Source organism: Dendropsophus ebraccatus, chromosome 3 (genome assembly GCF_027789765.1).
Source record: "Dendropsophus ebraccatus isolate aDenEbr1 chromosome 3, aDenEbr1.pat, whole genome shotgun sequence".
Classification (NCBI taxonomy): domain Eukaryota; kingdom Metazoa; phylum Chordata; class Amphibia; order Anura; family Hylidae; genus Dendropsophus; species Dendropsophus ebraccatus.
The window spans coordinates 184686272-184758360 of NC_091456.1; the positions used below are offsets into that span (position 1 = coordinate 184686272).

The following is a 72089-nucleotide window of genomic DNA, read 5'->3' on the forward strand; positions in this document are numbered from 1 at the left end:
AGCAGAAGTACAAAACTCTTTATTATTAGTACTTTACATGCTAGGGCTATGTTCACACACAGTAAAATAAAGGCAAATTGACACAGTATAATAGGTATAAAACATGGCTATATTTTGAATCTGTGTTACATTATACTCTATGGAAAAACAGACATCTGTGCACACATTGTAAAAAAAAATACAATAAATACTGCCGTGTTTTACTGTGTGTGACAGCGGTTCCCAACCGGGGTGCCGCAGCACCCTGGGGTGCCGGGAGAACCCGCCAGGGGTGCCACGGGATCCCGGTGGGAAATGCGACACTGTCCCTTTAATATCCCTAGAAGCTGCGGCCGTGCAGCTTCTAGGGATATACTGATCGGTTTGATGTTCCGCCCGCTCACACAGTGAGCAGGTGGAACATTCATTTGAGAAGAATGTAGGAGCAGGACCTGTCAGCGTCCTGCTCCGACATTCACTCCCATAGGCCACTAGCACTTCATGCCAGCAGCCTATGGGACTCCGGGACGTGACCTCTGTGGCAGGCGTGATGATGTGACGTCATCACACCTGCTGGAGGTCCCGTCCCCGCGGCTCACAAGATGGAGCCCGAAGAGATGAAGAGCAGCCACACAGCCCAGATTAGGTGAGTAGGATGTTTTTTTTTATGTATAGGTGGGGGCACAGCATGCAGGGGCCATTTATACAGAGGGGGCAGCATGGGGGAGAGGCAGAGCAGGGAAAGGGCACAGCATGGGCATTATTACTATATGGGGGGGTACAGCATGGGCATTATTACTATATGGGGGTGCACAGCATGGGCATTATTACTAAATTGGGGGCACAGCATGGGCATTATTACTATATGGAGGGCAAAGCATGGGCATTATTACTATATGGGGGGTACAGCAGGAGGCATGATCACTATATTGAGGGCACAGCATGGGCAGTTTGGGAGCCTATAAGAGGGAGAAAGGGAAGCAAGCTGCTAGAAATGTGCAGAACCTAATATGTGTGCCTGGCAGGTTCTGAAGAGATGAAACGTAGCTGCAAGAAGTCATCACGGAGGTCTGGACCAGATGGAGAGGAAACGGAGAGTAACATCTCGGATCAAAGAAGACGTCACCTGTGAGTCCCTGAATGGCAGTTTTTATATTGTGTAGAACATTATTTGGTAGGGGTGCCCCGAGCTAAATTTTTTTTCTAAGGGGTGCCCCGAGGTGGAAAAGGTTGGGAAGCACTGGTGTGTGAGCATATGCAAAGAAGGGGTCCGTGGAGCCTCAGTTGCGAGTCTCAAAACACGGGAATAGCCAGATATCCCTCTCTCCAAAGAAGAAAGCCTGTTGCCAAGGGGTGCCTCCCAGTGGGGAGAGCACCAAACCACCCTGATACGTAGCCTCTCAAGTCCCCACTCTGTTGCGACCATTGGGACATAAATAGGGAAACACCAGGGTGGCCCCTTTGAGTCAAAGTCTAACTCTGTTGCGAGTGTAACAACATAAGACAAGGGTTACCAAGGCTAGGCATCCACCCACAGACTGCAGTTTTGGGGCCTCCCTGTGGATGAATGCCTAGCCTTGGTGACCCTTGCCTTATGTCCTTACACTCACAACAGAGTTAGACTTTGTCATACATAATATTAGGAATATATATACATTTACATATATGATCAGAAAGGGCATTTAAACAAATCACGGCAGAACTGCAGCAGGGAGGCCATACAACAATGTTTCTACAGACTCTACAGAACCTTAGACATGTGACTATGATGTCATCACAGGTCCTGCAGACTCTGCAGAGCACTATAGAGAAGGAGGAGGACAGTATTCAGGCGTTTCAGAAAGGGACAGTGAGGCTACTCTTGGGTAAGACGGAGGGCAAGTTGACCAGTCTGAAGGGAAGGAGGGAGGTTGGCGACATCTATTCTTGGCTGAGCAGATCAGGATGTGCTCGTCATTAAGGTATTTAATAGGGTTATCCAGTGCTTTAAAAAACATGGCTGCTTTCTTCCAGACAAAGCACCACTCTCGTATCCAGTTCAGGTTTGGTTTGCAATTAAGCTCCATTCACTTCAATGGAACTGCGTTACATCCAGATTGGAGACAAGAGCAGTGCTGTCTCTGGAAGAAAGTGGCCAAGTTTTTTGTAGTGCCGAAAACCCCTTTTAAGTGCCAAACTTGAAGTGAAAGAAACTTGACAATTGTGCACAGTACTGCGTGTCACAAATCTTTACATATAATGTTATTCATCCCTGTGAACATCACTTTAGAGCTGCTGTAGTTACATTGGAGACTGGGAGGGGGCAAGCCTTGTGAACAGCCCGGGGACCAATGTGCACTTAATGCATCGCAAATCATGTTAAAAACTCACGGCTGCACCTTTGTTTTCTCCTTTCACTCTTCCATTAATCCTATAGTCCTCTTCTACATGTGTGAATTGTAAAATCAACCATAGAGAACACAATGGTTCTACAGATGTCAAAACATAAGTGATGTAATTGTGGGTAAGGAGTTGGAAGATAAGAATATATATGACAATGTTCTAAATGACGGTTATCTGAACAACCATATCACAACAATATTACTGCTGCTATCCAATGTAATGTACTTCCTGTATGTTTAAACTTTTGGTAAAAATAATAAAAATTATATAATAAAAGGGAATACACATATATATATATATATATATATATATATATATATATATATATATATTGGCATGCTGGGCTGTATATATAATGGTATGCTGGGCTGTAAATATATATAATGGTATGCTGGGCTGTGTATATATATATATATAATGTTATGCTGGGCTGTATATAATGGTATGATGGGCTGTATATATAATGGTATGTTGGGCTGTATATATAATGGTATGCTGGGCTGTATATATATATATATATATATATATATATATATATAATGGTATGTTGGGCTGTATATGTATATAATGGTATGCGGGGCTGTATATATAATGGTATGCTGGGCTGTATATATATATATATAATGGTATGCGGGGCTGTATATATATAATGGTATGCTGGGCTATATATATATAATGGTATGCTGGGCTATATATATATATATATATATATATATATATATATAATATATTTATGTATGTAATGGTATGCTGGGCTGTATATATATAATGGTATGCTGGGCTGTATATATATATATATATATATATATATATATATAGTATGCTGGGATGTGTATATATATATATATAATGGTATGTTGGGCTGTATATGTATATAATGGTATGCGGGGCTGTATATATAATGGTATGCTGGGCTATATATATATAATGGTATGCTGGGCTATATATATATATATATATATATATATATATATAATATATTTATGTATGTAATGGTATGCTGGGCTGTATATATATAATGGTATGCTGGGCTATATATATATATATATATATATATATATATAAATAGTATGCTGGGATGTCTATATATATATATATATATATATATATATAATGGTGTGCTGGGCTGTAGATCTATAAATATAATGGCATGCTGGGCTGTATATATATATATATATATATATATAACGGTATGATGGGCTGTATATATACAGTATAATGGTATGCTGGGCTGCAGATATATATAATGGTGTGCTGGGCTGTAGATATATATAATGGAATTCTCATATATATATATATATATATATATATATATATATATATAATGGTATGCTGGGCTATATATACATATATATATATATATATATATATATATATATATAATGGTATGCTGGGCTGTATATATAATATATATATATATATATATATATATATATATATATTGGGATGTTGGGCTGTGTATAGATAGATAGATAATGGTATGCTGGGCTGTATATACTGTATAATAGTGTGCTGGGCTGTATTTATATATTGGTATATAGATTACAAAACAACTATACAAAGTCTGGAGCTGCAACAATACCAATAGCTCCTTACATAATCTTACACTATCATTGAGTGCTAATAGGACATTGGAAGACAGGCGGCCATATTTTTTTTCCAGCTACATGCTAATGAAAACGACCACTTTGAATACACATACTGTGGAGTAATATTATATAGACAGCCTTAAAGAACAGCACTATCTTCTGGACTAAAGTGGAATTACCCTACACTTATATATTTCTACAACAGCACCATCTTCTGGTCTAAAGTGATATTACTGTACATTTATATACAGTATTTCTACAACAGCACCATCTTCTGGTCTAAAGTGATATTACTGTACATTTATATACAGTATTTCTACAACAGCACCATCTTTTGAAATAAAGTGGTATATGTCCCTGCATTAACACTCTTATACAGCAGCGCCACCTCCTGGAGTAAAGCAGTATATACTTCTGCATTAATATCTTCATACAACAGCATTACCATCTGGAATAAAACCCCTTATATAAAAGTACCATCTTCTGGAATAAAATGAAATAATTATCTCTGTACTAAAGCCGAATATAACATCATCACATTCTGGTCTAATAAAGGTCCTATCTTTGCATTATTGGAATGCTGAACATCATATTAACAATATCCTAAGTTCTCTCAAGCATTTTTAAAGAAAACTAATTCACGTCCTCTCTTTTAAATACCCCTTGAAACTACCTACTCTAATTTTTTCGGAATCTCACACAGAAATCCTACTTTTACCGTTTACAGTATTAGGCTATGTTCACACAATGTACCTTTTCGTAAAAGTACAGCCGTTGTTGCAATTGGCAACAACAGCCATACTTTTTACGAAAATCTGCTTTGCTTTGTCTTCTATGGAATCCCGTCCGGAGCGTATACACATAGTATACGATCCCGCCGGGATCTCTTGGGGCACCGTAGAAAACTAACATGTCAGTGAAAACCCTGTCAGTGCACACTATGGAGCGTGCGGCTCCGGCTGCTCGCTCCATAGTGTGCAGTGGGGAGTTCTGATGCGGGCGCGCATGGATGCGCCCGCATCAGAACTCTGTGGCTGCAAAGATCATCCAGCCGGGATGATTTTTTCAGAACGGGTCACTGAACGGCTGGTCTCTTACATAGTCTGACCATAGCCTTAGGGTAGCTTCACACGTACCACATCTGCAGCGGATTGACGCTGCGAGTTTTCAGCGAAATCCACTTCCAATCCTGGTAGTGTGAAGTTCAATAGGGTTACATCCCCGCAGCAGAATTTTTATTTCGCTGCGAGTATGTAACCCGGCCCCTTTAACCCCCTGCCGCCCGCAGCATACAGCCCTGTGTCAAATTGGCGTGGCCTAGATTGTCTATTCCCTAGGCTTGCACTGCCTCTCCGTCCCTCCTCCCCACCCTCATCATTAGGGATGCCCCTAGAACACTTTCTCCTATTCATCACCTGTGTGAACACTGCACATGAGCTGGATCGTTAAGGCACAGTGTTTCAGGTGTTAATAGGAAAAATCCTGCTTTCCTAGTGATGAGGAGGGCGGAAAGGAGGGGCGTCACAATCCTAGGCAATACACATTCTAGACCACGCCTATTTGACACAGGGCTGCAAGTTTAAAAGTTGTTTTTAGGACACTAACTGCATCACCTGCCGAACGGACCCCAGGACAGATCTTGGATTAAAAGCAGCTATCCAAAGGTACAAGTGGTTTGGGGGGGGTCAGATTGTGGGTACAGAGTCGCTTCAATATTAGCTGTATAGTATAGTATTACTGTGTATAAGTAGATGTCTCCCCCTAGTGCATCCCTTCTGTCTCTGCACAGAGAGAATTTCCATGTCTATGTTGGTAATGCTTTTTTTGTCACAGTTGACATAGTTTTTGGCAAACAAAACTTGTGCTTTGTTTTTTAATATTTAACTACAAGGAAGGACCCATCACCAGCAATGTTTTTTTGTCATTACTGTAACTATACTACAGTTATTACTAGGATGTGACCAATACAAAGAATTATTTTGTGGTTGGTATTACTATAATCTCAGGGACAAGCCAAGCCTTCGTGCTCGGTCTAGAATAGCACACGATCATTGGCTTTAAAGGGAACCAATCACCCCGAAAATCAATGTAAAGATAAGGATATGTGCTGATAGATCACCCAGCACACTTCCCAAATATGCCCCTGTAACCTCTGTGCCCCCCTCAATGAGACAGTAATCTTACTTTCTTCTTGTCACGCGCTGTATGTAAATTTTTGCTAACTAGTCCGGGTGGGCGTATGTAGTCCTGGTGGGCGTATGTAGTCACGGTCCGTAGGCGTATCTACTCACGGTCCGGGGGCGTATGTAGTCGCGGTCTTCGGCTGTAATCACGCCCAGAGGGGCGTGATTCGGCGGCTTGCGGTCCAGTGACGTCATCCGGCGGCTTGCGTTCCGCGTCGCGGCCGCGCCGACGTGTTCGGGAACCCGCGCATGCGCAGTACGGCGGGAGACGACGCTGACGTACTGCGCATGCGCGGGTTCCCGAACACGTCAGCGCGGCCGCGACGCGGAACGCAAGCCGCCGGATGACGTCACTGGACCGCAAGCCGCCGAATCACGCCCCTCTGGGCGTGATCACAGCCGAAGACCGCGACTACATACGCCCCCGGACCGTGAGTAGATACGCCCACGGACCGTGACTACATACGCCCACCAGGACTACATACGCCCACCCGGACTAGTTAGCAAAAATTTACATACAGCGCGTGACAAGAAGAAAGTAAGATTACTGTCTCATTGAGGGGGGCACAGAGGTTACAGGGGCATATTTGGGAAGTGTGCTGGGTGATCTATCAGCACATATCCTTATCTTTACATTGATTTTCGGGGTGATTGGTTCCCTTTAAATCCCAATCTTAATGTTTGAGCTAAAAAATCACTCTAGACTTGAAAGTTGGCTTCAGATTCCAAAAATGCCCCCTTGTTTGGTCTTGAACATTGCACAAAACTCGATTGTTAGCTGCTAACCCGATCTTGATGTTTAATGTTGAAAATCACACGAGACCAAATTGTTGGCTTTGGATTCTGTATGAGCCAACATTTTTTATCTAAAGCATTCCAGGAGACATGATCATTGGCTTTGAAACTCTGTTCAATGTTTGATCTTGAACATTGCATGGTACTCAACAGTGTGCTTCAAATCCTAGACGAGCCCCCGTTTGGCTCTAAAAAGTCACATTAGGCTTGATCGTTGTCTTTGAATCCCAGTCTCTTTGATCTTGAAAATCACACAGGCACAAGATCCCAGAAGGGCCCACGTTTAGTCCCAATTATCAATCGTTAAAATCATTACCTAGTCTCAATGTATGAGCTTGAAAATCACACAAGACTCGATTGTTGGACAAACTCAATGTTTGATCCCGAAAATCACATGAAACTTGATTGTTGGCATTGACATTCTGTATGGGCCTACATGTTTAGTCTCAAACATCGCACAAGATTTGATCGCTGCCGTCAAATTCCAGTCTTCCTGTTTGATCTTGAAAATCACACCAGACTCTGCTACTTCTGGTTCCTGAAAGAACCCCATGTTTCTTTACAAATAGCTACAAGACTTGATTGTAAGGACTGGAGTTGTGGTTCAGCTGTACCACTGCTAGCGATGACGTAAGCTGCACCAGGAAGCGGAGTCTAAGGGGCTGCTGGTCTTTACTAGTGCCCATCACAAGGTGGGATGGACTTACTGTGGAAAGGTGACTACCCCTGGCTTGGCTTTCTAGCGGTTGGCTGGAGACACGTAAGTGGGCTGGAACACAGCAGGACTCATGGCTGGAATCACAGGAAGCACAGGCAGCAAGAAACACGGGCAGGAATCACGGGTGAGCTGGACCACTAGGAAGCATGCAGAGGCTCCAAAAATGAATGTCAGTACAGGTGCAGTATTTATAGGGAAGGTGATTGGTGCATTAACCAATAAGGGACGCACTGTCCTTTAAATATGTGACAGCCAGCATGCATGCACCCTAGGAGGAGGGGATGAGTGTGCCGGCCAGGATGGCGGGGAGCAGGAAGGCACCGAAGGGGGCCGAAGAGGAAGCATCACCGGGCCCGGGCAAGTTAGCACTGGCGACTGCAGAGGATGGAGGACAAGATGTTTGACCTTAAAAATCAAAGGAGATTCAATCATTGGCTTCAGATTTTGGCGGAGCCCCTATGTTTGGTCTGAAATATCACATGAGACCTGATTGTTGGCTTCAAATCCCAGTCTAGATGTTTTAACTTGAAAATCGATTATTGGCTTTGGATTCCATATGAGCCCACATATTCTGTACCTAAAATAACATGAAACTCGATGGTTGGCATTGAATTCCACCTTTGATGTTTAATCTAAAAATATGAGATTTCATATAAACTTACATGTTCTCAAGCATAAAAGCACACTTAATCGTTGGCTTCGGACCCTGGTCTTGATGTTTGATATTGAAAACCACATGGCACTTGATCGTTTGTTTCAGATCCCGGACGAGCCCCCATGTTTGGTCTCAAACATCACATAAGACACAAAAACAAGGGGACACAGTCAGAGGTTAGTTTGGGGTAAGAGTAGAAGCAAATATTACTTTATTGAAAGAGTAGTAGATGCTTCCAGCAGATGTGGTAGAAAAATCTTCAATTACTGAATTTAACCCCTTATGGTCAAAGCCTATTTTCGTTTTTGCGCTTTTGCTTATTCCATTTTAAGTTTAAAAGTCCATAGCGCTTGCATTTTTTCACCTAGAGACGTATATGAGCGCTTATTTTTTGCGAAACCAATTGTACTTTGCAATGACAGGCATTATTTTTCCATAACATATGCTGCGAAACCGGAAAAAAATCATTTGCGCTGTCAAATTGAAAAAAAAAATGAATTTGTTTTGATTTCGGGGAGTTTTGCATTTACGCCGTCCGTCCTATGGTAAAACTGACTTGTTATGCATGTTCCTCAAGTCGTTACGATTACTATGATATATAACATGTATAACTTATATTGTATCGGATGGCCTGTAAAAAATTCAATCCATTTTTAACAAATATACGTTCCTTAAAATCGCTCCATTCCCAGGCTTATAGCGCTTTTATCCTTGGGTCTATGGGGCTGTATGAGGTGTCAGTTTTTGTGCCATGATGTGTTCTTTCTACCGGTACCTTGATTGCGCATATACGACTTTTTGATCGTTTTTTTATTAAATTTTTTCTGGATTTGATGCGACCAAAAATGCGCAATTTTGCACTTTGGAATTTTTTTGCGCTGACGCCGTTTACCGTGCGAGATCAGAAATGTGATTAATTAATAGTTCGGGCGATTACGCGCGCGGCGATACTAAATATGTTTATTTATTTATTAATTTATATTTATAAAATGGGAAAAGGGGGGTGATTTGGACTTTTATTAGGGGAGGGGATTTTTTTATTAATAAAAACACTTTTTTACTTTTTTTTTTACTGTAACTAGAAGCCCCCCTGGGGGACTTGTATATAGACAGCACTGATCTCTCATAGAGATCAATGCTGTGTATATACACAGCAAAGATCGATTAGATCGGTCATAGATTACTATGGCCTGCTGCAGGCCATAGCAATCTATTGCCGAGCCGGGATCAGCGTCATTCCGACGCTGAGGCCCGGCACGGGCAGAAGAACGGATCTCCCCCCCGCGATCGCATCGCGGGGGGGAGATCCGTCCCACTAGACACCAGGGACGTGAGGTCTGAAGCCTCTAAGTGCAGCTGTCAGGTTTGACAGCTGCACTTAGAGGCTTAATTAGCCAGCGCGGCAACGGGACCCGCGCCGGCTAATAGAGGCACTGCCCGGCTGCACGTGTCAGCCGGAATCAGCGCCGTTCAGAGCGGGGTCCCGCTCTGAACACCCCGAGCGGCACCATGACGTATCAGATACGTCATGGGTCGCTAAGGGGTTAAACATGCCTGGGATAAACAATAATCTATCCTAAGTAATAAATAAAAAAAAGACTAAGAGGGCAGACTAGATGGACCAAGTAGACTTTTTTTTCTGCTGTAAATCTTCTACACTTCTATGTTTCTATGATTCGATCCTTGTCCTTGGATCCTGGTCTAGATAATTGACCTTCAAAATCACATAATACCACATAGACGACATTACACAGGAGTTGATCGTTGGCTTCAAAGTGGTCGGATTTCGATGTTTAATCAGTTAAATCACAATCTGGCTTCAGATTCCATATATGCCCACATATTCTGTCTCTATGATCACACAAGACTTGATTGTTTGCTTTGAATTCCAATCTCAATGTTTGATCATGAAAATCACATGAAACTCAATTATTGGCTTCAGGTTCCATTTGAGCCCACATTTTTAATGTCAGGAATCACGGGAGACTTGATAGTTGGCTTTGAAATTCCTGTGTTGATTTTTGGTCTCGAAAATCACACAAGACTTGATCATTGGCTTGAGTTCTGGATTAAGACACTATGTTAGGTCTCCGATATCACACGAGACTCGATCATTGTTTTCTGAACTTGATCTCAATGTTTAATCTTTAAAGTCACACAGCACTTGATTCTTGCCTTCAGATTCAGTATTAGCTTACATGTTTAGTTTCAAACATCACACCAGACTCAATCAGTGCTTTCAAATCTTGGTCTCAATGTTTAATCTAGCAAATCATATGCATTGATCATTGGCTTCAGGTTCTGGATGAGCCCCCATGTTTGGTCTTGAATATCACACAATTGTTGTCTTTCAATCCTGGTCTAGATGTTTGACCTTAAAAATCACACAAGACTTTATTGCTGGCTTTGGATCTCGGATCGGCACCCCATGTTTGGTCTTGAATAATCACACAAGACTCGATTGTTGGCTTTGGATCCCGGACGAGCCCCCCATGTTTGGTCTTGACATGACCAATCAAGAGGGCTTGTCCAGGATCCAAATCCAACAGTCAAGTCTTGTGTGATTTCGAGATTAAACATTGAGGCCAGGATTCAAAGACACAGATCAAATCTCATGTCATAATTACACAAGACAATTGTTGGCTTTAAGTTCCCGACAAGTTTGGGTGTTTGGTTTTGAATATCACGAGGCGCCAACGTTGGCTTCTAATCCCAATATTAATGTTTGATCTCGAAAATCATGTGGGACTTCAGTTTCCGGATGACACACCATGTTTGGTCTCAAATACCATACAAAACTAGATCATCGTCTTCAGATCATAGTCTTGATGTTTGATCTTAAATATCAAACAAAACATTATTGTTGTTTTTGAATTCAATTTGAATCTCCATGTTAAGCAGTGGCAGATTAAATGTACCCTGGGCCCCGGGCTGTCCCCCCCATCATGAATAATACCTGTGTATAAGAAAAGAATATTAACACCTCACCGTGACCACCACCATTACCACCACATAGTGACTAAGGGGTCATTCACATGTCTGTAGAGTTTCATCCATACACGGACGGTGTTCTATGGACCGGACCAGGGAGCTCCCAGCATCAGGATCAATTATGATGTTGGGATCTTCTAGGCAGTTTAACAGTTCCCGCTAGTGTACTATACCAACTGCAAGGCTGTGTCAGTACACTAGCACAAACCATACACTGTACCATTTAGACCCCAACGGTACAAAGGCTCTGCACACTACAGAAGTTATTACAGTGCAGTTACTAATGACTTACAGGTGATGTCTTCTCTGATTGCAGTAGCTCACTTTTCGCTTTCTTCTTCATTTGGCACGGCCACCATGAAGATTTCTCTGACCACAACTTGTCTGCAGGGGGGCAGCTGGGAGTGACTGGGGCAGGTGACTTGGCCAGCTGGGGGTGACTGGGGCTGCTGGGGGGGGGGGGGACAGCTGGAGGTGACAGCGGCGAGGGTTAGTTGGGAGTGGCAGGGGGACCAACTGGGATGACTGGGGCAGGGGAAACAGCTGGAGGCAGCTGGGGGACATCTGGAGATGACTGGGGGACAGCTGGGGGTGACAGGGGGACAGCTGGGTGACTGGGGCTGACAGGGGGACTGCTGGGGCTGACTGGGGAACTGCTGCGGGTGACTGGGGAACTGCTGCGGGTGGCTGCTGGGGGGTAACTAGGGGACTGCTGGGAGTGACTGGGGGACAGCTGGGAGTGACTAGGGGACAGCTGGGGGTGACTGGGGGACTGCTGGGGGTTACTAGGGGACTGCTGGGGTTACTAGGGGACTACTGGAGGTGACAGGGGCTACTGGGGGGGACAGGGGGCAGCTGGGGGGGGACATGGGGGACAGCTGGGGTGACTGTGGGTGACGGGGGCTGCTGGGGGTGACAGGGGGACAGCTGTGAGTGACTGGGGGACTGCTGGGGATTACTAGGGGACTACTGGAGGTGACAGGGGCTACTGGGGGGGACAGCTGGGGGGGACATAGGGACAGCTGGGGTGACTGTGGGTGACAGGGGCTGCTGGGGGTGACAGGGACAGCTGGGAGTGACTGGGGGACTGCTGGGGGTTACTAGGGGACTACTGGAGGTGACAGGGGCTACTGGGGGGACAGGGGGACAGCTGGGGGGGACAGGGGACATCTGGGGTGACGGGCTGCTGGGGGTGACAGTGGGACAGCTGGGATGACGGGCTGCTGGGGGTGACTGGGGCACTGCTGGGGGTGACACGGGGTACTGGGGGACTGCTGGGGGTGACAGGGAGTACTGGGGGTGACAAGGGGTACTGGGGGTGACTGGGGGACTGCTGGGGGTGACAGGGGTGACTGCTGGGGGTGACAGGGGGTACTGCGGGACTGCTGGGGGTGACTGGGGGACTGCTGGGGGTGACGGGGTACTGGGGGTGACTGGGGGACTGCTGGGGGTGACAGGGGGTACTGGGGGTGACTGGGGGACTGCTGGGGGTGACAGGGGGTACTGGGGGTGACTGGGGGACTTCTGGGGGTGACAGGGGGACTGCTGGGGGTGACAGTGGCTGCTGGGGGTGACAGGGGCTACTGAGGGTGGCTGGGTGATTGCTGGGGGTGACGGGGTACTGGGGGTGACTGCTGGGGGTGATTGGGGGACTGCTGGGGGTGACTGGGGGACTGCTGGGGGTGACTGTGGGACTGCTGGGGGTGATTGGGTGACTGCTGGGGGTGACAGGGGCAGCTGGGGGTGACAGTGGCTGCTGGGGGTGACAGGGGCTACCGGAGGACTTCTGGGGGTGACGGGCTGGATCCGGCACATACGTGGAGGAGGAGGAGGGCGCACAGGCCGCAGGGACCGCCTGATTGGGGGATGGCGCCGCTGGGGTGGACATGAGTGCGTGCGTGCGGGGGGCGGGGATTGGGCGGTAGTGGACGGGGAGAGGACAGATGCGGGCGGGAAGGGGCGGGAGACTCTGCTATTCTAGGGGGAGCGCCTGTAAACTGACGCTGTCATCTGACTGGGTAAGTGAGGGCCCAGTCAGATGACAGCATGGATATGGCGACAGCACTGGGCATAGGCCCCACCGGAGCCGCGGGCCCCGGGCGGCCGCCCAAAACGCCCTTATTATAAACCGCCACTAATGTTAAGTCTGTAACATCACATGACTACTGTATATCATAAATCGTACTGCTATCACCCAAACTTCAAGCTTGTTGACAGCTGTTAGAGATTCCTCAATCCCAATCGACTAACGACAGGAAAACACGGCACAAAAATTAGATGCAGGTGAACAACAGTTTATTCCAGTGTTTCAAATAACATGATCCAGCCAGACCAATGGTGAAATTGCATAGAATTGAGAAAACAGGTAAGGCTACTTTATGACGTTTTGGACAGAACCCTGAACTTTTTCAGACCCCTGTAGCTCTGTAAGCACACTGTAGATGTCTGTAGCGCCTGGTGGCTGGCGAGCCAAGATAAAGACCAAGATAAAAGTTTTTGGAGTTGTTGGCTTTAAAACTACAGAGAACTACAGAGAAAAAATACAGACTACGGCTATATTCACACTACGTATTAGACCGGCCGTTCCGTGACCCCGGCCGGGTCACGGAACGGCCGGTCTCTGGCCGGATCATCTCGGCCGGTACTAAAGATGATCTTTCGGCCCCAGATCTTTCGGCCGCGCCCGCATCAGAGCTTCCCATAGCACACAGTGAAGCGAGCGGCCGTTAACTGACAGGTCTTTCTGCGGCCGGAATTCACTTAATTCTGGCCGCAGAAAACTGACATGTCAGTTGTTTGTGGCGGCGTATGGGATCCCGGCCGGAGCGCACACGATGTGTGTACGCTCCGGCCGGCATCCCATAGAACAACAGGCATTGTTCCACCGCGGTAAAAGTACGGCCGTTGTTGCCATCGGCAACAACGGCCGTACTTTTACGTAGCGTGAACATAGCGTGAAGGTGCAAAGTATGTGTACTGATCTACCTATGCCCCTGTTTTCACTACAGCAGTAAAATATGTATTATATTCATCATTGTTCATCATTTATTATAATTAATAATCATCATCATCATCATCAAGGTTCATCATATATAATCACTCTCAATCGTCATAATTAATAATCTTAAATATACTTCTGTTGACTACTAATGACAATCGGGTTGGCCATTCTACTGATTTGCTTCTTGTTTGCTGTATCTCGCGGCCATGTCTATCCACTTCTCTCTTTGGAGATGTCTCTTCAGTTGCGGCAAGTATTGATCTAAGTTCTTCTGCAGCTACAGAAACATAAAAAGACACTTTAATTATTGGTACAAACAAAGTTATAAATCACCAAAGTAGATGACTCTATACATAGATATGATGGAGGGGAAGACACATGGCTGGTCTGTATCATAATGTAGAACAGACTGCAGAACACATCTATAATGCTTATTACCATAGGCAGCTACTAGAGTGGACTTAGGCTCTAAAAATCATATATATATATATATATATATATATATATATATATATATATATATATGAAAGGTTTAGAGCAATTTTTGAAATGTTCACACACACACACACAGAGTACTAGATAAAATAGATGGGGATTTATTAAGACCAACGTCTGATATGGTGGACAAACACGCTGGACTAATATAGGGGCACACACCAGCTGTGGCTTATTACCTGGTCAGTGCCAGACAAAGTCTTCATGGGTTCCACTTATTATGGGAATTCTGTATCCCGAAATAAATAGGAAGTAAGCGTATTCTTCAAGTATTCTTAAAGGGGTTGGCTACTTTATAGTAAAACTGTGTAGTGTACAGTATTAGTAAGCAGATCCCTGTGTATCTCAGAGAGCTAAACTGAGGCGTCCCTCCTCCAGGCTGTGCCACCCTGGTCTGTATACTGAATGGTGATTCTGTCTATAAGATGGCCGACATGATGGAGGATCATGTTACCATGCCCCTCCCCCCAGGGTCCTCTATAGGCATTTACAGGCTCAGTGAAGGACACAGAGGGTGGGGCATGGTCACATGTTCCTCCATTCTCGGCCATCTTATGGACAAACTCACCATTTAGTATACCAGGCTGGCACAGCCTAAAGGAGGGGTGCCCAATATCAGCATTGCGAAGTACACAAGGAGGAGCAGTGCCTACATTTACTAATACTGTATACTAAACAATTTTGTTAGCCAGACCCTTTAAGATTAGGGCTTCATGAACTGGGGTTAAATTTGGCCCAAAAACTATCAATGTACTCCAACTCTTTCTGTCTGCAGATACTACTTGAGAACTATCCCTACATAAAGATTCCACTGAAATCAGGACTTGTTATATAAATCATTACACAATTTTATTTATTTATTTTTTGCTGTAGAGTCTGTCTATTTTCATTACATAGATGGCTATTCTGCTACTTCAAACATAGTTACTAGTAGAGAGGTGAATGGTAAAACGTGACTGTGTCAGACTATGAAGATAGGCCGCTCAGTTACCTCTGTTTGTATTGCTGACTGAATGGCATCACTCTCCATCTTTCCTCCAATTGCTTGTGATATGGAATTATACAGTCCTCTCATTCCTTGATTGTCTTCACTAAAGACTGAATTGGGATCCATGAGTTTCCACAGAAAGTTCCCTGACTGGAAGCTGAAAGACAATGAGATTAGAGATTATCGATGTGGTCCCTGGATAGTAACGGTCTATCAGACTTTTCTTAGTTTAATATGGGGACTAAATATTAATGGAGACTTACAGGCCATATATTTCATTAATAGATTCACTGTATATTTAAACATTGACCTTCTTTGTGCACATTTTAGGCTCCTTTTCACCATTAATGGACATAGTTTATCGGCATTCTGATGCAATTGTACAAAAACATTGTACGATGGTGCCATGTGCCATATAAATCATGTGCTACTTTTGTTTTCTTCATTAATGTATACACCCTATCTCATAACTTCACTGACAATTGACCAGTTTGCAGATTGCCATGAGACTTCGTATGTTAGATGACAAATACACAATCACATACAAGCTGCAATGACATACAATCGCATACAAGTCCACTATCTGATGGGGAGTGTAAATCCAAGGGCATATGGCTACAGCTCTGGAATGATACAGGATGCTACAAAGGATTAGTGCAAGATAAAGAAATACTATTTAAATAGATTTAACCCATAAAATGTTAAAAGTAGGCGTACACATAAAGGGGTACTTTAGTGGGATATATACATTATATATGATTTTTTTTTTCAAATCAACTAGTACAAGAAAGTTATATAGATTTGTAAATGACTTCTATTTAAAAATCTCAAGACTTCCAGTACGTATCTGCTGCTGTATGTCCTGCAGGAAGTAGTGTATTCTTTCCAGTCTGACACAGTGCTCTCTGCTGCCACCTCTGTCCATGTTAGGAACTGTCCAGAGCAGGAGAGGTTTTTGATAGAAATTTCATACTGCTCTGGACAGTTCCTGACATGGACAGAGGTGGCAGCAGAGAGCAGTGTGTTGGACTGGAAAAAAATACATATGTGAACATATGTGGCACTCGGCCAGTAGTTGAGCTAACCGTGATGCCAATTCTGTGGTGTACGGCTAGTGATGGTGGTTGTCGTTACGCCAGTGCTAGTTCAGCATACAGGTGTGATGTTTGTACCTGTTTGTAGATGGCCGGTTTGTGTCCCCAAGATGGTCGGTAACGTGGTCCCTTGGGCCCTTGTCACAGTAGTCCTGAGTGGCAACTGACCCACCTGGACTATCGGTACTGCCACCCACAGAAAGGGCAAAAATAACCCAAGGGGTGCGGTTTGTGTGTATGGGTGCTGGTCCATACAGAATCAGAGTCCCAGTGATGTAAAAAATAGAACAGCTTTACTGTCATGTTCTTCAACAATACAATACACTTTTGCAGAATAGATGAATCTTTGACAGACTCTTAGTACTTGAACCTGTTGTGCTTAAGGAGGTGCTTGAGAAGTAGAATAGATGAGAGGTCATTGTAGTGGTGCTTGAAGAGTAGAGGAGAGGAGTTTGTCAGAGGAGCCCCAACCCAATGTAGTTTTGTACTCTGTACTTGAAGGGATACTTTATAGTGAGAAGTTTACCTGTAGTTGTGTTTAGACATTGGTCTGACCATCTTCTGCCCTACAGTGTCGAGCTACCTGTCCTGTTAGGGTACTACAAGCCCCAGCCATGGTTATCTGGACCTAGCTAAGTGTCCAGGGGTGTCCCAGTTACCTGCTCTACGAGATAGGATACGTAGACCTTCTCTATGGTAGCTTTGTCCTATCCTAGTTCCTCTTGTACTCAGGATACTGCCCTGATCTTTTTAGACATGTTCTCTGTGTGGGTTAGGGTGTTCTTTGAATACTCACCCTTTAAAGTTCTTAGCACTGCATACTGAACATAGTGGTAGTAGACAAAGAACTGTAGGTCTGCATCTATACACACACTTTGTCTAGACTGAAGTAACTGAAATGACTTCCTAACACACAACGCTAACTAAATTCTCCTACAAGGGGGGAGGGTGTAGAGAGCAGGGATCAGCAGAGAAAGGGAAAGCACCTCATATTGGTTAGCACAAACCACATGGTACAACAATAACATTAACCCAATACTGACTTCAGCTGTGCATTTAAGAACACAGGCATATAAAAGATACTGACTCCTAGTGGCGAAACTGTAGAATACCTCATGACCACTTTTAACCTGGAGTGAGAACTTTGCAACAGGTGCCTAAAGCACTGAATAGTGGGACACCACACATACAGCAGCTGATAAGTACTGAAAGACCTGAGATTTTTAAACAGAAGTAAAATAAAAATCTATGCAACTTTCTGACACCAGTTGATTTGAAAAATCCCCCTTTGAAAGCATAAAAACATAAGTCTGAAAGAAGAATAAAAATGTTACCTCTTCTTGACTTGAAGGTCGACAAACTCAGCCGATGGATCTTTCCCTGGGTATAAATCTGTGGATATTATCTTTTCATCCATTCGATACAAGCTCAGTCTAATACCTCTTCCCTCTATCAGGTCACTTTTGGTGAGAATGTTGAGCTCCAGCTCTGTGTTATGGCAGCTGCCTTCCATCAATCTCTTCATATATAGATCTATGTCCTCTTGACTTGGCTCTTTGGGCAAGATTTTTTCTACATCTTCTTGGATACTTTTATTGGCCGTTTTTTGGCTGATATTAAAATTCACATTTGGTGTCTTATCGAACCAGACTGCTGCTGTCTCCCTCAGCTTCTTAGTAGGTTCTCTGACATAGTCAATTTCCCATCTTTTTCTTAGGAAGAATAGGAATTTGCTCATTGAATGATAGGTAAGTTGTAGAGATATGCGGTTGATTATTAAACGATGCATCTCATTGGTAACTTGTATCACATCTGGGAAGAGGCTACGTCTATCCTGCTTGTAATCTGTGATATCAGAACTAGTAACTTGTGGAACTATGACCTCATCAATCAATGAATTAATAGGGATAGCTCCTAAAATATCTTCTATTTCTCTCCTGTTCTTTAGAACAAAATCTTCAATGTCCTCGGCTACTAGTAGCTTCGCCATGTTGTCTGCAGCATCTCTCAGACTTTTTAGGTACATGTCATCAATCTTTTGTTTGACCTCACCTGTGAATCCTAATTGGACTGAACTGACTAGTTTTTCTTTTAGAAGTTCCTTATTAGATTCCCTAATCTTGTAGTTTTCAGGAAATTCGACTGTTAAAGTAGATTTTGGTACGGAATTCAATACAATCATCTTTAGAAGAAATGTCCTGAGTGTTTCATTGGGCTCCAGGTAGCTGACGGTTCTATTTAAGAATATCTCTCCCAGGACTTGGTGCATCGCCCCCTCTGCTGTAAGACCTGATTGATATTTCAAGGCATCAGTAACACGGTGCTTATTCATCTCAGCTGCAGTGATTTTGGCACTCTGGATTACAATACTTTTCGAGGCTGCTTTGGAGCCAAATCCTTGTATCGATGAAATTACAGAGTTTGTGGTAGCAGAAGAGGTTGGTGTTTCTTCTTTCTGAATAGTTGCATGTGAATCGATAACACCCTTTAAGTGCGATAGGAACATGTCTGTACCCGTTAGAACATTTTCTGCAACTTTTGTTGCCACTTTAGCTGCTTTCATTATATAAGTGATCCCGGCTGTCACAAGGGATATTCCAATACTCACAGATTTGGAAATCGCCCATTGTGCCCAATCAAAAGTCCCTTTCACCATACCAACTATTCCTTCTGTCATATCTCCGATACCTTCTGATATAAAAGCCAGTCCAATGCTACTTGCTGTCCCCCAGGATAGAACACAAATCAAAATGCCAGCAAAAAGTTGCAAAACGCCCATTAAGAAGACAATTAGGGCATCAAGGCAAAATTTTGGCTTCTCTTTCACCTCAAACACGAAGGACATCCCATACTCATAGAAAAGAGACATCTCATCTGTTGCTACTTTTCCGTGATTTTCAGAATCGGCTAGTGTGAAGATACTCGATGCTTCGGTTATTGCATCTTTGTTTTTGGACTGTAAGTCATGTAGTTTCTCAAGTGATCTCTCAATGTAGTTCTTCCAGGAGTTAAGTAAATTCATCCGTGTATTTATCTGCAACGTAAAATTTGTCTCCTGGTGGTGAGGGACATATTTAGTTTTTTGAGTAAAACTTCCAAATACATTGGTGTTGCTGATTTCGGAGACATAAATTTCCATGGCCTTCTTTGCTTTAGTCAGCAAGTCAATAGCTTTATTTTTGTAATCATTTCCTTCCAAATTGATTGTGATGAATGCTTGATTGTAGAGGGAAATGGCTTTGAACACAGAATCAACCTCTTCTACTTTTCTCCAGTATTTTAAAGCTTCAAAGTCACGGCTGCTGTCATTCATATGCAGGTGAGTGCGGTCCATGGCTACTTTAATGTAGTCATAGAAATTTTGACTTACTGCAATGGATAGCTGCTGCTTTCTCTCTTCCAGAACTTGCTTGAGATCTGTTCTCAGGTCTTCTAAGTCTTTCTGGTTATCAATGTCTTCATCATGCATTGCAAGCCATAAGGCCCAGGTTTCTTTTAGGGCATTGAGGCCTGGCTGGTAATCTAACATTGTACAGTTATCAATTATTTTTGCCAGGTCACATAGATCTTGACTTCTCTGGAAAGCATTTCTTTCATCCTCAGTGTACATTGAATGGAAATCCTCTAAGTGTTTGCAGAAGAGACTGAAAAGTTCTTGACGGATTTGAACTTCTACAAGCTCTTCTTTTTCCATGCCTTCGATTTGTCTTTTTTCATAGCATTCCCTTATTTTCCTCATTTCTTCCATTGGTTTTCCATGGTATGCTTGAGCTAGGTCTTTTTGATTTATTATCATTTGTACTACGCCAGGATTCCCTTTCCGAGATGTTCGGCCAAAAATTTGTTTTTCAACTCTTCTATTGGCTGGAAAATGGGTAAGTATTACACTCAGTCCTCCATTCTGGTTTACTTCTTTAGTAACCTTAACATCTGTTCCTCTGCCTCCTAGGTTGGTAGCCAATATAATATCCCCTGATCCAAAGGTTTTCTTTTCTATGTTGTGTTTATCACTTCTGGTGTATAGAGTAATTTTGTTTGGGTCTGATACTGCCTTTAGTTCCAACAACTTTTTCTGAAGCTCATCTGCAGTTTTTACATCCTCACAAACTACTAGAGCTGATTGTCCACCAGTAGTTACGTCCTTTACACACTTACATACCTCTTGGAGCCAACGCTCCCTACCTCCTTTCACTTGAATAACTGGCAGCTCCAGTTTTTTAGTGTAGCGATGAGTGGGCATAAGGTAACTGGATGTTTTGTAATGTTTCTTCAAAAAGTCAAAGTCAACTTTTTCCCCCAATGTTCCCGATACCCCATATATTCCAGACCCACTAATAAATCTTTGAAAGAAATGAAAGTTGGACATGAAGTTGGTCACGCTAGATAATGGAGATAAGGCTAACTGGTGTTTTAGCTCCAGGAACTGCTGAAGGCCATCTCCCCAGCGTTTGTTTTTTTCCAGCACACCAGTGGATTTGAAATCAATTGGAATTATACAGTGATGTTCAGGAGAACTTTCATTGTGTCTGCTGTCAATTGTGTAATGTCTTCTTTTTTCCATTACTATGGCCCTCAGAGCGTTTTCAACAAAGACAGGCAGTCGATTCTTTGTAAATGCCATCAAATGTTTTGGCAGTAGAATGACATTTTCATCTCTATTTTCTATCATGGTCATGGGGTTGTATTCATCAGAATATTTAACAATGGAAGAGATTTCTTCCACTGTTATATCTATAAGCTCTTTTTCAGGTATAAGAAAGCAAGCCTGTCCATGTTCCATAAGGAGGATACTGATGGAAGTTTCGGCTTCACAGCTACTCTCGATAAACAAAGCTTTCCCATCTTTGAGCACATAAAACTTAAATTGTACCAAATTGTCCATACATTTTGCAAGTGCTGTCAGCAGAACTTTTTGTTGTTGTGGGCCAAATTTAGTCAATAACTTTTCTAACTGAGTATTGTCGAGGTTGTCAGTATTAATTTCTGATGGTGAATGACCTGTGACTTCCCATAAATCTTTTTCATCTATTAGACGCAGTTCTAAGGCACATGTAAGTATACACGTGGCACTAAACTCCCTAGATGTGTTTTGCCCAAATATTGCATCTGTTGCCAGTTTATGAAAATACTGTATTCTTGTGGCCCAAACTATGTCTGCAGTTTTTTCCATTTCAATTCTCTGGCACATGCAAACCCGAGCCCAGATTGCAGTCAGTAACTGGTCCAAGTGTCTCATACCAATGGTTTCATGAGACAGGAAAGTAATTTGCGCTCCATTGTCTAAAGTCATATAATCCACTTCATCCACAACAGCAATATCAAACTTACGTTGACCTCTTGTAGTTGTCTTCTCAAATTCCTGTCTTAAGATATCTGCAGCAAAGTTTTCTACCGTTCCATATACGATGGATGCATTGTAAGCATTAATTGTTGTATTATCTCTATCTTTGGCATTAGTTTCTTCCATTTGAAGTGGAGGAGGGATAACACTGGATGTGACATCAAATTTTACATACAATTGACTCCATTCTTCTTGGTCACGACGAGCCAATATTGGGTTGCTGGTAATGACATCAACTGTTTTACCTCTAAGCACTTGTATTATGGCAAACACTGCCACTATACAAGATTTTCCTTCCCCAGTGCCAATTTCCAAAAGACATCCCTTACTGTCAGGGGATTCTGATAGCAGCAAAGTCAAGATAGAAGCAAACTGAGTAGCCCTAGGAAAGTAACCACTTGCTTTCCTTGTTGGATCTGAAGAAGGTTCCCTTGTAATGTCCTCCACCGCTACTGCTAATATTGTCAAGATCTTGACCATATTTTCCACACTAGGATTTGTCACATCAAACTCCTTGATCATTTTTATTACGTCTTCTTTCATTCGCTCGTCTAGGTCTTCTAACTTGTGATTAGGGAGCTCCGACGTGAGTTTCTCTAAAACTGCCTCAAGAAAATTAAGAACATGTTCAGAATGCCCAAATTGTCTCATTTCCTTTATAATTGCTTTCACATCTTTATCTTCTTCCTTTTTTATTTCATGGTTCAAAACCTGGACGGGATCATTTTGCTTCAGAGCTTCGATTGCTGTTTTCCCCTCTATGTGATAAGTAGTAACTTGATGTAGAATTTTCTCGACTTCAGTCATAGACGTTCCATGGTTAGAGACGGTGAGATAGAATTTAAGAGCCTCAGTTGGGTTCCATATGTTATTGTATAGGATAAGTGCCATATGTTTCTTACAGGAATCGGAGAAGCTTTGTAAGATGTTCATTAAAATGCCCTCAATGGCGGTTTTGCTGTCTTCGTAAAGCTTGGCAATAGTTTGAATTAGGAAAAAGGTCTTCTCCTCCATAGAGTCAAACATTTCATCAGTTGGTGAATTATTCATGATTACATTTGCCATAGCTTTCAGAATTAGAAAGTTTTCTGTTAAAGAGAGAGTCTCAAAACCAAAAATCTGATCTAAATTCTGGAAGGCCTGGATGTGTATGTTGTGTAATTCTGCATAGTCAGATGCCAATTTATACTGGAAAACCATCATTCTCTCCAATAAACTCCTGGACTGCATTTCTTCATGCTCTTCAATGTTATAATCTCTTAAGAGATTTATGAATTTCTCCTTTACTTCAGCAACCTGTAAAAAGAAATAAAATAATGAGAGAATTATGTATGTATGAATACATCAGGTCAGATGAAGAAATATTTGTGCAACCGTTTAAATTCAACACGATGGGGGAGATTTATCAAACATGGTGTAAAGTAAAACTGGCTCAGTTGCCCCTAGCAACCAATCAGATTCCTTTTTTTTATGCCACACAGACTCTTTGGAAAATGAAAGGTGGAATCTGATTGGTTGCTAGGGGCAACTGAGCCAGTTTCACTTTACACCATGTTTGATAAATCTTCACCGATGTCTTTAAGTCCATTTTACAAATCATTAATGGGGTGTGAGTATCCCCCATGTTCCCAATAAATATGGAGGAATACTATTGGACGTTATTGGTTGTGTATTGGGTTATTTTAAGGAATACCAAATTTACACTGTTACACAAGGTGTACACTGACTACTGTACATTGTATCGCAGCGTTGTATCTTCAGTGTTGTCCCATGAAAAGATATCACTAATAAGTTACAAAAATGAGAGGGGTGAACTTAATTTTGTGAGATACTGTAGATGCTACACAAATAGTTGACATATTGGTCCTTTAAGTAACATTTGGAGCATGTACGAAGACCTTAGGCTGGGTTCACACTGCGTTTTTTCAATCCGGTCAATGTATCCATTTGTAATTAGTTACTTTTAACATACAGAAAAAACGTGGTCAAACCAATTTTTGTGTGCGCTATAAAAAACTATCTTTTTTTTTTTTTAATTATTGGAAGTCAATGGAAAAATGGATCTAAATGGATAGCACATAAATGCATCTGTTTTTGCATCAGTTTTTTCCCCATAAAATTAATACGTTAAACGGACTGCAATAACGCAGTGTGAACCTAGCCTTAGGGCCGGTTCACACTAAGTAAACACGGCGCAATTCCGCGGCGGAGCTCTCCGCAGCAGAATCCCGCCGTGTTCAGTGCGCTGCTTTGAGTGAATGGGAGAGCGCACGCCTGTCAGCTGCCGCCGCTCTCCGCTCGGGGACGAGCGCGCGCTCTCCCATTCACTCAAAGCAGCACACTGAGCACGGCGGAATTCTGCTGCGGAGAGGGAGCAGGGAAGCAGCAGATGAGGCAGGAAGAGAATGGGAGGTGGAAGGTTTGAAAGGACAGTGGCAGAGTGCCACCCCCCCCCCCCTTTTCCCATTTTATAAATAAATAAATATGTTTGGTATCGCCGTGTGCATAATCGCCCAAACTATTAATTTATTTCATTCCTGATCTCCCACAGTAAACGGCGTAAGCGCAAAACAATTCTAAAGTTCAAAATAGCGCATTTTTGGTCGCATCAAATCCAGAAAAATTGTAATAAAAAGAGATCAATAAGTCGCATATGCGCAATCAAGGTACCGATAGAAAGTACAGATCAGACAGCCCCATAGACCAAAAAATAAAAGCGCTATAAGGCTGGGAATAGAGCGATTTAAGGAACATATATTTTTTTTAAAATGGTTTGAATTTTTTAAAAGCCATCTAAAAAAATAAAAGTAATACAAGTTACATATAGTTGTAATCGTACTGACTTGAGGAACATATATAACAAGACTGTTTCACCCCAGGGCGAATGGCGTAAAAACAAAAAAACTATTTTTTTTTTTAAAAAAGCGTGTGTTTTTTTTCAATTTCACCACACTTTTAATTTTTTCTGCTTTTGCAGTGTACTTTATGCAAAAATTCAGCCTGTCAATGCAATGTACAATTAGTGGCGCAAAAAATAAGGGCTCATGTGGGTCTCTAGGTGAAAGAAATGCAAGTGCTCTGGCTTTTTAAGCTGAAATTGAAATTGGCCCGGTCCTCTAAGGGTTAAATAGCAGTAGCTCAGTATACCAGGGATCCTCATCCCATGTCCTCTTATTCACTAGGGAAGGTAGAAGTAACACCCAAGTTTATTCCAGTTATTAGGGCTGCGAATGGTCCACAGTCAGTTCAGACTCACTAGGTGCTACATTTTACCCAGAAAACTGTAATCCTACAAAGCTAGTTTTGATTCTGTGTACAAGTTAAAAGTTGTGCTGTGCAGCAACCATGGCACTTCCCCTACTCCCCAGAAAACTGTAGTGGCCATTAATCGGCCTGTGGGTTCTCTATAAATACCCAGAATATATTATGGTCACTAAAAAAATCCATCAAGTGTAAAAATGTACAAAGAGGATCAAAGAAGCAGCAAAGATGCCTCTTCTGAAACCAAAGGGAGTACAGTGGAGCAAGGAGGGGGTCATTACCTTTTCTGTATCAATATAAAAAATTTAATTGTTACCTCATTAATTTTAAACTCAAATTCATCTTCCTCGATCTCTTGATGCTGGATGTAAAATTGTGATTGGGCTTGAATTGCTTTGCTTTTTATTTGCTGCTTCTTAAAAGATTGTGCAATTTTTTCTTCAAGAGCCTTGTTGTCCTTCTCAATCTGCCTTTCTCTTTCCATTTCTGCTTGTGTTTTTTCCCATTTCTCCTCTTCCTGCTTTTTTCTCTCCTCCTCTTCCAGCTTCTTTTTCTCCTCCTCTTCCCGCCTCCTTCTCTCCTCCTCTTCCCACCTCCTTCTCTCCTCCTCTTCTTGCCTCCTTCTCTCCTCCTCTTCCCACCTCCTTCTCTCCTCCTCTTCCCGCCTCCTTCTCTCCTCCTCTTCTTGCCTCCTTCTCTCCTCCTCTTCCCGCCTCCTTCTCTCCTCCTCTTCCAGCTTCTTTTTCTCCTCCTCTTCCCGCCTCCTCCTCTCCTCCTCTTCCCGCCTCCTTCTCTCCTCCTCTTCCAGCTTCTTTTTCTCCTCCTCTTCCCACCTCCTCCTCTCCTCCTCTTCCCGCCTCCTTCTCTCCTCCTCTTCCAGCTTCTTTTTCTCCTCCTCTTCCCACCTCCTTCTCTCCTCCTCTTCTTGCCTCCTTCTCTCCTCCTCTTCTTGCCTCCTTCTCTCCTCCTCTTCTTGCCTCCTTCTCTCCTCCTCTTCTTGCCTCCTTCTCTCCTCCTCTTCCCACCTCCTTCTCTCCTCCTCTTCCCGCATCCTTTTTTCCTCCTCTTCCCGCCTCCTTCTCTCCTCCTCTTCCCGCCTCCTTTTCTCCTCTTCCCACCTCCTTCTCTCCTCCTCTTCCCGCCTCCTTCTCTCCTCCTCTTCCAACCTCCTTCTCTCCTCCTCTTCCCGCCTCCTTCTCTCCTCCTCTTCCCACCTCCTTCTCTCCTCCTCTTCCCTCATTCTTCTCTTCTCCTCTTCAATTCTGTCTTCTTCTTGTTTACCTAGATTATACAATATTGAAGATTTACGGTGCAATCTTCACATCTGTTTAGTGCAGGCTAAAATTCATCATAACTAAGAACAAGGACAACATTTAGAGAATACAGTGTACAACAACTTTCATTAAACCCCTTAAGACACTATAACTTTTAAGTCATGGTGCCATTAAGGGTGTGTGAATCGGGCTCTTGACAGCTCTCCAACAGCAGCAGACAGCCGACACTAATAGGCCACACTGAGTGATCATTCTGGAAAGAATGTGTTTGCAAATTATGGTGGGAAATAAGTATTTGGTCAATAACAAAAGTTCATCACAATACTTTGTTAAATATCCTTTGTTGGCAATGACAGATGTCAAACAAGGTTGGCGCACACTGTTGCTGGTATGTTGGCCCATTCCCCCATGCAGATCTCTTTCTTTCTTCACTTTTAGCTAAGGCCTTATTCACACGTTCCGTAATTTACGGATCTGTATTTCCGTATCTGAGTTAGTGCACATTGAAGTCTATTGGGCTATTCACACGATCAGTAGCAGAAATGGATGAAAATCAATCCATAAAAAAAAAAGGACATGTCCTAGTGCTGACCGGGTGCGGACCCATTTTTTTTTTTGCAGATCCTCTCATTGAAATCAATTGGTTACGGATTGTTTACGGATTGTAACATGTTGGCATCCGTATTTCCGCAAAAAAATACAGATGAAGTGCATTGAAAAGCAATGAGTAGTAAAAAAATGGAATTACGGAAATACGGATGGAATACGGATGTCCAATCCGCAATTTCTCACGGTTGTTTCAGGACCAGAAAAAAATACTGAACGTGTGCATAAGGCCTAAGTGATAAGATGAGATAGATGCAGCATTATCATCATTATCTTACCATAGTTGGGACACGTTGGAACACTTCCTCCCCAGTCACATACTAACTCCAGCATTGACTGGTCATGGCCTCTAACACGGATAGTAAAGACGGGGTTATGAATCCCATTGTAGTCACGATACAGATCTGGATAGTAGTAGACGTCATCTGAAGTTTGATCTCCGTACTTCACATAAACATAGCTAGGAAAGGCAAGCTGCCAGACCTGCACGGTACCATATGGTGGGATTTTTCCATAGGCCTAAAACAGACAATAATAGGAACTTATTACCCCATTTTGTTTTGCAAATTAAAACCATGTGATGTATATTATACAGTCTTAAAGGAGAAGTCCGGCCATAACAAACTTGTCAGGTGGCAGGGGCAAGGGAGAAAATAAAAATCATGGATTGCTTACCTCTCCCCGTGCCTGCGATGCTCTACCCAACCGACCTCAGGACCCCCACCGAAAGGCATTTTCCCCAGAGTTGTGATGACATCACAACAGGGAAGAATGCCCTTTCTGGTTGATGGACAGCCCGCTCAGTCCCGTAGCCGCAATCCATTGCGGAAGAGGCATGGTTGAGTTAGCATTGTTTATTATGTCCCCCCTGTGCCCCTGCCATTTAGGAAAAAAGGTGCCATATGCTAGCTATGAGGTGTTGTTACAGCTAGGTAGGCATTGGGTCACTTGGGCACTCTGTCTTGGTGTCTTGGTCCACACCTATACTGACTAAAAACTCAAGAACCCTCCCACCAAGAACTCCCTCCCTTTAATAACTAACACTCAATCTGATTGGTGTGCAAAAAGGGAGGAGAGCGAAGAAGGGTAATAGGTGGAAAAGTGAGGGAACGAAAACTGCACCTGTGATTGGACAACAAGCAGGGGCGGGCTGGGCCGGGGGCAAGGTGGCATCTGCCCCCCGGGCCGTTCTTCCCCACTTCATTAAAGGGCCGCACAGCTGTCACTCACTGACAGCTGGTTGAAGGTGTCAGGGCCGCCCTGCAGCTTCTTGCCTCCCCAGCGCTCTTTTCTCTGTCACCTAAGAGCGCTGAGAGGCCAGGCTGTATTGCGGGCCGGCGCTGAAGCTTCGCCCCCTCCACGCCGTCAAGCCCCGCCCCCTTAGCAGACCCCTATACTTTTAACTAAAGCCTATGAGGCTTATAGTTAAAAGTAAACTGCAGCACCTTCTCCCTCTGGCCACTAGAGGCCGCTCTCTCCCCCCAGCTGCCACTAATACAGCCTGGATAGAGGAGCCGGAAAATAGAGAAGATGGTGGAGCCAGGTAATTACTGTACAGGGGAGGCCTACAGAGCAATCCCTGCAGCCCCCCTATCCCTCCCCACACACAGCATCCCCTGCAGACCCCCATCCCCATACACACAGCATCCCCTGCAGACCCCCATCCCCACACACACAGCATCCCCTGCAGACCCCCATCCCCCCACACACAGCATCCCCTGCAGACCCCCATCCCCCCACAAACAGCATCCCCTGCAGACCCCCATCCCCATACACACAGCATCCCCTGCAGACCCCCATCCCCACACACACAGCATCCCCTGCAGACCCCCATCCCCACACACACAGCATCCCCTGCAGACCCCCATCCCCCCACACACAGCATCCCCTGCAGACACCCATCCCCACACACACAGCATCCCCTGCAGACACCCATCCCCACACACAGCATCCCCTGCAGACCCCCATCCCCACACACACACAGCATCCCCTGCAGCCCCCCCCATCCCCACACACAGCATCCCCTGCAGCCCACCATCCCCACACACACAGCATCCCCTGCATACCCCCATCCCCACACACACAGCATCCCCTGCAGACCCCCATCCCCACACACACAGCATCCCCTGCAGACCCCCATCCCTACACACACAGCATCCCCTGCAGACCCCCATCCCCACACACACAGCATCCCCTGCAGCCCCCCATCCCTACACACACAGCATCCCCTGCAGCCCCCCATCCCCACACACACAGCATCCCCTGCAGACCCCCATCCCCACACACACAGCATCCCCTGCAGACCCCCATCCCCAAACACAGCATCCCCTGCAGACCCCCCTATCCCCACACACACAGCATCCCCTGCAGACCCCCATCCCCAAACACAGCATCCCCTGCAGACCCCCATCCCCACACACACAGCATCCACTGCAGAACCCCATCCCCACACACATAGCATCCCCTGCAGCCCCCCATCCTCCCGCACACAGCATCCCCTGCAGACCCCCATCCCCACACACACAGCATCCCCTGCAGACCCCCATCCCCACACACACAGCATCCCCTGCAGACCCCCATCCCTACACACACACATCATCCCTGCAGCCCCCCATCCCCACACACACAGCATCCCCTGCAGACCCCCATCCCTACACACACACATCATCCCTGCAGCCCCCCATCCCTGCAGCCCCCTACACACACAGCATCCCCTGCAGCCCCCCATCCCCACACACAGCATCCCCTGCAGCCCCCCATCCTCCCACACACACAGCATCCCCTGCAGCCCCCCCCCTATCCCCACACACAGCATCCCCTGCAGACTCCCCTATCCCCAAACAAAGAATCCCCTGCAGACCCCCCTATCCCCACACACACAGCATCCCCTGCAGCCCCCTCCATCCCTCCCACACAGCATCCCCTGCAGACCCCCTATCCCCAAACACAGCATCCCCTGCAGACCCCCACCCCCCCACACAGCATCCCCTGCAGACCCCCATCCTCCCACACACACAGCATCCCCTGCAGCCCCCCTATCCCCACACACAGCATCCCCTACAGACCCCCTATCCCCAAACAAAGAATCCCCTGCAGACCCCCCTATCCCCCCACACACAGCATCCCCTGAAGCCCCCTCCATCCCTCCCACACAGCATCCCCCTGCAGACCCCCCTATCCCCATACACAGCATCCCCTGCAGACCCCCCTATCCCCACACACACAGCATCCCCTGCAGCCCCCTCCATCCCCCACACAGCATCCCCTGCAGCCCCCTATGCCCAAACACAGCATCCCCTGCAGCCCCCCATCCCCCCACACACAGCATCTCCTGTAGCCCCCCCATCCCCCCACACACAGCATCCCCTGCAGCCCCCCCATCCCCACACACAGCATCCCCTGCAGCCCCCTTATCCTCCCACACACACAGCATCCCCTGCAGCCCTCCTATCCCCAAACACAGCATCCCCTGCAGACCCCCCTATCCCCAAACACAGCATCCCCTGCAGACCCCCCTATCCCCACACACACAGCATCCCCTGCAGCCCCCTCCATCCCCCCCCCCCCACACAGCATCCCCTGCAGCCCCCTATCCCCAAACACACAGCATACCCTGCAGCTCCCCCATCCCCACACACACAGCATCCCCTGCACCCCCCATCCTTACACACAGCATCCCCTGCACCCCCCATCCTTACACACAGCATCTCCTGCACCCCCCCATCCTTACACACAGCATCTCCTGCAGCCCCCCTCCACACACACAGCACCTCCTGCAGCCCCCCTCCACACACACAGCACCTCCTGCAGCCCCCTCCACACACACAGCATCTCCTGCAGCCCCCCTCCATACACACAGCATCCCCTGCAGCCCCCCATACCCCCACACACACAGCATCCCCTGCAGCCCCCCAATCCCCACACACAGCATCCACTGCAGCCCCCCATCCCCCCCCCACAGCATAACCTGCAGCCCTCCCCATCCCCACACACACAGCATCTCCTGCAGCCCTCCGAACACAACATCCCCTGCAGCCCCCCTATACCCGAACATAGCATCCCCTGCAGTCCCCCATCCCAACACACACAGCATCCCCTGCAGCCCCCCATCCCAACACACACAGCATCCCCTGCAGCCCCCCATCCCAACACACACAGCATCCCCTGCAGCCCCCCATCCCAACACACACAGCATCCCCTGCAGCCCCCCATCCCAACACACACACAGCATCCCCTGCAGCCCCCCATCCTACCCTCCCCCCTCCCAGCATCCCCTGCAGCCCCCCATCCCCACACACACAGCATCCCCTGCAGCCCCCCCCCCCTCCACACACACACAGCATCCCATGTTTATTATTATTTTTACTAATAGGGGGTGCGCACATGACGGGGGCGGGGGGAATTTTGACAGCAAAAGTGATCATGTGAATGGAAAAGTGACTATGGTGAAAATACAGAAACCCCAGTTTCCCAGCATCTTGTATTGTACTCAGTGTAATGGAGGTCACCCAGCTTTCCCAGCATCTTGTATTGTACTCAGTGTAATGGAGGTCACCCAGCTTTCCCAGCATCTTGTATTGTACTCAGTGTAATGGAGGTCACCCAGCTTTCCCAGCATCTTATACTCAGTGGTTGGTAGCCTCGGGGAGATGCACAGTAAATCTATACTGTGCAGCTGAAAACCATATCAGCACAATTGTGTTAATGGGTTCCTTATAAAGGAGCACTCCAGCTCTTACCAAATATTACCCTCCCAACATCAGTGCACGGATGGTGGATGATAACCCGGACCTGTACTTCTGCCAGCAGCACAGTTCGAATAATGTCTCCAGCCCCTCTGGTCATTTGTGACCAGGGAATTCCTACTGCTCTGTGTGAAGGAGCCAGAAGTCTCTTTGTCAATGTAAGTCTATGGGACTATGGTTCGGTGTCAGCGCTGGGCCGTCCCATGGACTTATACAGGAAAGTGTCTTCCGACCCCTTCACAGGGAACAGTAGGAATTCCCTGTTTACAAATGACTGGAAGGGCTCAATGTGTTATCCGAACTGTGAGAACATTGCCGCTGGAGGAAGTATTGGAGTGGGTGGCATCTACCTTCCTCGCACTGATGTGGGGAGCGTAATAAAAGGTGAGGACCAGAGTGGTCCTTGAAGGATGGGCCGCTAGCCTGCTACTCATGGGCCACTGCTGTGTACCTGCCCCCCAGGCTAAAATTTGCCAGCCAGCCCCTGACAACAAGCAACATATAACAACAGAACTGTTAACCCGTACATCTCCTTCAGCTGTGCTTTTATATAACATACATAAAACAAAGAGTGACACCTAGAGGGGAAACACATATAACACCTTCATCCCCTTCTCTATAATACCCAACAGAGGAGACACTTTGCTCAGGTGGTATAAGACTTAGTGGACCACCCGTACCGGGACTCTACAAATGCATGTGGCCGAACTTCTCCTGCACCTGGTTGACTATGTTCTAACTAAGGGTTCTATTCCACGGGTCGAGGAGGGCCTGATCAACAATGTAAACAAGCGCCGATCTGCTAGATCGGCGTTGGTTTACTGGGCCTATTCCACGGCCCAATAATTGTTAGCGAGGGCTGCAGGGACATCATAACCGATGTCCTTGCAGCCCTTGTTAAACATCATACTTTACCTATCCAGGCTACAGGTCTTCTCCTGCGCTCCTTCTCCAGGTCCCGTGCGCAGCAGCAGCTTCGGAGCGGCCTGTCTGAACTGACAGACCGCTCAGCCAATCACTGGCCGCGGCGGTCCTGGTCAGTGATTGGCTGAGCGGTCAGCTTAGACAGGCTGCTCCGAAGCTGATGCTGCGCGCAGGACCGGAAGAAGGAGAAGACCTGCGCCTGGATAGGGAAAGTATGATGCCCGCCGCGCACCGCTATTCCACGTAGCAATGCACAGGTGGTGCCCGATGATTTTAGGTTTGTACCTAAATGAACGATCAGCCGATGACACGATCATCGGCTGATCGTTCTCTCTACTCCACAGAGCGATAATCTGCTGAATCAGGCCGATTCTGCCGATTTTCGCTCCATGGAATAGGCCCCTAACTCTGTGCACCATTTGGTCTCCTTGGAAGGTCTGGATTATCCATACTATTATGCATCAGGACAATTTTACTGTACTTGGTCATACTAGACCATCAACATAAAGGGAAATAAAGTACAGTAGTACCTCGGTTGTCAAACTGTATTTTCAGGGAAATTTTGCTTCAGTTCTTAAACTCTTGCTCAGTTCTCAAAGACTTTTTTAGCACCCAGTCTTGAAGTACAGTAATACCTTGTACAGTATAAGACTGCTGGAGTGTATATACAGCACAGTAGTAGTACAGTCAGTGCACCACCATCTCCCATCCTGTACAGTATAAGACTGCTGGAGTGTATATACAGCACAGTAGTAGTACAGTCAGTGCACCACCATCTCCCATCCTGTACTGTATAAGATTGCTGGAGTGCATATACAGTACAGTAGTAGTACAGTCAGTGCACCACCATCTCCCATCCTGTATTGTATAAGACTGCTGGAGTGCATATACAGTACAGTAGTAGTACAGTCAGTGCACCACCATCTCCCATCCTGTACTGTATAATACTGCTGGATTACATATACAGTACAGTAGTCGTACAGTCAGTGCACCACCATCTCCCACCCTGTACAGTACTGTATGAGATTTCTGGAGCGTATACACAGTATAGTAGTAGTACAGTCAGTGCACCACCATCTCCCATCCTGTATTGTATAAGATTGCTGGAGTGCATATACAGTACAGTAGTAGTACAGTCAGTGCACCACCATCTCCCATCCTGTACTGTATAAGATTGCTGGAGTGCATATACAGTACAGTAGTAGTACAGTCAGTGCACCGCCATCTCCCATCCTGTACTGTATAAGATTGCTGGAGTGTATATACAGTATAGTAGTAGTACAGTCAGTGCACCACCATCTCCCATCCTGTACAGTACTGTATATGATTGCTGGAGTGTATATACAGCACAGTAGTAGTAGTACAGTCAGTGCACCATCTCCCATCCTGTACTGTATAAGACTGCTGGAGTGCATATACAGCACAGTAGTAGTACAGTCAGTGCACCACCATCTCCCATCCTTTACTGTATAAGATTGCTGGAGTGCATATACAGTACAGTAGTAGTACAGTCAGTGCACCACCACCTCCCATCCTGTACTGTATAAGACTGCTGGAGTGCATATACAGTACAGTAGTAGTACAGTCAGTGCACCACCATCTCCCATCCGGTACAGTACTGTATAAGACTGCTGGAGTGCATATATAGTACAGTAGTAGTACAGTCAGTGCACCACCATCTCCCATCCTGTACTGTATAATACTGCTGGATTACATATACAGTACAGTAGTAGTACAGTCAGTGCACCACCATCTCCCATCCTGTACTGTATAAGACTGCTGGAGTGCATATACAGTACAGTAGTAGTACAGTCAGTGCACCACCATCTCCCATCCTGTACTGTATAAGACTGCTGGAGTGCATATACAGTACAGTAGTAGTACAGTCAGTGCACCACCATCTCCCATCCTGTACTGTATAAGACTGCTGGAGCGCATATACAGTACAGTAGTAGTACAGTCAGTGCACCACCATCTCCCATCCTGTACTGTATAAGACGGCTGGAGTGCATATACAGTACAGTAGTAGTACAGTCAGTGCACCACCATCTCCCACCCTGTACAGTACTGTATGAGATTTCTGGAGCGTATACACAGTATAGTAGTAGTACAGTCAGTGCACCACCATCTCCCATCCCGTACTGTATAAGACTGCTGGATTGCATATACAGTACAGTAGTAGTACAGTCAGTGCACCACCATCTCCCATCCTGTACTGTATAAGATTGCTGGAGTGCATATACAGTACAGTAGTAGAACAGTCAGTGCACCACCATCTCCCGTCCTGTACTGTACTGTATATGATTGCTGGAGTGCATATACAGTACAGTAGTAGTACAGTCAGTGCACCACCATCTCCCATCCTGTAGTGTATAAGTCTGCTGGAGTGCATATACAGTACAGTAGTAGTACAGTCAGTGCACCACCATCTCCCATACGGTATTGTATAAGATTGCTGGAGTGCATATACAGTACAGTAGTAGTACAGTCAGTGCATCACAATCTCCCATCCTGTACAGTACTGTATAAGATTGCTGGAGTGTATATACAGCACAGAAGTAGTACAGTCAATGCACCGCCATCTCCCAACCTGTACAGTACAAAAAAAAGTCCGAACTATGACTTCTCCATTACTCATCTTGCATTTCAATGGTGGATCAGCCAGAACCTCTTACTATAGTCTTTTTCTTCTCCTTTTCTCTGGTAGGAACAATTTGTGGAAAAGTATAACTGCCCCCCTCTCTCCCCCCAAGTCTTTCCATCTTTATCACCTCCCTGATGTCTCTTTGAAATTATTTCGCTAACCACTAATATGCTGTAATTCACCATTCTGACTTCCATTTCCATATTCAACATTCAGTTCTTCATTTTTGTTCACATCTTTGGAGTTTCCCCTATGTCCCTTCCCAAGGATTGGTATGTAAGTATGTTCTTACCTGGATGCAACTGTATGAAATTTGATAGGAGAAACAGTAAGAGTAATGGTAGGGAGTTTCATTCTTCAGTGTCAGCGTGTTTGTCATGGTGACAGGGATCTATTTCACATAAAATCGAAAAAGCATTAAAATATATACAAACATGAAGATTGTTAAAGGGCATGCACAGATGTAGCAGAGCTTTGTCCGTGGACGGAAACACTGATGAGGAAGCCTTTCAGGCATCAGGAAACCATCAGTGTTTCCTTATCGCAAAGACAGAGGAGAAAAAAACAAACATACTTACCGGCTGCAGTGGTGCCCCTCCGGCTTCTCCTCTCTTCCGGCTTTGCAAGCACACAAGTGACGTCACTTGTGTGCTGCAATGCTGGAGGTAGAGAGCGGCCTCTTGTGGCCGGAGGCATAATGCTGCCTTTGGCCAGAAGGGTATTTGGCGGGGCCCAATGTAACCGAGTATACCCCCAGTCCAGACTATACCCCTATATATTTATATATATATATATATATATGGGGGGAGATTTATCAAACATGGTATAAAGTGAAACTGGCCCAGTTGCCCCTAGCAACCAATCAGATTCCACCCTTTTATTTCTCACAGATTTTTTGGAAAATGAAAAGTGGAATCTGATTGGTTGTTAGGGGCATCTTAGCCAGTTTCACTTTACACCATGTTTGATAAATCTCCTCCATAGGGTATATATTTTGGCTAGGCCAGTTTATACACCTTCAGACCTTGTTCATACGGTGTAAGGGACCGGTCATTCCGTGACCCGGCTGGGTCACGGAACGGCCAGCCTCTGCAAAGGTCATCCCGGACGGTACTTAAGTACCGGCCGGATGATCTTTCTGGCTGCAACGTTCTGAAACGCGCGCCCCCGCATCAGAACTCCTCATAGCACACAATAAAGCAAACGGCCGGGCCGCTCGCTTCATTTTGTGAACTGACAGAGCTTTCTGCAGCCGCCGCTTGGGATCCCGGCCGGAGCGTATACCATGTGTATACGCTCTGGCAGAAATCCCATAGAGCAACATGAGGCTAGTCCACTAGCACAAAGTACGGTCGTTGTTGCCAATGGCAACAACGGACGTACTTTTACATAGTGTAAACATAGCCTTAGGCCATATTCTACCCCCCCCCCCCCCAATGAAATCAGTAGCCGTGAGTGAAATACAGAAGAATTACCTAATTTTTCTACATTTTATTGGGCATTAAGCATTGTCTGCTAAGATAAGTGAGAAGCTACTGAACTAAATCTGAAAAGTCTAAACCCATCGGGGACATTTATCATTGGATTTACACTTTTTTTTTAGTTTTTTTTGGTAATGAGATTTTGTGACTTCATAAAAATTTGTGCAAGATTTATTAAGTGTTTTACAGTATATTCCATCAGGCTCCTGCGCCTTTTTTCAATGTTTGCACTGGGAGGGGACGGGATTTTCTATTAATTACTTTATTAACTATTTTACATAGATTTTATGTTTTTGCGCAAAATCCTACCCTTTTTAGCCAAGCTGTTTTAGGCTTGGTTCACCCTTTTTTTTGTTATCCATTTTTTGCACAAAAAACAAACATAAAAATCGATGAAGAAAAAGGACGCATTTGTTTCCCTCCGTTTTGATCTATTTTTCCATTGACTTCCAAAATTAAAAAACAGAATGGATTGGCTACTATGTGGGGCACTATATGGGGGGATTGGATAATATGTGGGCACTATATGGGGATTGGCTACTATGTGGGGCACTATATGGGGGCATTGGCTACTATGTGGGGCACTATATGAGGCAGTGGAAACTATGTGGGGCACTATATGGGGGCATTGGATACTATATGGGGCACTATACGGGGGGATTGGCTATTATGTGGGGCACTATATGGGGGATTGGATACTATGTGTGGCACTATATAGGGGGATTGGATACTATGTGGGCACTATTGGGGGGATTGGATACTACGTGTGGCACTATATAGGGGGATTGGATACTATGTGGGCACTATTGGGGGATTGGATACTATGTGTGGCACTATATAGGGGGATTGGATACTATGTGGGCACTATTGGGGGGATTGGATACTATGTGGGGCACTATATGGGGATTGGCTACTATGTGGGGCACCATATGGGGGCAATGGCTACTATGTGGGGCACCATATGGGGCATTGGATACTATGTGGGGCACTATAATGGAGGATTGGATACTATATAGGGCATTTTGGGGGGATTGGATACTATATCAGGCACTATTCAGTCAGCAGCATGTGGTGACTGTAGGGAGTTGCTATGGGGGCGTGGCTAAGGAGGTTTGCTATGGGGGCGTGGCTATGGAGGGTCGCTATGGGGGCGTGGCTATGGGGACCGCGGCGCACATGTCCCTCTTTGCAAAAGTTGGGAGGTATGTATATACTATAGTAGCCATCATCCTACAGGTGGGTAAGGTTTTAATGAGGCAGGATTGTGTTACAGGATTACCTCAGCAGGAAATAGAGACTAGAATAGAGAATGGTGAGTGACATGAGGTAAAGCAGCAGCTCTCATCTCCATATTACACTGCCCTAACCCTGTAGATCTTTACAGCACAATAATAAAATATAAGGGGAGATGTATCACAGCCTGTGCAGAGGAGCAGGGGAGCAGTCGCCCATAGCAACCAGTCAGATTGCTGCTTTCTTTTTTTTAAAAGGCCTCTAAAAATGAAACCTAGAATCTTACTGGTTGCTATGGGCGACTGTTTCCCTCTTCCTCTGCACACATTTTAATAAATCACCCCCATAGTTCCTTTATTCATATCGCTGCATCCTATTCTGCAGTATTGTACAGAGATTCTAGTCATATGAATGTATCCCAGAGGGTAGCCATGTTGTGGGGGGTGCATTCATACGTTACTCCAGGCTGCTGCGTAAAAACCATCAGCGGATCTTTTTGCTGGTCGGTACTATGTAGACTTTGGGAAATATGAAAGGGTTGACCTAGGTAGGTTCGCACTGAACTTTATATTATCCCCCGCCCCATAGTATGACAGTGGCTGAAAAACAGCTGCGCATCCACTGAGGGATTTAGGCAGCAGAAATCAAAAAGCAACCATGCACCATGCACCATGCACGGATAAATGCATTATAGATAAGGCAATGTAACCTGCCGTTCTGCAACAGGGATGATGCTGGGGACAGGCACAGTACTTGTGTATACAGATACTATACTCGCATGCATTGTACTTGTGTATACAGATACTATACTCGCATGCATTGTACTTGTGTATACAGATACTATACTTACATGCATTGTACTTGTGTATACAAATACTATACTGTATGCAGTAGCGGTCTTTGGCACCAAGCACCCCAAGCAATCGCTTGGGGCCCCCAACATCCAGGGGGCCCCCACGCCCCGCTCTTCTCTTGTGCTCAAGACTGCTAGACAGGGCCGCTGCCCCGCTCGCTGCTGTGATCTGAACTGTAACTATGAGCACTCGTAATGAGCGCTCACAGTTACATGCAGCAGCAGCACTGACAGGGCGGAAGCCATTGGCTCCCTTCCTGTCAGTCACTCTTGTGGCCGCAGGAAGTGTTTTCCCTGCGGTCACAAGTGGCCGCTCTATCCTTGTGGTGCCGACGCTCCAGTGACATCAATGGAGCATCGTCGCCAGGACAGGGGGAGCGCGGCCTCTTGTGACCGCAGGGAAAACCCTTCCCACTGCCACAAGAGTGAAGAGAAGAGGAGACGCCCGGACCCAGGTGAGTATAAGTGTTTGTTTTATTGTGTTATATACTATATGGAAGGGGGAGCACACAGCGGGGGTCTATATAAATGGGGGGAGCACACAGTGGGGCTATATAACGGGGAAGACATAGGGGGGCTATATATAACTGGGGGAGCACACAGGGGGGCTATATACTACTGGGGCTTCACAGAGGGGTCTATATACTACTTGGGTCAGCACACAGGGGGTCTATATACTACTTGGGGCAGCAGAATAGGGTCTATATACAACTGGGGGAGCACACAGGAGGTCTATATCCAAGTGGGGGAGCACACAGGGGGGCTATATACTACTGGGAGAGCACACAGGGGGGCTATATACTACTGGGGTACCACACAGTGGGTCTATATACTACTGGGGTAGCACACAGAGGTCTATATACTACTGGTGGGGCACACAAGGGGTCTATATACTACTTGGGGCAGCAGAATGGGGTCTATATTCAACTGGGGGAGCACACAGGAGGTCTATATCCAAGTGGGAGAGCACACAGGGGGGCTATATACTACTGGGACTAAGGGAGCACACAGTGGGTCTATATACTACTGAAGTAGCACACGGGTCTATATACTACTGGTGGGGCACACAGGGGGTCTATATACTACTTGGGGCAGCAGAATGGGGTCTATATACAACTGGGGGAGCACACAGGAGGTCTATATCCAAGTGGGGGAGCACACGTGGGCTATATACTACTGGGGGAGCACACAGGGGGGCTATATACTACTGGGGCAGCACACAGGAGGTCTATATATAACTGGGGGGCACACAGGGGTCTATATACTACTGGGGCAGCACACAGGGGTGTATATACTACTGGAGGAGCACAAAGAGGTCTATATACTACTGGTGGGGCACAAAGGGGGTCTATATACTACTGGGGGAACACACAGAGGGTCTATATACTACTGGTGGGGCACACAGGGGGTCCATATACTACTGGGGGCAGCACACAGGGGGTCTATATATAACGGGGAGCACACAGGGGGTCTATATATAACTGGGGGAGCACACAGGGTGTCTATATATAACTGGGGGCAGCACACAAGGGGTCTATATACTACTGGGGAAGCACACAGGGATCTATATAATACTGGTGGAGCACACAGGGGGTCTATGTACTACTGGGGGAACCACACGGGTTTATATACTACTGGAGGAGCACACAGGGGTCTATATCCAAGTGGGGGAGAAAACAGGAGGTCTATATACAAGTGGGGGAGCACACAGGGGGTCTATATACTAGTGGAGGAGCACACAGTGGGTATATGTAACTGGGGGCAGCACACGGGGTATATACGACTGGGGGCAGCACACAGGGGGTTTATATACAACTGTGACAGCACACAGGGGGTCTATATACTTTTGGGGGAGCACACGGGGGGCTATATATAACTAGGGGAACACACAGGCGTCTATACACTACTGGGGGAAGCCCACAAGGGGTATATACTACTGAGGGGAAGCACACAAGGCGTGTATACTACTGGCGGCTGCGCACAAGGGGTATATACTACTGGCAGCACACAGCGGTCTAATATTGTGGAGTGCGTGTCGAGGGGGGGGCCCAGACATAACTTCGCTTGGGGCCCCAGAAATGCCAAGACCGCCCCTGACTGTATGCTATGTGTAATGTACCTCTGTGTATATATGTACTGTACTTGTGTATACATATACTATACTGTATGCTATGTGTACTGTACCTCTGTGTACATATACTATACTGTAGGCTATGTATACTGTACCTCTGTGTATATATGCACTGTACTTGTGTATACATATACTATACTGTATGCTATGTGTACTGTACCTCTGTGTACATATACTATACTGTATGCTATGTGTACTGTACCTCTGTGTATATATGCACTGTACTTGTGTATACATATACTATACAGTATGCTATGTGTACTGTACCTCTGTGTATATATGCACTGTACTTGTCTATACATATACTATACTGTATGCTATGTGTACTGTACCTCTGTGTATATATGTACTGTACCTCTGTGTACATATACTATACTGTATGCTATGTGTACTGTGCCTCTGTGTACCACATGTACTGTACTTGTGTATACATATACCATACTGTATGCTATGTGTACTGTACTTCTGTGTATATATGTACTATACTTGTGTATACATATACTATACTGTATTCTATATGTACTGTACCTCTTTGTATATATGTACTGTACTTGTGTATACATATATAATACTGTATGCTATGTGTAATGTACCTCTGTGTACCACATGTACTGTACTTGTGTATACATATACCATACTGTATGCTATGTGTACTGTACTTCTGTGTATATATGTACTGTACCTCTGTGTACATATACTATACTGTATGCTATGTGTACTGTACCTCTGTATACCACATGTACTGTACTTGTGTATACATATACCATACTGTATGCTATTTGTACTGTACTTCTGTGTACATATGTACTACACTTGTGTATACATATACTATACTGTATGCTATGTGTACTGTACCTCTGTATATATGTACTGTACTTGTGTATACATATACCATACTGTATTCTATGTGTACTGTACCTCTGTGTATATATGTACTGTGCTTGTGTATACATATACTATACTGTATGCTATGTGTACTGTACCTCTGTATATATGTACTGTACTTGTGTATACATATACTATACTGTATGCTATGTGTAATGTACCTCTGTGTACCACATGTACTGTACTTGTGTATACATATACTATACTGTATGCTATGTGTACTGTACTTCTGTGTGTATATATATATATATATATATGTCCTATACTTGTGTATATACATATACTATACTGTATGCTATGTGTACTGTACCTCTGTGTATATATGTACTATACTTGTGTATACATATACTATACTGTATGCTATGTGTACTGTACCTCTGTATATATGTACTATACTTGTGTATACATATACTATACTGTATGCTATGTGTACTGTACCTCTGTGTACCACATGTACTGTACTTGTGTATACATATACTATACTGTATGCTATGTGTACTGTACTTCTGTGTGTGTGTGTGTATATATATATATATATCCTATACTTGTGTATATACATATACTATACTGTATGCTATGTGTACTGTACCTCTGTGTACCACATGTACTGTACTTGTGAAACATATACTATACTGTATGCTATATGTACTGTACTTCTGTGTGTATATCTAAGTCCTATACTTGTGTATATATATACTATACTGTATGCTATGTGTACTGTACAGTACCTCTGTGTATCACATGTACTATACTTGTGTATACATATACTATACTGTATTCTATGTGTACTGTACCTCTCTCTCTCTCTCTCTCTCTCTCTCTCTCTCTATATATATATATATATATATATATATATATATACTATACTGTATGTTATGTGTACTGTGCCTCTGTGTATATATGTACTGTACCTGTGTATACATATACTATACTGTATGCTATGTGTACTGTGCCTCTGTGTATATATGTACTGTACCTGTGTATACATATACTATACTGTATGCTATGTGTACTGTACCTCTGTATATATGTACTGCACTTGTGTATACATATACTATACTGTATTCTTTGTGTACTGTACCTCTGTGTATATATGTACTGTACTTGTGTATACATATACTATACTGTATGCTATGTGTACTGTACTTCTGTGTATATATGTACTATACTTGTGTATACATATACTATACTGTATGCTATGTGTTCTGTACCTCTGTGTACATATACTATACTGTATGCTATGTGTACTGTACCTCTGTGTATATATGTACTGTACTTGTGTATACATATACTATACTGTATGCTATGTGTACTGTACTTCTGTGTGTATATATATATATATAAATATATATATATATATATATATATATGTCCTATACTTGTGTATATACATATACTATACTGTATGCTATGTGTACTGTACCTCTGTGTATATATGTACTATACTTGTGTATACATATACTATACTGTATGCTATGTGTACTGTACCTCTGTGTACCACATGTACTGTACTTGTGTATACATATACTATACTGTATGCTATGTGTACTGTACCTCTGTGTATATATGTACTGTACTTGTGTATACATATACTATACTGTATTCTATGTGTACTGTACTTGTGTATACAAATACTATACTGTACTCTATGTGTACTTTACCTCTTTGTATATATGTACTGTACTTGTGTATACATATACTATACTGTATGCTATGTGCACTGTACCTTTGTGTATTTATGCACTTTACTTGTGTGTACATATACTATACTGTATTCTATATGTACTGTACCTCTGTGTGTATATGTACTGTACTTGTGTATACATATACTATACTGTTTTCTATATGTACTGTACCTCTGTATATATGTACTGTACTTGTGTATACATATACTATACTGTATGCTATGTGTACTGTACCTCTGTGTATATATGTACTGTACTTGTGTATACATATACTATACTGTATTCTATGTGTACTGTACTTGTGTATACAAATACTATACTGTACTCTATGTGTACTTTACCTCTTTGTATATATGTACTGTACTTGTGTATACATATACTATACTGTATGCTATGTGCACTGTACCTTTGTGTATTTATGCACTTTACTTGTGTGTACATATACTATACTGTATTCTATATGTACTGTACCTCTGTGTGTATATGTACTGTACTTGTGTATACATATACTATACTGTTTTCTATATGTACTGTACCTCTGTATATATGTACTGTACTTGTGTAAACATATATCATACTGTATGCTATGTGTACTGTACCTCTGTGTATATATGTACTGTACTTGTGTATACATATACCATACTGTATGCTATGTGTACTGTACTTCTGTGTATATATGTACTGTACCTCTGTGTACATATACTATACTGTATGCTATGTGTACTGTACCTCTGTGTATATATGTACTATACTTGTGTATACATATACTATACTGTATTCTATGAGTACTGTACCTCTGTGTATATATGTACTGTACTTGTGTATGCATATACTATACTGTTTTCTATATGTACTGTACCTCTGTGTATATATGTACTGTACTTGTGTATACATATACTATACTGAATGCTATGTGTACTGTACCTCTGTGTATATATGTGCTGTACTTGTGTATACATATACTATACTGTATGCTATATGTACTGTACCTCTGTATATATGTATTGTACTTGTGTATACATATACTATACTGTATGCTATGTGTACTGTCCCTTTGTGTATATATGCACTTGTGTATACATATACTATACTGTATGCTATGTGTACTGTACCTCTGTGTATATTTGTACTGTACTTGAGTATACATATACTATACTCTAGGCTATGTGTACTGTACCTCTGTGTATATATGTACTATACTTGTGTATACATATACTATACTGTATGCTATGTGTACTGTCCTTTGTGTATATATGTACTGTACTTGTGTATACATATACTATACTGTAGGCTATGTGTACTGTACCTCTGTGTATATATATACTATACTTGTGTATACATATACTATACTGTATGCTATGTGTACTGTACCTCTGTGTACCACATGTACTGTACTTGTGTATACATATACTATACTGTATGCTATGTGTACTGTACTTCTGTGTGTGTGTATATATATATATATATATATATGTCCTATACTTGTGTATATACATATACTATACTGTATGCTATGTGTACTGTACCTCTGTGTATATATGTACTGTACTTGTGTATACATATACTATACTGTATTCTATGTGTACTGTACTTGTGTATACAAATACTATACTGTACTCTATGTGTACTTTACCTCTTTGTATATATGTACTGTACTTGTGTATACATATACTATACTGTATGCTATGTGCACTGTACCTTTGTGTATTTATGCACTTTACTTGTGTGTACATATACTATACTGTATTCTATATGTACTGTACCTCTTTGTATATATGTACTGTACTTGTGTATACATATACTGTATGGTATGTGTACTGTACCTCTGTGTGTATACGTACTGTACTTGTGTATACATATACTATACTGTTTTCTATATGTACTGTACCTCTGTGTATATATGTACTGTACTTGTGTATACATATACCATACTGTATGCTATGTGTACTGTACTTCTGTGTATATATGTACTGTACCTCTGTGTACATATACTATACTGTATGCTATATGTACTGTACCTCTGTGTATATATGTACTATACTTGTGTATACATATACTATACTGTATTCTATGAGTACTGTACCTCTGTGTATATATATACTGTACTTGTGTATGCATATACTATACTGTTTTCTATATGTACTGTACCTCTGTGTATATATGTACTGTACTTGTGTATACATATACTATACTGAATGCTATGTGTACTGTACCTCTGTGTATATATGTGCTGTACTTGTGTATACATATACTATACTGTATGCTATATGTACTGTACCTCTGTATATATGTATTGTACTTGTGTATACATATACTATACTGTATGCTATGTGTACTGTCCCTTTGTGTATATATGCACTTGTGTATACATATACTATACTGTATGCTATGTGTACTGTACCTCTGTGTATATATGTACTATACTTGTGTATACATATACTATACTGTATGCTATGTGTACTGTCCTTTGTGTATATATGTACTGTACTTGTGTATACATATACTATACTGTAGGCTATGTGTACTGTACCTCTGTGTATATATGTACTGTACTTGTGTATACATATACTATACTGTATGCTATGTGTACTGTACCTCTGTGTACATATACTATACTGTATGCTATGTGTACTGTCCCTTTGTGTATATATGCACTTTACTTGTGTATACATATACTATACTGTATGCTATGTGTACTGTACCTCTGTGTATATTTGTACTGTACTTGAGTATACATATACTATACTCTAGGCTATGTGTACTGTCCCTTTGTGTATATATGCACTTTACTTGTGTATACATATACTATACTGTATGCTATGTGTACTGTACCTCTGTGTATATTTGTACTGTACTTGAGTATACATATACTATACTGTATGCTATGTGTACTGTCCTTTGTGTATATATGTACTGTACTTGTGTATACATATACTATACTGTAGGCTATGTGTACTGTACCTCTGTGTATATACTTACTGTACTTGTGTATACATATACTATACTGTATTCTATGTGTACTGTACCTCTGTGTATATATGTACTGTACTTGTGTATACATATACTATACTGTATTCTATGTGTACTGTACCTCTGTGTATATATGTACTGTACTTGTGTATACATATACTATACTGTATGCTATGTGTACTGTACCTCTGTGTATATATGTACTATACTTGTGTATACATATACTATAGTATTGCACTTACATTAGCTCAGTCCTCAGTGCGTCTTCTCCTCCTGTGCTGTGTGATGTGCTCTGGATTTGTTTCTGTTACTTCCCATAAGGTTATATATAGGGGGATTCTGTTGTGTCATAGAGGGGTGTGCTAGGGGGAAGCTGCCAGGGAGTGGACCAGAAGCTCTGTCGTCGGTGTGCACAGGGACAAACCAAACTGGACCAGGTTTTTAAAAGACACTTCCTCTTGTGGGTGAAAGCGCGACTGACAGAACCGCAAGTGAATGGAGCTTAATTGCAAACCACGTCTGACCTGGAGACAAGAGTGGTGCTGCCTCTGGACGAAAGTTGTCATGTTTTTGTAGTGCTCGATAACCCCTTTACGCTCGTAGTGTCTAAGGGAGCATGCACACTTCGGAATTCTCGTGGAGAACTTGCCACAGATTCCACCGCTCGTCCCCACACGCTCCCATTCTCCACTCTCCACTTGTCCCATAGACTCCAATCCCCTGGGAGTGCAGGGGAGCGAGCGACAGAATCTGCGGCAAGTTATCCATGTGATTTCCGTTGTGTGCACATACCCTTAGGGCTATATTACATAGACAATAAGTGATCGCCGATCTACAGTGTGCGTGTGTAATATATATATATATATATATATATATATATATATACTTACCTGTCCATGCTCCCAAGTGTCCTGCTACCTTCTCCCATTTCACCACAGCTGCTGCTGAAGCTTCTGAAGCCGCCTGTGCAGTGAGAGGATGCTCAGCCACCTGCTGGAGACGGCTTTAGTGGTGGCTGCAGTGAGCGCGAAAGGCAGCAGGACAGCAGGGAGCCCAAACAGGTAAGTATAATCTTTATTATTTTCTCTACACTGTCATAAGCAGTCGGCCGCACATCACTATTACATGTAGGGATGGAGGGATGCAATGATCAGTCGATGATCGGCTCTTTGGCTGATCGTTGTCTTTATTACACAGAGCGATATCGGCCTGTTTACGCAGATTATCAATTTATTTAAATCTGGGCCTCAATCTCTAGTCCTATCATACATGTGTATCTAACTAAATCATCTGTGATACTTTGTCACTGAACTTGGTGCGCCCATGAAACTTATTCTGTGATGTGTGATTTTATTTGTGAACTAGATTTGCATTTCCAGGGAAATACATAGTGCTTGAAAAGAGCGCCCCTTTACCAGTGACTTCCAGAGCGCCCCTTTACCAGTGACTTCCAGAGCGCCCCTTTACCAGGGACTTCCAGAGCGCCCCTTTACCAGTGACTTCCAGAGCGCCCCTTTACCAGTGACTTCCAGAGCGCCCCTTTACCAGGGACTTCCAGAGCGCCCCTTTACCAGTGACCTCCAGAGCGCCCCTTTACCAGTGACTTCCAGAGCGCCCCTTTACCAGTGACTTCCAGAGCGCCCCTTTACCAGGGACTTCCAGAGCGCCCCTTTACCAGGGACTTCCAGAGCGCCCCTTTACCAGGGACTTCCAGAGCGCCCCTTTACCAGGGACTTCCTTTTAAGAGAAACTTTAACCCTGTGTTTCAATAGCATTTATTAAGAAGTTTTCAGAGAATTTTTCAAACAAACATAATACAGACAGTAACAGGTACTAAAAGAGTTAAAGCATGCTAGAATATTATGGGTACAAATGGCAAGATATACATTGCAGGTATAGAAACATTAGTAGGTACACCGAACAGTAGCATACTATATACATATAAGTGTAAGGTATGAATATAGAGTATACGCGCTAGAGTGGAAGGATTCACATCATGTAAGGTATATGAGACACGCTTCTAACTGAATCCTATCTATTAAGTAGCTAGTTCTAACCATAGTTGAGGAAAACATAATTAGAGAGCTGTCATAAGCTATGGAAAACACAAGTGCTTAGTACATGTATTAAACAGGAGTTATAGGAAATGAGTGCTATGCTGCAAAACTGTCGGAAAAGTTAAACATGCTTAAAATGAGGTTATTCCAATATGTCTTAGTGAAGATTAGTTGGAGATGCATATGAAGTAGTTTGTTTATACAACATATATATGTCCAACCGTTCGCTGCTATATATAGTGAAATGCTCTATGAATATGTATGATCTCTTGAGGAAGCAAACACTCAAAATTGCTCTAGGCAATAACAAACATGTGAAATCGAAACGCTGCGAGTAGTCCGATGTTATGGGTATCACGCAGCACAGACCAAGGAGGGAAATTAGTCCAGTTTAAGCCGTAGGGATAAAAGATAAGAATAGTAGTGGAGAATTCGCTGTTAGGAGTCCTGAACTTTGTAAAGAGCGGAGCATATTCTAAACCGAGGGGAATGTCAATAATCTGCAGTGTCCCTTTAAGATGGCGACGGGATGACTTTGTCACTGCGATGGGCAATTTTACAGTCCTTTAGGAATTGGAAGCCAGCATTGACATCTGGAAGTAAAGTAGAGCCGGAGTCCTGCTTAATGACAAGTCCACTCATCTTCCCCCATCTGTATGGGATCCCACTGTTCCTTAAAGCTGTAGTGATTGGAGCGAACTGCCTTCGTGTAGCCAGGGTAAAGGCAGAGAGGTCAGGGAAGACCGAGATTTGAGCAAATCTGGGAGATGTAGCATTCCTTTGTCTAGTAGCTGCTAAGAGTGATCTTTTAACATGGAGATGGCAAATCCTTATGACTACATCCCGAGGAGCATCAGAGGGCATATGGTTAGGTTTGGGGACTCGGTGCGCCCAGTCAACAAGTAGCTCATCCTGTTTTAGAGCTGGTAACATGTGCTCAATGAATCCTCTAGCAAAGTTAGGCAAGTCAGAAGGTTGAACTATTTCAGGGACGCCCCTCAGTTTGACATTGTGTTCTCGGGTACGATTGCCCACTGCGGCCAATGTATGCTTAACAGCCATCAATTCGGATTCCAAAAGATGATGTGAAGCTAGCAGCGTATTATGTTCATTTATGACCTTGGATAAAGTGTCTTCCAAGCATTGTATTCTTTCAGTCGCTAATCGCACCGACTCCTTAATTTCTGAAATAGCGCGGTCTAGATCAGCACGTATAGAGTTTCGTAGGGCTAATAGCAGTTCCTTTAGTGGGAACATGGTGAAGGGGTCAGTATCTCAGAGTAAATCATCTAGAGGATCAGGTATATCAGATGAGTGAGACCCCTGATCCGAAGGTGTTTTAGCCATTAGAGTCAATTTTGTGGCTCCCTGGTAAGGTTTGGCAGATAGGAGTTCAGGCAGGCAGGGATCCAATATTGAATGCTGGGAATCAGTGTCAGCAAGTGGGGAAAAAGGAGGCATCAGGAAGGGGGCAGCATAGGGTGAGAGAAGATATTGCTGCCGCTGCTGCTGCCGTTCTACAGGGGCTGAGTGTCGCTGACATGTATTAGAGCCGGCACGCTTCCTCCTCCGATTCCTCCTTTTAGGCTGAGGAGGGGATAGTTGCTCACCCGTTATGTTCTTTCTCTGTCGGGCCGCTGATTCCAGTGCCGGAGAAGTCTGCCGCACAGCTCTGCTATCCAGGAAAGTCAGGTCCCGCTGACAATCCATGTAGGAGCCGGCGCCATCTTGCTGAGATCTGTCCGACGGCAGAGAAGAGAGGATTTTTCGCCGAACAGCAGCGGAAGCCCTCTTTGAAGTAGTCTTCATCTAAGGGGGAGAGTCAGGAAGGTCAGGGATCCCCTTGGTGTGAAACAAGTCGGGAATTTGCTGTCAAATCGCTAGATTTCTGTTAGAGTTGCAGGAGCTTAGACGACATGCGACTGTTCTCTTCGGCAGCAAACTACGCCCCCGAAACTTTAACCCTGGGTGACATCCCTTTAAAAGCGACTTGGGTCCCGCCCCTATAAGAGCGACTTGGGTCCCGTCCCTTTAAGAGCGACTTGGGTCCCGTCCCTTTAAGAGCGACATGGGTCCCTTTAAGAGAGACATGGGTCCCGTCCCTTTAAGAGCAACATGGGTCCCTTTAATAGCGACTTGGGTCCCATACCTTTAAGAGCGACTTGGGTCCCTTTAAGAGCATCATGGGTCCCGTCCCTTTAAGAGCGACATGGATCCCGTCCCTTTAAGAGCGACTTGGGTCCCGTCCCTTTAAGAACGACCTGTGTCCCGTCCCTTTAAGAACGACCTGTGTCCCGTCCCTTTAAGAGCGACCTAGGTCGCTCTTAAAGGGACCAAAGTCGCTCTTAAAGGGACCCAAGTGGCTCTTTAAGTGATCCAAGTGGCTCTTAAAGGGACCCAGGTCACTCTTAAAGGGACCGATTTCGCTCTCAAAGGGACCCAAGTCGCTTTTAAAGGGACCCAGGTCGCTCTTAAAGGGACCCAGGTCGCTCTTAAAGGGACCCAGGTCGCTCTTAAAGGGACCCAGGTCGCTCTTTAGACATAGGTCCCTTTAAGAGCAACATGGGTCCCGTCCCTTTATGAGCGACTTGGATCCCATCCCTTTAAGAGCGACTTGGGTCCCTTTAAGAGTGACCTGGGTCCCTTTATAAGCAACATGGCTCCTGTCCCTTTAAGAGTGACATGGGTCCCTTTAAGAGTGACATGGGTTTCTTTAAGAGCAAGAAACATGGCCACTTTCCCCCTACTGTTGTCTCCAGTTGGGTGGGGTTTTGAAACTCAGTTCCATTGAAGTAAATGGAGCTTAATTGCAAACCGCACCTGAACTGGAGTCAACAGTAGGGGGAGAAGTGGCCATGTTTTTGTAGCGCTGGATAACCCCTTTAACTACAAGACACCATTGGTGACAACACAAAAGGATCCATTTCCATATAAAGCCTTGGGTACAATGCAATACCATCTGCAGAAATACTGATAGAACAGAGGGTGTCTACACAGGTTGGATGCTTTTTGGAGAGTGGGTACCACAGTATCAAAGGAGGGAGAAGCTAGGAGCCAGGAGGGAGAAACTGAGGTCTTATGGCAATTGTGAAAATGATGGATGCGTGACTTGAGCCTGGAAGCCCAAGTACTGGATTTTAGTAGCCAGGAAGTGGTGGTGCCCATGCTAGTGGGCATGTGCCATGTTTTGAGGGGTGCTCTCGTTTTTATCAAGCCGGTAATTTAGGAGGAAGCTATAGCTGTGGCTGGGGATTTGTGTTTTACTTACTCTGGTCAAGTACTCAAGGACCCACTCAGTGGCAAGTGAAGCCAATTGACTCTCAAAGACCTTCCCTTGCTGTACACTGGAGGAGGCCACATTGAGGAAGGAGGCTCACATTGAGGAAGAGAAGCTAACCACAGTAGAGAAGAAGAGGAGGATCGATAGGCACTAATTCAAGTGCATTGTAGAAGATTTTGACCTGACCTGACACTAGAGCATGAAATATCTACAAAGGGATGCTCAGCTCATGGCTATGCTCCCACAACATTTTTGTTTTGGCCATTTGAGGCCAAACATTATTTTTAGTCAATTATTATAAAATAAGCAAAAAAAAGGCGCCAAAAAAGATATTGTGGGAAGAATCCTTGGGCCAAATATTTCTCCATGTTGGAACTAGGTAACAGGTATTGGCTAGTTTCAGTTGCCGAAAACGATAAAAAGAAGACTACTTACATTACTCCTATGGGGTTATATGAGTTCCTAGGCTAACTAATGCTGTAGTCACCTTTCAACAGTTAATGTATCGGGGACCTGAATTTGGAGTGGCTGCTGATCTATCTAGACAACATTGACATCTTCTCTGCCATCTTCATTGAACATTTGGAGAGGTCTAACAGGGTGCTGACCTTTTTTGGACCAATCAGGTAAAAGATAAAGCTCGTTAAGTGGAAAACATTGAGATACTTAGAACATGTAGAGTTAAAGGAGAGTATCCAGAATTTTGAACAAGGTTTGTGCTGTTCTATAATGCAATATCACAAAACTCCAAGCCTTCCTAGACCTAAATTTAGAAAAGAATTTGCTAGGGTAGCCACATCTACCGTTTTCCCCTGAAAATAATACGTCCTCTAAAATAGGACCTAATAGAGGTTTAGCTGAATTGCTAAATATAAGTTCTCCCCTTAATGTAAGACCTAGGAAAGTCTTCGTTTGGAAGCATGCCTGCCGAAAAGAACACTAGGGCATGCAGCGGTGATTCTTTTTTTAGCCGTTGTCCCCTAACTTCATCATCCGTTGCAAAGCAGGCAGGGCTGTATTAACAGCTGCTGCTGCCCTAGGCACTAAACCTGAAGACGCCCCAACTACACGCACCTATTGGCGATACCAGACCTGACCAATACCACCATACCCCCCACCCCCCTGGAAAAGACACCACATTTACTGGCAAGTCTGAACGGGAGGAGGGAAACTAATAAAATAAAAACAAAAAAAATTAGTTTTTTCTGTCCCCCTGCTCCCTGGTGCTGCCCCCCTGCAAGGGGCTGCCCTAGGCACCGGACCACGGGTGCCTAGTGGTAAATACGGCCCTGAGAGCAGGTGCATGCAGGATATGAATACCGTCACCTGCCGCCATCCCTAATGTTCCGTACCGCCAGATGCAGAGCTGCACGTAGTCCATCTGCTTCCATACTGTATGCTGTCCCTGCTGTGCTGTACGAATGTGCTGTAGTGAGCTGGTATGTGAGCAGTATGGTAGGGAGAAGCTTTGTCAGTAGTGACCAGAGGTTCGTAAACAGGTCGTAGCATGACGGAGAGAAGCATTGTTAGTAGTCAGCCAGAGGTTGGTACACAGGTAGTAGCAGTATTGCAGGAGGTTGGTGCATGGATAGTAGCAGTATTGCTGGAGGTCCGCACAAGGGTAGTAGCAGCATCAGCAGATGTTGGTACACAGGTAGTAACAGTATTGCCGGAGGTTCATACATGGGTAGTAGCAGTATTTCTGGAGGTAGGCACACGGGTAGTAGCAGCATCAGCAGAGGTTGGTACAAGGGTAGTAGCAGTCAGTAGCGGTCTTTGGCACCAAGCACCCCACGCCCCGCTCTTCTCTTGTGCTCAAGACTGCAAGACAGGGCCGCTGCCCCGCTTGCTGCTGTGATCTGAACTGTAACTATGAGCACTCGTAATGAGCGCTCACAGTTACATGCAGCAGCAGCAGCACTGACAGGGCGGGAGCCATTGGCTCCCTTCCTGTCAGTCACTTTTGTGGCCGCAGGAAGTGTTTTCCCTGCGGTCACAAGTGGCCGATCTATCCTTGTGGTGTCAGTTCTCCAGTGACATCACTGGAGCATCGTCGCCAGGACAGGGGGAGCGCAGCCTCTTGTGACCGCAGGGAAAACCCTTTCGGCCACAAGAGTGAAGAGAAGAGGAGACGCCCGGACCCAGGTGAGTATAAGTGTTTGTTTTATTGTGTTATATACTATATGGAAGGGGGAGCACACAGCGGGGGTCTATATAAATGGGAGGAGCACACAGTGGGGCTATATAACGGGGAAGACATAGGGGGCTATATATAACTGGGGAGCACACAGGGGGGCTATATACTACTGGGGCTTCACAGAGGGGTCTATATATTACTTGGGTCAGCACACAGGGGGTCTATATACTACTTGGGGCAGCAGAATAAGGTCTATATACAACTGGGGGAGCACACAGGAGGTCTATATCCAAGTGGGGGAGCACACAGGGGGGCTATATACTACTGGGGGAGCACGCATGGGGGCTATATACTACTGGGGTAGCACACAGTGGGTCTATATACTACTGGGGTAGCACACAGGGGTCTATATACTACAGGTGGGGCACACAAGGGGTCTATATACTACTTGGGGCAGCAGTATGGGGTCTATATACAACTGGGGGAGCACACAGGAGGTCTATATCCAAGTGGGGGAGCACACAGGGGGGCTATATACTACTGGGACTAAGGGAGCACACAGTGGGTCTATATACTACTGGTGGGGCACACAGGGGGTCTATATACTACTTGGGGCAGCAGAATGGGGTCTATATACAACTGGGGGAGCACACAGGAGGTCTATATCCAAGTGGGGGAGCACACAGGGGCTATATACTACTGGGGGAGCACACAGTGGGTCTATATACTACTGGGGCAGCACACAGGGGGTCTATATATAACTGGGGGGCACACAGGGGTCTATATACTACTGGGGCAGCACACAGGGGGTCTATATACTACTGGAGGAGCACACAGAGGTCTATATAAAACTGGTGGGGCACACAGGGGGTCTATATACTACTGGGGGAACACACAGAGGGTCTATATACTACTGGTGGGGCACACAGGGGGTCCATATACTACTGGGGGCAGCACACAGGGGGTCTATATATAACGGGGAGCACACAGGGGGTCTATATATAACTGGGGGAGCACACAGGGGGTCTATATATAACTGGGGGCAGCACACAAGGGGTCTATATACTACTGGGGAAGCACACAGGGATCTATATAATACTGGTGGAGCACACAGGGGGTCTATGTACTACTGGGGGAACCACACAGGGGTTTATATACTACTGGAGGAGCACACAGGGGTCTATATCCAAGTGGGGGAGCAAACAGGAGGTCTATATACAAGTGGGGGAGCACACAGGGGGTCTATATACTAGTGGGGGAGCACACAGGGGGTTTATATACAACTGGGACAGCACACAGGGGGTCTATATACTTTTGGGGGAGCACACGGGGGGCTATATATAACTAGGGGAACACACAGGCGTCTATACACTACTGGGGGAAGCCCACAAGGGGTATATACTACTGGGGGCAGCACACAGGGGGTTTATATACAACTGGGACAGCACACAAGGGGTCTATATACTTTTGGGGGAGCACACGGGGGGCTATATATAACTAGGGGAACACACAGGCGTCTATACACTACTGGGGGAAGCCCACAAGGGGTATATACTACTGAGGGGAAGCACACAAGGTGTGTATACTACTGGCGGCTGCGCACAAGGGGTATATACTACTGGCAGCACACAGCGGTCTAATATTGTGGAGTGCGTGTCGAGGGGGGGGCCCAGACATAACTTCGCTTGGGGCCCCAGAAATGCCAAGACCGCCCCTGGTAACAGTATTGCCGGAGGTTGGTACACAGGTAGTAGCAGTATCTCCGGCGGTTGGTACAGAAAACATGGATAAAGCTGTGGCCTATGGCAAGCCTATTCACACATAAGTACATTTTTCACTCCGCAAATTTGGGTCCGCAATTTTTCATCCCCAATCTGCAAAACTCCATCTGTATTTTTTTTGCTGATCCGCAAAAATTAAAAAGAGTACTTAATAAAAAAAACTATTTGCGGAATCCGTATTTTTTGCAGATCGCATCCGCAAAAATACGGATTTTATAGAGTTCCCATCTCATAATGTGATACTGGGGGACAGGCGAGTGGCAAGGAAAACCATTGTGCAGAGCAAATATAGAAGGGCATGCAGAGTTAAATCAGCGCTGCAGTCTCTTCACTTTCAGGATCGATGGGGGGTTCCTAGAGGTCAGACCCCGACCAATCATCAGGTGATGATTTTGAACAAGGTTTGTGCTGTTCTATAATCCAATGTCACAAAACTCCAAGCCTTCCTAGGCCTAAATTTATGTATATGTTATATATGTTATATTATGTATATGTTTTATATGTTAGTTATACCCCTTCACAAGATAATAACCATTTAATGGAATTCTACTAAATAATTAAGAAATTAATGAAGAGTTCTATAACCAGATATAGCATCAGATATATGACTGGGCTCGACAGGTGGATTACATACAACTATTTATAACCCGGACATTGCTCAATGCACATCTCTGGTCAAATGCATAGACCCAGCCGGCTGCTCACATATTAGTCACAGCCCTTGCTACACGATTCTTGAGCCGTGTAATGGGCTCAACAGGCAAGCACTGATCACCGCTCACTTTGGGCTGTGTAATACGACCCTTAATCCAGGTCACTGCCTTCCTGGAAAGTAACTCCCACTCATCCTTCTGCTTCATACAGTTTCTATAAAGCCAGATGACCGCAAGAAGTGCTGCCCACATTGATGAGTCAAATACCAAAATACTCACGTAGTCAGCTCATGCAGGTTTCACATACATTTAGCCACTTCACTCTGTTCTTTAAAATATTGAAGTAATAACTGCGGCCACTTTCTGCAGATAAATGAGCCTCATATGGGCAGCTATCTCCTCCTGAGCAGGACAAAGGCCTAAGGGTAGAATGTCATTGTTACATAGTTAAAGGGGTTATCCAGCACTACAAAAACATGGCCACTTTTTCCCCTCTCTTGTCTCCAGATTGGGTGGGATTTGGGACTCAGTTCCATTGAAGTAAATGGAGCTTAATTGCAAACCACACCTGAACTGGAGACAAGAGAGGGGGAAAAGTGGCCATGTTTTTGTAGCGTTGGATAACCCCTTTAATAAGGTTGAAAAAAGACAAGAGTCTATCAAGTTCAACCTACAGAAACCCTACCGCGAGTCAGATGACAATTGCCCCAACAGAATAACTCCTGGATCAGTGTCCTGTCACATGTAATCTTGTGCCCATAACTTGTAATATTATAATTTTCAATAAACGCATCCGGGCTTCCTTTTAACCTTTTTTAATGATTTGATTTGTAAAGAGGCAAAACTATGTTCTCATCTTTAGCATCTCGGCCTCTTTTGATGCATCCCATGCATCCCAGGTCCTTTTCGGAAGCAGTTTTACCCTTGGCAAGGCCGGACTGGCCATAGGGCACTTCTGGCAAATGCTCCTACCGTAGGGAAAAGGAGTCACTGGGCCAGGAGAAAGACGGGATCATCTGGCTCGTACTGGCCCCTGGATGATGCACAGCTGCCTGGGATGTGGCGTTCTATTCCCTGGTAGCGGACTCATCAGAGACCCCACTGTGTGCCTGTGGCCGTGACTTCTGGTACAGGGAGCGCACGTTAGAGACGCTCCCTCTGCCGAAAGTACCAACCCCGGCGCACATGGAGCTCTCTGATGCGCGCGCTGCCCAGGAATAGGACACCCCAGGCAGCTGTGCATCATCCAGGGGCCAGACGGAGCCTGCAGGAGAAGAGAGGCTCGATGGGGGAGCGGATTGTTAGCTGAGTTGTGTTTTTTTAAGGGGGGGCAACATAAGGGGAGAAGGGGGCCATCTATAAGGGGAGAACATAGGGGATAGGGGGCCATCTATAAGGGGGCAACATAGGGGGAGAGGGGGCCATATATAAGGGGAGGCAACATAGGGGGAAAGGGGGCCATCTATAAGGGGCAACATAGGGGGAGAGAGGGCCTATAAGGGGCCAACATAGGGGGAGAAGGGGACAACATGAGGGGAGAGGGGGCCATCTATAAGGTGGGCAACATAGGGGGAGAGGGCATCGATAAGAAGGGGCAACATGGGCCTATAAGGGGCCAACATAGGGGGAGAGGGGGCCATCTATAAGGGGGACAACACGGGGGGGGCATCTATAAGGGGACAACACAGGGGGAGCCATCTATAAGGGGGGGCAACATAGGGGGGCATGTATAAGGGGACAACATGGGGGGCCCATCTATAAGGGGACAACACAGGGGGGGCATCTATAAGGGGACAACATAGGTGGACATCTATAAGGGAGACAACACAGGGGGGCCTTCTATAAGGGGAACAACATAGGGGGACTACACAGGGGGCGTATATAATAGGGTATGAGGGGGGTATCTACTATAGTGGACTACACAGAGGGCCATCTATAAAGAGGGGCTACAGAGAGGAGGGCCATATACTATAGGGGATGCACAGAGGGTGTCATCTACTATAGGGGGACTACACAGAGGGGGGGAGCTCTCAAGTAGATGCACATGGGGCCATCTATGTGGAAGACTGAACAAGGGGCCACCTATAAGGTGGCTACATAGAGGGGGGGCATATACTGTAGGGGATACACAGAGGGGGACATCTATAAGGAGGCTACATAGAGGGGGTTATATACTATAAGGGGGTCACATAGAGTCAGCCTACCTACTAAACAAGGGTTTTAAGGGGCCATTACAGATGTGCAGTTTGTAGAGAGATGAGGATGGTGCCCGAGTGAGGAGCCTAATATGTCTGTCTGGCAGATTCTGTGGATTTGTGGCTCGGAGAAGTTCTCATAACGGCCCAGGACAGATGGAGAAAAAAATGAAAAAGGAAGAACTCTGATCAGAGAAGACGTCCTCTGTGAGTCACCTGATGTAACTGCACTGTAATGTATATGCTGTACTGAACCTGTGTGGAGCTGGGTCTACCTCTATATGGTGACTGTATAAGGGGATATTGGTCTTTTTAAAGTGAATTTTATTCAGTATCAGTGGCAACATTAGTAAGTATGCAGTGGTATTAGTCAGTATGTGGTGGTATTAGTCAGTATGCGGTGGTATTAGTTAGTATGCGGTGACATTAGCCAGTATGCGGTGGTATTAGTCAGTATGCGGTGGTATTAGTCAGTATGTGGTGGTGGTGTTAAACTCAGCATGGTGACCTGGGCCGGAAGCAGTCTGTCTCTGTACACTGTGTAGTGGTGACGACCTGTAACTGCAGCACCGCGACATAGTACAGAGACAGAAGCTTCTGACCCCATATACTGTGTTATTATCTGTAATTCCAGTCATGGCCGTGATGATACAACATGTAGCCACGCTGCACTCACAACATCGTCTCATAACTTATCACCGCACTGGGCCTGTGTGCTCTGAAATGCCAGGGCTGATTTTCAGTCCCAGTCGGGCCCTGACCCTTGGGGTCTGGGTGCTGAGATTCTTCCCCCTCTACAGTAACAGCTCAGAAGTATCAGCAAAAGAAGGCATAAACAGCCAGCAGAAAAATACTGTATATAGTAGATTCTCCTCCCGGTGGAGAGTAGGAGATCTAGTTTTCTGCAGTGACAAGGCTTCTGTATTGTCCGGCTAGCTGTGGGATAGTTTACCGTTTATGAATAGGCCTTTTGTTCCTGGGTCTTTTTCCCATCCGGCAACAAGTTTATAGTGGACCCTTCTACTCGGCTGATATCGGAGTTTTGCTGGTGTATACACCTGACGGACACAGCGGTATAAATAGACCCTAAGAAAAATAACTTATCAACTCATAGCAGAAATAAAACAGATTGAATCAAACAGCACTGAGCATGTTCGACCATTTTGCATTCAAAATGAGAAGGGATGGGGTCACTCAGGACCGTGTTCATGTGATGCCAACATTGGGGCCACCAGTGATCATTTATCACCTATCCCCTGACTAGCTGTTCATGTCAATTGTTGGAAAAACTCCTGCATGATTTACAGCTTTGAGCATGTTCAAGTTTATCCAAACCTTAGCGTGCGGCATTTGATTAGCGGCAGCTGCTGAATTGGTATAAATTAAGGTTGCCTGGAAAACATGGATACAGCTATGGCCTATGGCAACCTTAGGGTCTATTCACACATCAGAAAATTTTTCACTCCGCAAATTTGAGTCCGCAATTTTTTAGCCCCAATTCGCAAAATTATTTAAAAATATTGGGCCCTTAATCCAGGTCACTGACTTCCTGGACAATAACTCCCACTAATCCTTCTGCTCCGCACAGTTAGGCCATGTTAACACAGCGTAAGTTGTGTATTGATCACGGCCGTTATTAATACACAACTTATGTGCAGTGCATTCTGAGGGAATCACGGCCGGAGTGTATACAGATAGTATATACTCCGACCAGGATCCCTAGCCGCTGTACAAAAAACCATGTCAGTACAAAAAAAAGACATGTCGGTTTTGTGCGGCCGATATTCATTGAATAGATTTTTGGCTTCTAAGGGCCCTATTACACTAAAAGATGTCTGACAGATTTTTTCAGCCAAAGTCATGAACGCACTATAAACTCTCCTCTTTTCAAATCCATTCCTGGCGGCTGCAGCTACTTTCTGCAGATAAATCAGCCTCATATGGGCAGCTAGCTCCTCCTGAGCAGAACAAATGCCTAAGGGTAGATAGATAGTATTGTTACATAGTTAGGCCATGTTCACACATCGTGAAACACCGGCCATTCTGTGACCCGAACTGGTCACAGAACGGCCGGTGTCAGTGAAGATCATCCCAGCCCATACTGCAGTACCAGCCGGATAATCTTCATTCTATTGAATTGGCATTTGGGTGCATGAGTGTGCGCCCGCATCCCAATTCACCGCTGCACACAATGGAGAGTGCGGCCAGAGCAGCACTCTCCATTGTGTGACCTGTCAGCCGCTGTAGGTGGAACTTGATAGACTCTTGTCTTTTTTCAACCTTATTAAGGCTATGTTCACACATAAGTTGTGTATTAATCCCGGCTGTTGTTGCAGCAATGGCCGTGATTAATACAAAACTTACGTGCGCTGCATTCTGAGGGAATCTCGGACGGAGTGTATACACATAGTATACACTCCGACCGGGATCCCTAGCGGCCGTACAAAAAACTGACATATCAGTTTTGTGCGGCCGCTATTCATTGAATAGCGGCTGCACATCCCTGACAGGTCACACAATGGAGCATGCGGCTCCGGGGCATTAGATTACATCCAGGGATTTTTCTGTTTGTCATTGGAGTCGGGAAGGAATTTTTCTTGCTGTGATGGGGCAATTGTCATCTGCCTCATAAGAGTTTTTGCCTTCAGCACGGTAGGGTTTCTGTAGGTTGAACTTGATGCAACCTTATTAAGGCCATGTTCACACAACATAAGTTGTGTATTATTTACAGCCGTTGTTGCCAATGCTCTGAGGGAATCCCGGCTGGAGTGTATACACATAGTATACACTCTGGCCGGGATCCCTAGCAGCTGTACAAAAAACTGACATGTCAGTTTTGTGTGGCCACTATTCATTGAATAGCGGCCGCACATCCCTGACAAGTCACACAATGGAGTGTATGGCTGTGGCTGCGGTGAATTGGGATGCGGACGTACTCTGATAAACCCGCATCCCAATTCAACAGAAATGAAGATCATCCGTCCGGTACTCCAGTGCCACGATGTGTGAACATGGCCTAACTATGTAACAATGACTATCTACCCTTAGGCATCTGTTCTGCTCAGGAGGAGATAGCTGCCCATATGAGGCTGATTTATCTGCAGAAAGTAGCCGCAGTCTTGGGAATAACAGAGAAGGACTTAGAAGCCAAAAATCCTGATCAGTTTATTACTTCAATATTTGAAAGAACAGAGTGAATTGTGTAAATGAATGTGAAACCTGCACGAGCCGACTACGTGAGTATTTGGTATCACATCCTCATATTCTTGGCAACACATCTGGTTGTCATCTGGCTTCATAGTAAGGCCATGTTCACACATTGGATCACAGAACGGCCGGTGTTAGTGAAGATCATCCCAGCCGGTACTGCAGTACCGGCCGCACGATCTTCATTTGTGCTGAATTGGGATGCGGGCGTATTCGTGTGCGCCCGCATCCCAATTCACCATTGAACACCGGAGCCGCACTCTCCATTGTGTGACCTGTCAGGGATGTGCAGCCGCTATTCAATGAAAAGCGTCAGCACAAGACTGACATGTCAGTTTTTTATACGGCCGCTAGGGATCCCGGTCGGAGTGTATACTATGTGTATACACTCTGGCCAGGATTCCTTCAGAACATCAGCAACAACGGCCGTAATTAATACACAACTTACGTTGTGTGAACATGGCCTTAATAAGTTTGGAAAAAGACAAGAGTGCATCAAGTTCAACCAGAAAAGAACAGAAAAGAATCTGCATCTGTGCTGGTGGTGAAACCTTCTTTCCTCTAGACGCAGAGGAAGTCCCCTTGTCATGGGGTTGGGGGGGCTGCTTGTAACTATTTTCGTGTCTGTAGTGGGTCTGTATCTTGCCATTGCGGTGAGCTGTTGCATTTTTCTGTGTTTTTGTGTTTGCAATTTCAGCCATAGTAACATGCTCCTGCCTAGTGTGAATGGTGTTCTAGGAGAGCTGACCAAATTTGTCTTTTTTTCTGTGTTCCAGTTGGGGGAGTGTCTGCCTCTACTTGGTTGTGCACTCCACCTGTCCCACCCAGGTGGTGCAATTACTTTTGCCGGTATAAGATGGATCTTGCATGCCCAGAATAGTGGATTACAATAGGTCTGTTTCAGGCGGTAGCCCGGGGCTCTGAGCTCCTGTGGGGCCCATGACCACCCAAAAGTAAACCAGTTCGGCAAACTGGGGACGGGGCTTTATTTAAGACAGGTGTACTCATACGCCAGTCTTGATAAATGTCCCCCAACATTAAATAGTGAGCATAAAATTGTAGAACAAGAAATGGGGGGTGCAGTAGTATGTACTGGAGTACAGCTGTGACTGCACCTATAGTGTCGTTTCCATGTTTCTCTCTGAATCTCCTGAAGCAAAGGCCACATTGAGGTCTGGAAGTCTAGGACCCTCCTAAGAAGTTTTTTTTAACGCTTCATTAGGAAAGATAGTTTTCCAGCTGGAACAAGGGAGCCCTGGGCTGACTGTCCCATAATTTACCTTGTAGACTGCAGACTAATATTGTAGCCTATTAACTATTTAGGAAACCAAGGGTCTTCTGATGGCCAATAAGAGGTGGAGACATGGCCAGGTCATGGTGTAACTGAGCATGTGTGACCATGTTAGTGAGTGCTCTAAGGTGGTCGTATCCAAGGGCAACAGTTTATCAAAACAAAGAAAGTACATGAGAGATTAGAAAGTATACATCTTAAGCAGTAGAATTTCAGAAAGGCTTGTACATTAAAAATATCTTTAATTTCACATAATGCAACTTTTTAGGGGCTGGAGCTTCACAAAGAACAACAATTTGTGTTAGGCAATGTAACAAATGGTTAAATAAATATAAACTAAGGCCTTAAAGGGGGACTTATCTTTTTCTTTCAAATCAACTAGTGTCAGAAAGTTATATAGATTTGTAATTTCCTTCTATTTAAAAAATCTCCAGTCTTCCAGTACTTATCAGCTGCTGTATGTCCTGCAGGAAATGGTGTATTCTTTCCAGTCTGACACAGTGCTCTCTGCTGCCATCTCTGACCATGTCAGGAACTGTCCAGAACAGCAGCAAATCCCCATAGAAAACCTCTCCTGCTCTGGACAGTCCCTGACATGGACAGAGGTGGCAGCAGAGAGCTCTCGGCCCTGTCCAGGCTTGATTGACCTCCAGGCCTCTCTGAAACTTTACACAGAAGAATAAAAGCATTTTTCTACAGTATGGAAGCACAGACAGAAATATGAAAGGTACCATTTATCTCCTTGTCCTAACAGCAATAACAGCGTCAGCAGTTTGGAACGTAAATTCCACCTGAGAGATTCCCTTTAAGTCTCCAAGATTAGAAGAATTTGAGGGATTTACTCTGCGTCACTGACCCTCACACTAACTAACATAGCTAAACCTATTCTTCTTGTCACTATAAAACTGATCGGAAGCTCCGCAATCTCCATTCTGCTAATAATCACGCTAAGAAGCCTAAATCAGGGAGATCCACCGTCGTTTTTAGTAACTGGATCCCGGCCCTGACCCACTGGCTCCAACTGGGATCTGTAATGTAGAAAACAGAGTAACAGAGGAGACGGTCTCTGCGGTGTATACATTATACAGTATAGATAGTGATAGCTGTGTTCCTGCAGATAAAGGTTATTCTTTGGCTCTTCGTGTGATGATAAGTTATAGTGAGTGTTCCGGAACGTTCTATGTCAGTTTCACAGTTCATTTAGGTTATAAAATTCTGTCCTGGTCATGTGATGGTCCAAAAAAAGTATATTTTATAGTATTATATTGTTATTTTGCCCACTTTATAGGAAAGTGAAATCTGCACATAGACTAGAAGGAGACTCTCTTGGCCTCAGTCTTTTGGCCATCTTTTCCTGGAAAATGCACCAAACATGTTGTGGCCATAGGCTTAGACCAGGGGTAGGGAACCTTTGGCCTTCCAGCTGTTGCAAAACTACAACTCCCATCATGCTTCGACTGTCCATGCATGATGGGAATTGTAGTTTTGCAACAGCTGGAGGGCCGAAGGTTGCCCATCCCTGGCATAGACAATCCTCTCTAGTTTATGATGCAGTTATGGCCACTTCAGGGATGTTACACACCAACACGAGTGAGATATAACATACACATGAACAACATTTTGGGTGACTCTGCATCCTTCTTCAGGCCTTCTTCCCATAGTGTCACAGCAAACAGTGATCTTGAAAAGTGTGGGGAATGGTGTGAACTGACGCTTCATTCATTGCCTATAGGACTGCTGGAAATAGAACATAGTACACCGGGGGTCCTACAGTCATACACTCAGGGGGTGATTTATTAAACGGTGTAAAATATAGACTGGTGTAAACTGCCCACAGCAACCAATCACAGCTCAGCTTTTAGCTCTGGTGAAATGAAAGAGAAGCTGTGATTGGTTGCTGTGGGCAGTTTACACCAGTCTATATTTTATATCCTTTGATAAATCGCCCACGTAGCCTCTATCCTCTTTTTACGGAATAAGGGGGAGATTTATCAAACATGGTGTAAAGTGAAACTGGCTCAGTTGCCCCTAGCAACCAATCAGATTCCACCTTTCATTCCTCACAGACTCTTTGGAAAATGAAAGGTGGAATCTGATTGGTTGCTAGGGGCAACTGAGACAGTTTCACTTTACGCCATGTTTGATGAATCTCCCTTTAAGTGTTGTCCCTTTAAGGACAGTTCACATGGACAGTTATTGCTCTTTTACCTGCTTTGGACTTGATCCAGGTCACTGCCTTCCTGGACAGTAACTCCCACTCATCCTTCTGCTCCGAACAGTTACTATGAAGCCAGATGACAGCCAGAAGTGTCGCCCACACCGATGAGTCAACTCCCTGGAAGAAGAGAAGTATGTAGTATATGGGAATGTGATACCAAATACTCACGTACTCGGCTCATGCGGGTTTCACTTTCATTTACACACTTCTATTTTTGTAGACCTCCCTACAAACATGGATACTCAGATGTTAAGTTCGGGCAACCCTGGCGCAACTTATAGGAGCCATCATTTGAACATTTTTTCCAGGGACACTTTAGCATTAAAAAGGGGTATGGCTTATTGTGGGGCATGGTCTCAGTGGGTGTGGCCTATCATGGATGTGGGTTCAAAATGTTCCAGTTAGAATTTACAGTCAGAACAACATAAAAGGAGCATTACACACCCCAGTGTCAGGTCCCCAGTATTAGTTTCCCAGTTTATTTCACACCCCAGTTTCAGGTCCCCAGTATATTACACACCCCACTCAGAGCAGGCTGAGACTCAGAGATAGCATTCTACTGACTGACTGTATATACTGGTAGTTTGTGCCCATATGATACAGCTGCACCCCATATCATCATACTACTATCCCCTTCATCCTACTGCTCCTCCATCATCATACAACTACCCTGTTCATCCTCCTGCCCTTCCATCATAGTACTACCCCTTTAATCCTCCTTCCCCCTCCATTATCATACTACTACCCCCTTCATCCTCCTGCCCTTTCCATCATCATAGTACTACCCCTCTCATCCTCCTGCCCCTCCATCATCATAGTACTACCCCTCTCATCCTCCTGCCCCTCCATCATCATAGTACTACCCCTCTCATCCTCCTGCCCTTCCATCATCATAATACTACCCCCTTCATCCTCCTGCCCTTTCCATCATCATAGTACTACCCCTCTCATCCTCCTGCCGTTCCATCATCATAATACTACCCCCTTCATCCTCCTGCCCCTCCATCATCATAGTACTACCCCTCTCATCCTCCTGCCCTTCCATCATCATAATACTACCCCTCTAATCCTCCTGCCCCTCCATCATCATACTACTTCTTTCCAGTCTGACACAGTACTCTCTGCTGCCACCTTTGTCCATGTCAGGAACTGTCCAGAACAATAGCAAATCTCCCATGGAAAACCTCCAGACTGGAAAGAATAAACCACCTCATGCAGGACATACAGCAGCTGATAAGTACTTGAGATTTTCTTTAAATAGATGTAAATTACAATTCTCTGGCACTTTCTGGCACCAATTGATCAGAAAGAAAGAAAATCTTGGAAATCTTGGTGAACAACCCCTTTAGCATCTTGCATATGAAATATGGTCTCTCAATTATTGAAGTAATAACCTGATCAGGATTTTTGGCTTCCAAGTCTTCCTCTGATATTCCCAAGACTGCGGCTAATTCAGGGCTTGGGCTCCAGGAACCGTCAGCTTTCTGCAGAAAAATCAGCCTCATATGGGCAGGTATCTCCTCCTGAGCAGGATGGCTGCCTATGGATAGAAAGTTATTGTAATAGCACTGTGTATAGTATACCCTATGGACTAGGGAGGTTTCATAATGTAATATGGGAACACATGGGGAGGAGCCATGGGGGGTTTAACTATTATATATCCCAATCCCATAGAGGCAGCAGATCTAGAAGGGAAGGTGTCTGATAGGTGACAATGACATTGACTCCGGACCCAGGACCACTTCCTCTCAAAAAACAACAACAAAAAACACTGTAATTTTCTGTGGGTCAGGTTGTTGATCATATGGAGCCTTTACAGTAATAAAATGGATGGATGCAGCTGTGCTGGAATGAAACAGAAGACACTGTGGGAATAGTGATATGGGCAAAAATAGTCATGGTTATTTATGGTAGTTTATGGTCATGTATCTGGCTATTTAAACTAACATAAAAACTTTTTTTTAAAAACACAGTCAGAGAAGTCATGCATACCCATGGAGGGTGCGCTTCCAAATGAAAAGGCTCCTGTGGACAAAGAAACAAATATTATATATCTGACCCTGCTCTTTTGTACATAGGAACATGACTAGTTTGTGGTGAGGAAGGAGGGACCATTCTGGGATGGGGGAAGGTATCCCCTAACTAGCCACGCCTTCTGTCCTGTAATCCCGCCTCTTTTAACCTTATACAATAATAATTTCAATTAAACTAATCCTCTGTAAATCCTACCTGAAGAGGGCGCACTTCCAAATGCCATGGTTCCTGGGAGGAAGAAAAATTGTGCTGAGTAATGATTAATGATCGCTGGACTGTAACAATGTGCATATTGTCATCTGATCTACAATGCAGACGTTACGTGTTTTGATTGGTTTGGGGTCTGGGTGCAGAGATTTATAAAACTAGTCATATCTTCACAGCCAGCTAGAAAATTGTGGGAGTAAAGACAATAAGGTGGAACTATGTTCCGCTACATGCTGAGACTGTTCAAAAAGGGCTTTTGAACAAATCAAGGCAGAGCTGCAGCAGAGAAGCCGTACAGGAATGTTTCTGCAGACTCTGCAGACTCTACAGAACCTTAGACATGTGACTATGATGTCATCACAGGTCCTGCAGAGTCTGCACAGCCCTATAGAGGAGGAGGAGAAGGAAGAGAGCTGTAGGTATGTGGGAAAGGGAAGTGGGCAGTGAGGCTACCTACTCTTGGTGAGAGGGAGGGCAGGCCTTGTTAAGGTATTTAAGAGGCAAACTTGAAGTGAAAGTGTGATGAGGAGGAGCTCCACAAGGAAAAAGTAAGAAGTGATTCCTACCTGCAGAGCCAAAAGAGAATGTACTTCCAAAAAGTGTTCCTGAGAAAATGAACAAATGGTATAATTTTTTTGCGCCCTAAGTTTTATCTAACCGAGGATAAGTAACAAAAAGGGGTTTATATATAAGAAAGTTGCTTCTTTATCTCCTTAAAGGGAAACTATAATCACTTCCATGCTGCCTGAACCAGGAGTCATTGGGGCGGTCCTTGGTCGCTTTCTCTCCACCCCACCAGCCTTGATTGATAGATCTCTGCCTATACACAAACAAGAAGAGCTCCATCAATCCAGGCTGGTGAGGTGAGGAGAAGCTGCTGGGGATCGGCCTAAAGGCTTGTGGTTCGGGCAGCAAGAAAGGGATGATAGTTTCGTCATGTAAGCGAATCATGAGGCCATACTATATTGGGATCAGCCAGTATACTACAGAGTGGGCATATTGTTATATATAGCCTCATCACTGCTTGAGTAGAGAATCTGTATTCTCTGTACACTCTCCATACACGGTCCCCACATTGTGACTACCATCCAATATCAATATTTGATCCTCACCTGAAGGGGGCGCACTTCCAAATCCCATGGTTCCTGGGAAGAAAGAAAAAGACAGTATATAAATTATTTATCTACATAACTGTTTCCTCTCAGCTTCAGTGGACCAGGCAATAATATATTGTGGCCATAGTATGTTCCTGTCCCTTTAAGAGTGGATACATGATAATATGTACAATCAACAATTGCTGGGAAAAAAGTGAAAACTACCTGATGTTCCCCAGCCTACGGGGAGAAAACCATATTGTATACAGTATAACCTGTAACATGTATAATGTGTTCTGCGCTCGTACATAAATCTTGCAGTGGTGTCTGACCAGAATCATATGATGATGACTTGTAACAGGTGAAACCTGCTGGGAGTTACCACCTGACTATCAACTCTGAGGGTTGGCAGCAGATTCGTGATATATGACTACAGATATTTGCATCTCCTTTAGCTACAGAGAATAGTAAATGAACCATATAACACCAATTTCTAAAACAATCAAAAGACAAAAGATAATGCACTGTGACTGATTTTATGCTGATTTACCTGATGTAGATGCAGTGAAACACGCCGGGGTTACTGGGAAGAGAACAGATGTTATTATATTATTATCTAGATATAAATGCATATTACCAAATGTCTGGTGGGTGAAAAAAATCTGCAGATAAACCTCACCTGAAGAGGGCGCACTCCCAAACACTGACGTCCCTGGGAAGAAAATGGATTATATCAATTATTTAAAGTGTACCTGTTATTTAAAATATTTTTGCAGAAATCAATAGTACAAGCGATTTTAAGAAACAAAAGTGAAGACAGGTTTGCAGAGTCCATTATAACCTATGGAGGGGGGAGGGGCTGAGGGGGATGAGTGAGCAGGGAGAGCAGACAAGCAGCTGTTGTACAGTTTGGAGACTGTCTGGGCACATAAAACACTGGATTCAGAGGTCAGAAAGGCCAGTGCTTATCTGGGAGCTTGGTTAGAGAAGACTGCAGGATGTAGTGATTGCAGGGCTGCCTTTTCTCCTCTCTGTGCTCAATCATCCCCCTCGGCCCCTCCCCTCTCCATAAACCATAATGGACACAGAAATCCTGCTTCTTCTGAAGTGAGGAGGGGTAGAAAAACTGCTTTTTGAGTACAGAAGGAAACTCTTTTGCCTAATGAAACCTATTGTAGAGTTTATTAAAGTCACTTGTACTATTGATATATATAAATTGATTTCTGAAAAGTGACTTTTAAATGACGGTTACGCTTTGAAGTGTTACTGTCATCTAAATTAAAAAGGCACTATGGCGGAAAAAAAAAATTAAGAAATTAACAGGTGTTCGCAAAAAGTTTACAATAAACTCTTTTATTTTTCTATTTTTATAGTATACTCTATATACTATAATATACTCTCTTTATAACATAATCTTTTTTATTTTCTATGTTTAAATCAGTGTTATCCATATGGCCACTAGGTGTCTCCCTTCACTGCGCATGTGTACAGCTGCTGCATGTCCACATTCAGTAGAAGAGAATCCTGGGGGGTTGCTCGCATTGTACGGTCAGCTCTCCTGTCACACAGCTAAAACCTCTGTAACCACACAGTGGTTTTGATTTTTATAAGCGTAAAAACTTTTTTCCTGCATTAAACTGCAAAACTACAGATATAGCAGCTCAGTAATAGTAATGTTTTTTATATTGGGTCAAATATACCAGCAGTTGGAATTATACCTGAAGCTGTAGAGCACTGAGCACTCGGATAACACAATCCTGCAAAACAAGTACATGATGTCACCTGATGTAAAGTGGAGGAAAAAAATGTTCTTGATCCATGATTAAAGAGACAGTGACGCCTACCTGAAGGGGGAGCACCGCCAAAGGAAAAGGCTGCTATGGAGAAAACAGGTAAAAATGTATAATTTTATATAACATATGTCTAATATTAAAGGTACACACCTCTATTATACCCAATAAATATATGAATGTAAAGGACGGCATCAATGAATAGTAAGGCTGGGTTCACACTGTGTTTTTGCAGTCCTTTTTTTCATCCATTTTCTGCAAACAACAGATGAAAATGGATGGAAAAACTGTTGCATTTGTTTAATTTTTTTCATTGACTTTCATTATAAAAAAAGGAAGGAAAAAAAAAACGGGCTGCAAAAGAACATAGGGGGAGATCTATCAAACATGGTGTAAAGTAGAACTGGCTCAGTTGCCCCTAGCAACCAATCAGATTCCACCTTTCATTCCTCACAGACTCTTTGGAAAATGAAAGGTGGAATCTGATTGGTTGCTAGGGGCAACTGAGCCAGTTTCACTTTACACCATGTTTGATAAATCTCCCCCATAGTGTCAACCCAGCCTAATAGCAATGTGCAGATTGTTTTATATCAGAAAAATTCCCTAAAATTAAACTAAATAAGACGTTGGCGTTCGTGAAGCTTTCTCTTACCTGTCCCTGAAGAAGGCGCATATCCAAATAGCGTTCCTGCAAAACAAGTTAAATTATGTCATAGACCAAAAAACAGTGCTGGGTGTTACTCTGAGGTAAAATGACTGGTCATTAATGAGATGGTCATCCCTACCAGAAGAGGGCGCTCTTCCGAAGCTGAAGCCTCCTGGGAAAAAAACAGATAACATAATCTATGCTCTATCTAAGCCATGCCTACCGGGGAGAGAAAAGGTGGTTTCAGACCCTCTTCCCCTCTACTACCATTCAACTGTCTGCGGATGGGTCATCTTTCCTTCTGGAAACCTGCGTCCTGGGCGTACGCCAGGGAGAAGTGGCAGATTTGGTGTACTCCGGCTGTATCCCCCGCTCGCCTGATGGGCCAGCAGGGGGCGTGGCAAGGTGGGGAGGAGGTGTTGTCTTGCAGGCGTAAATGATACATGTAGCTCACCGGCAGTGTGACCCAGAGCCAACCCAAAATCCTGCCCAGGGGCATTAAGGGGGCAGGGAGGAGGGACGGAGAGGCGGTGCAGGCCTAGGGCACGGACACTCTAGGCAATGGCAATTTGGCAAGTTGTTTTTTAGGACAATAA

The 72089-nt window shown here is 44.6% G+C and overlaps 2 protein-coding genes across 3 annotated transcripts in view; both read right to left on the reverse strand.

Annotated features, from left to right (window-relative positions):
- Positions 1–14289: 14289 nt before the first annotated feature.
- Positions 14290–47801, reverse strand: LOC138786585 (uncharacterized). The gene is made up of 9 exons (XM_069963570.1): positions 47794–47801; positions 47428–47623; positions 35958–36056; positions 27631–27871; positions 26498–26753; positions 25789–25948; positions 18205–23507; positions 15780–15933; positions 14290–14570 (listed from the first exon to the last, which is right to left on the reverse strand). The coding sequence occupies exons 1-9, from the start codon at positions 47799–47801 to the stop codon at positions 14463–14465; spliced, it is 6525 nt and encodes a 2174-aa protein (XP_069819671.1). The 3' UTR covers positions 14290–14462.
- Positions 47802–63726: 15925 nt separating this feature from the next.
- LOC138786352 (von Willebrand factor A domain-containing protein 5A-like) overlaps positions 63727–72089 on the reverse strand; it is a 23150-nt gene continuing 14787 nt past the window's right edge. Inside the window, exons 16-27 of one of the 2 annotated variants that reach the window (XM_069963323.1) lie at positions 71633–71665; positions 71500–71535; positions 70902–70931; positions 70776–70814; positions 69737–69769; positions 69608–69640; positions 69076–69108; positions 68530–68568; positions 67952–67984; positions 67117–67262; positions 65713–65839; positions 63727–64532 (exon numbers count right to left, since the gene is read on the reverse strand). In XM_069963323.1, the coding sequence (XP_069819424.1) occupies positions 64447–64532; positions 65713–65839; positions 67117–67262; positions 67952–67984; positions 68530–68568; positions 69076–69108; positions 69608–69640; positions 69737–69769; positions 70776–70814; positions 70902–70931; positions 71500–71535; positions 71633–71665 (668 nt within the window). In that variant the 3' untranslated portion in view covers positions 63727–64446. Of the gene's footprint in view, positions 64533–65712; positions 65840–67116; positions 67263–67951; positions 67985–68529; positions 68569–69075; positions 69109–69607; positions 69641–69736; positions 69770–70775; positions 70815–70901; positions 70935–71499; positions 71536–71632; positions 71666–72089 lie in introns of both variants that reach the window. The other variant, XM_069963322.1, reaches the window with a different exon arrangement.

Bases quoted from the DNA above. Each gene is read 5' to 3' on its own strand.
- LOC138786585 (XM_069963570.1), bottom strand. The intron at 26,754-27,630 runs GTAAGATAATGA...TGTATAATCTAG, and splicing joins TCCAACGTGTCCCAACTATG to GTAAACAAGAAGAAGACAGA. The intron at 14,571-15,779 runs GTAACTGAGCGG...ATGTTTCTGTAG, and splicing joins AGTCAGCAATACAAACAGAG to CTGCAGAAGAACTTAGATCA.